Source organism: Leptosomus discolor, unplaced genomic scaffold (genome assembly GCF_034619465.1).
Source record: "Leptosomus discolor isolate bLepDis1 unplaced genomic scaffold, bLepDis1.hap2 HAP2_SCAFFOLD_27, whole genome shotgun sequence".
Taxonomy (NCBI): domain Eukaryota; kingdom Metazoa; phylum Chordata; class Aves; order Leptosomiformes; family Leptosomidae; genus Leptosomus; species Leptosomus discolor.
In genome coordinates this window covers 1,172,651-1,244,739 of record NW_028237782.1, presented here as the reverse complement: position 1 = coordinate 1,244,739, position 72,089 = coordinate 1,172,651, and positions in this window count along the sequence as shown.

Genomic DNA, 72,089 nt, shown 5'->3' with positions numbered 1-72,089 from the left:
TTACCTGCAGACATTGGGCTGTAGGACTAGATGATGGGCTTTACCTCCAGACGTTGGGCTTTACCTCTAGATATCTGGCTTTACCTCTAGATGTTGGGTTTTACCTCTAGCTATTGGTCTTTACCTCTAGATGTTGGGCTTTAGATCTAGAAGTTGTGCTTTTCATCTAGATTTTGGGCTTTACGTCTAGATATTGGGCTTTACCTCTAGATTTTGGGTTTTATATCTATATATTTGGCTTTTCCTCTAGATGTTGGGCTTTACCCCTAGATATCTGGATTTACCTGTAGATGTTGGGCTTTACCTCTAGATTTTGGGTTTTCCATCTGGATTTTTGGCTTCTCTCTAGAATCTGGGCTTTACCTCCAGACGTTGGGCTTTACCACTAGATGTTGGGTTTTACCTCTAGAGGTTGGTCTTTAGGTCTAGCTATTGGACTTTACCTCTAGATGTAGGGTTTTACATCTAGATGTTTTGCTTTACATTTAGATGTTGGTCTTTATCTCTTGATGTTGGGTTATACTTCTATATGTTGTGCTTCACCTCTAGATGTTAGGCTTTACCTCTAGATGTTTGGATTACATCTAGATGTTTTGCTTTACATTTAGATGTTCGGCTTTATCTCTAGATTTTGGGTTTTAAATCTATATATTTGGCTTTTCCTCTAGATGTTGGCCTTTACCGTCAGATATCTGGCTTTACGTCTAGATGTTGGGCTTTACCTCTAGAAGTTGGGCTTTAACTCTAGACTTTGGGCTTTACCTCAAGACGTTCGGCTTTAACTCCAGCTGTTGGGCTTTACCTCTAGATTTTGGGCCTTACCTCTAGAAGTTGGGGGTTATATCTATATGGTTGGATTTAACTGTAGATGTCAGGCCTTAACACTTGATTTTGGAATTCACCTCTAGATGTTAGGCTTTACATCTAGATTCTGGGCTTTCCCTCTAGATGTTGGGCTTTAACTCTAGATTTTGGGCTTTACTCTAAAGGATGCGCTTTAACTCTAGATATTCGGCTTTACCTCTAGAAGTTGGGTTGTACATCTAGATGTTTGGCTTTAACTGTAGGTGTCAGGCTTCAACACTAGATATTGGAATTCACCTCTAGATCTTAGTCTTTACCTCTACATGTTGGGCTTTACCTCTAGAGTATTTGGCTTTAGATCTAGCAATTGGGCTTTACATCTAGATTTGGGGCTTTAGCTCTAGATGTTGGGCTTTACCTCCAGATTTTGGATTTTAAATCTATATATCTGGCTTTATCTCTAGATGTTGGGCTTTATCTCTAGATTTTGGGCTCTAACTCTAGGTATTGGTGTTTACCTCTAGATTTTGGACTTTAACTCTGGAAGTTGGGCTTTACCTCTAGATGTTGGGATTGAACTCTAGAATTTGGGTTTGAAATCTATATATTTTGCTTTTCCTCTAGATGTTGGGCTTTACCTCTAGATATCTGGCTTTACCTCTAGATGTTGGGTTTTACCTCTAGATATTGGTCTTTATCTCTAGATTTTGGGCTTTAGATCTAGAAGTTGTGCTTTACATCTAGATTTTGGGCTTTAGATCAAGAAGCTGGGCTTTACATATAGATTTTGGCCTTTACGTCTTGATATTAAGCTTTACCTCTAGATTTTGGGTTTTAAATATATATATTTGGCTTTTCCTCTAGATGTTGGCCTTTAACCCTAGATATCTGGCTTTACCTCTAGATGTTGGGCTTTACCTCTAGATTTTGGGTTTTAAATCTATATATATTTGGCTTTTCCTCTAGATGTTGGGCTTTACCTCTAGATTTGGGGTTTTACATCTAGATGTTTGCCCTCACCTCTGTAAGTTGGGCTTTACCTGCAGACATTGGGCTGTAGGACTAGATGATGGGCTTTACCTCTAGAAGTTGGGCTTTACATCTAGATTTTGGGCTTTACCTCTAAATGATGCGCTTAAACTCTAAATATTGGGCTTTACCTCTAGATGTTGGGCTTTAGATTTAGAAGTTGGGCTTTACATCTATATTTTGGGCTTTAGATCTAGAAGTTGGGCTTTACACCAGATTTTGGGCTTTACGTCTAGATATTGGTCTTTACCTCTAGATTTTGGGTTTTACATCTAGATGTTTGCCTTCACCTCTGTAAGTTCGGCTTTACCTGCAGACATTGGGCTGTAGGACTAGATGATGGGCTTTACCTCTAGAAGTTGGGCTTTACATCTAGATTTTGGGCTTTACGTCTAGATATTGGGCTTCACCTCTAGATTTTGGGGTTTAGATATATATATTTGGCTTTACCTCTAGATGTTGGGATTTAACTCTAGAATTTGGGTTTGAAATCTATATATTTTGCTTTTCCTCTAGATGTTGGGCTTTACCTCTAGATATCTGGCTTTACCTCTAGATGTTGGGTTTTACCTCTAGATATTGGTCTTTATCTCTAGATTTTGGGCGTTAGATCTAGAATTTGGGCTTTACATCTAGATTTTGGGCTTTAGATCAAGAAGTTGGGCTTTACATCTAGATTTTGGCCTTTACGTCTTGATATTGGGCTTTACCTCTAGATTTTGGGTTTTAAATCTATATATTTGGCTTTTCCTCTAGATGTTGGCCTTTACCCCCAGATATCTGGCTTTACCTCTAGATGTTGGGCTTTACCTCTAGATTTTGGGTTTTAAATCTATATATATTTGGCTTTTCCTCTAGATGTTGGGCTTTACCTCTAGATTTGGGGTTTTACATCTAGATGTTTGCCTTCACCTCTGTAAGTTGGGCTTTACCTGCAGACATTGGGCTGTAGGACTAGATAATGGGCTTTACCTCCAGACGTTGGGCTTTACCTCTAGATATCTGGCTTTACCACTAGATGTTGGGTTTTACCTCTAGATGTTGGTCTTTAGGTCTAGATATTGGACTTTATCTCTAGATGTAGGGTTTTACATCTAGATGTTTTGCTTTACATTTAGATGTTGGTCTTTATCTCTAGATGTTGGGTTTTACATCTAGATGTTTTGCTTTACATTTAGATGTTGGTCTTTATCTCTAGATGTTGGGTTATACCTCTATATGTTGTGCTTCACCTCTAGATGTTAGGCTTTACCTCTAGATGTTTGGATTACATCTAGATGTTTTGCTTTACATTTAGATGTTCGGCTTTATCTCTAGATTTTGGGTTTTAAATCTATATATTTGGCTTTTCCTCTAGATGTTGGGCTTTACCTCTAGATATCTGGCTTTACGTCTAGATGTTGGGCTTTACCTCTAGAAGTTGGGCTTTAACTCTAGACTTTGGGCTTTACCTCAAGACGTTCGGCTTTAACTCTAGCTGTTGGGCTTTCCCTCTAGATTTTGGGCCTTACCTCTAGAAGTTGGGGGTTATATCTATATGGTTGGATTTAACTGTAGATGTCAGGCCTTTACACTTGATTTTGGAATTCACCTCTAGATGTTAGGCTTTACATCTATATTTTGGGCTTTCCCTCTAGATGTTGGGCTTTAACTCTAGATTTTGGGCTTTACTCTAAAGGATGCGCTTTAACTCTAGATATTCGGCTTTACCTCTAGAAGTTGGGTTTTACATCTAGATGTTTTGCTTTAACTGTAGGTGTCGGCCTTTAACACTAGATATTGGAATTCACCTCTAGATCTTAGTCTTTACCTCTACGTGTTGGGCTTTACCTCTAGAGTATTTGGCTTTAGATCTAGCAATTGGGCTTTACATCTAGATTTGGGGCTTTAGCTCTAGATGTTGGGCTTTACCTCCAGATTTTGGATTTTAAATCTATATATCTGGCTTTATCTCTAGATGTTGGGCTTTATCTCTAGATTTTGGGCTCTAACTCTAGGTATTGGTGTTTACCTCTAGATTTTGAACTTTAACTCTGGGAGTTGGGTTTGAAATCTATATATTTTGCTTTTCCTCTAGATGTTGGGCTTTACCTTAGATATCTGGCTTTACCTCTAGATGTTGGGTTTTACCTCTAGATATTGGTCTTTATCTCTAGATTTTGGGCGTTAGATCTAGAATTTGGGCTTTACATCAAGATTTTGGGCTTTAGATCAAGAAGTTGGGCTTTACATCTAGATTTTGGGCTTGACGTCTTGATATTGGGCTTTACCTCTAGATTTTGGGTTTTAGATTTAGAAGTTGGGCTTTACATCTATATTTTGGGCTTTAGATCTAGAATTTTGGCTTTACATCTAGATTTTGGGCTTTACGTCTAGATATTGGGCTTCACCTCTAGATTTTGGGGTTTAGATCTATATATCTGGCTTTATCTCTAGATGTTGGGCTTTACCTCTACATTTTGGGTTCTACCTCTAGGTATTGGTATTTACATTTAGATTTTTGACTTTAAATCTGGAAGTTGAGCTTTACATCTAGACTTTGGGATTTACCTCTAGATGTTGGGATTTAACTCTAGAATTTGGGTTTGAAATCTATATATTTTGCTTTTCCTCTAGATGTTGGGCTTTACCTCTAGATATCTGGCTTTACCTCTAGATGTTGGTTTTTACCTCTAGATATTGGTCTTTACCTCTAGATTTTGGGTGTTAGATCTAGAATTTGGACTTTACATCTAGGTTTTGGGCTTTAGATCTAGAAGCTGGGCTTTACATCTAGATTTTGGGCTTTAGGTCTAGATATTGGGCTTTACCTCTAGATTTTGGGTTTTAAATCTATATATTTGGCTTTTCCTCTAGATGTTGGTCTTTACCTCTAGATTTTGGGTTTTAAATCTAGATGTTTGCCTTCACCTCTATAAGTTGGGCTTTACCTGCAGACATTGGGCTGTAGGACTAGATGATGGGCTTTACCTCCAGACGTTGGGCTTTACCTCTAGTTATCTGGCTTTACCTCTAAATGATGCGCTTAAACTCTAAATATTGGGCTTTACCTCTAGATGTTGGGCTTTAGATTTAGAAGTTGGGCTTTACATTTATATTTTGGGCTTTAGATCAAGAAGTTGGGCTTTACATCTAGATTTTGGGCTTTACGTCTTGATATTGGGCTTTAATTCTAGATTTTGGGTTTTAAATCTATATATATTTGGCTTTTCCTCTAGATGTTGGGCTTTACCTCTCGATTTGGGGTTTTACATCTAGATGTTTGCCTTCACCTCTGTAAGTTGGGCTTTACCTGCAGACATTGGGCTGTAGGACTAGATGATGGGCTTTACCTCCAGACGTTGGGCTTTACCTCTAGATATCTGGCTTTACCTCTAGATGTTGGGTTTTACCTCTAGCTATTGGTCTTTACCTCTAGATGCTGGGCTTTAGATCTAGAAGTTGTGCTTTTCATCTAGATTTTGGGCTTTACGTCTAGATATTGGGCTTTACCTCTAGATTTTGGGTTTTATATCGATATATTTGGCTTTTCCTCTAGATGTTGGGCTTTACCCCTAGATATCTGGATTTACCTGTAGATGTTGGGCTTTACCTCTAGATTTTGGGTTTTCCATCTGGATTTTTGGCTTCTCTCTAGAATCTGGGCTTTACCTCCAGACGTTGGGCTTTACCACTAGATGTTGGGTTTTACCTCTAGAGGTTGGTCTTTAGGTCTAGCTATTGGACTTTACCTCTAGATGTAGGGTTTTACTTCTAGATGGTTTGCTTTACATTTAGATGTTGGTCTTTATCTCTAGATGTTATGTTATACCTTTATATGTTGTGCTTCACCTCTAGATGTTAGGCTTTACCTCTAGATGTTTGGATTACATCTAGATGTTTTGCTTTACATTTAGATGTTCGGCTTTATCTCTAGATTTTGGGTTTTAAATCTATATATTTGGCTTTTCCTCTAGATGTTGGGCTTTACCTCTAGATATCTGGCTTTACGTCTAGATGTTGGGCTTTACCTCTAGAAGTTGGGCTTTAACTCTAGACTTTGGGCTTTACCTCAAGACGTTCGGCTTTAACTCTAGCTGTTGGGCTTTCCCTCTAGATTTTGGGCCTTACCTCTAGAAGTTGGGGGTTATATCTATATGGTTGGATTTAACTGTAGATGTCAGGCCTTTACACTTGATTTTGGAATTCACCTCTAGATGTTAGGCTTTACATCTATATTTTGGGCTTTCCCTCTAGATGTTGGGCTTTAACTCTAGATTTTGGGCTTTACTCTAAAGGATGCGCTTTAACTCTAGATATTCGGCTTTACCTCTAGAAGTTGGGTTTTACATCTAGATGTTTTGCTTTAACTGTAGGTGTCGGCCTTTAACACTAGATATTGGAATTCACCTCTAGATCTTAGTCTTTACCTCTACATGTTGGGCTTTACCTCTAGAGTATTTGGCTTTAGATCTAGCAATTGGGCTTTACATCTAGATTTGGGGCTTTAGCTCTAGATGTTGGGCTTTACCTCCAGATTGTGGATTTTAAATCTATATATCTGGCTTTATCTCTAGATGTTGGGCTTTATCTCTAGATTTTGGGCTCTAACTCTAGGTATTGGTGTTTACCTCTAGATTTTGAACTTTAACTCTGGGAGTTGGGTTTGAAATCTATATATTTTGCTTTTCCTCTAGATGTTGGGCTTTACCTTAGATATCTGGCTTTACCTCTAGATGTTGGGTTTTACCTCTAGATATTGGTCTTTATCTCTAGATTTTGGGCGTTAGATCTAGAATTTGGGCTTTACATCAAGATTTTGGGCTTTAGATCAAGAAGTTGGGCTTTACATCTAGATTTTGGGCTTGACGTCTTGATATTGGGCTTTACCTCTAGATTTTGGGTTTTAGATTTAGAAGTTGGGCTTTACATCTATATTTTGGGCTTTAGATCTAGAATTTTGGCTTTACATCTAGATTTTGGGCTTTACGTCTAGATATTGGGCTTCACCTCTAGATTTTGGGGTTTAGATCTATATATCTGGCTTTATCTCTAGATGTTGGGCTTTACCTCTACATTTTGGGTTCTACCTCTAGGTATTGGTATTTACATTTAGATTTTTGACTTTAAATCTGGAAGTTGAGCTTTACATCTAGACTTTGGGATTTACCTCTAGATGTTGGGATTTAACTCTAGAATTTGGGTTTGAAATCTATATATTTTGCTTTTCCTCTAGATGTTGGGCTTTACCTCTAGATATCTGGCTTTACCTCTAGATGTTGGTTTTTACCTCTAGATATTGGTCTTTACCTCTAGATTTTGGGTGTTAGATCTAGAATTTGGACTTTACATCTAGGTTTTGGGCTTTAGATCTAGAAGCTGGGCTTTACATCTAGATTTTGGGCTTTAGGTCTAGATATTGGGCTTTACCTCTAGATTTTGGGTTTTAAATCTATATATTTGGCTTTTCCTCTAGATGTTGGTCTTTACCTCTAGATTTTGGGTTTTAAATCTAGATGTTTGCCTTCACCTCTATAAGTTGGGCTTTACCTGCAGACATTGGGCTGTAGGACTAGATGATGGGCTTTACCTCCAGACGTTGGGCTTTACCTCTAGTTATCTGGCTTTACCTCTAAATGATGCGCTTAAACTCTAAATATTGGGCTTTACCTCTAGATGTTGGGCTTTAGATTTAGAAGTTGGGCTTTACATTTATATTTTGGGCTTTAGATCAAGAAGTTGGGCTTTACATCTAGATTTTGGGCTTTACGTCTTGATATTGGGCTTTAATTCTAGATTTTGGGTTTTAAATCTATATATTTGGCTTTTCCTCTAGATGTTGGCCTTTACCCCTAGATATCTGGCTTTACCTCTAGATGTTGGGCTTTACCTCTAGATTTTGGGTTTTAAATCTATATATATTTGGCTTTTCCTCTAGATGTTGGGCTTTACCTCTCGATTTGGGGTTTTACATCTAGATGTTTGCCTTCACCTCTGTAAGTTGGGCTTTACCTGCAGACATTGGGCTGTAGGACTAGATGATGGGCTTTACCTCCAGACGTTGGGCTTTACCTCTAGATATCTGGCTTTACCTCTAGATGTTGGGTTTTACCTCTAGCTATTGGTCTTTACCTCTAGATGCTGGGCTTTAGATCTAGAAGTTGTGCTTTTCATCTAGATTTTGGGCTTTACGTCTAGATATTGGGCTTTACCTCTAGATTTTGGGTTTTATATCGATATATTTGGCTTTTCCTCTAGATGTTGGGCTTTACCCCTAGATATCTGGATTTACCTGTAGATGTTGGGCTTTACCTCTAGATTTTGGGTTTTCCATCTGGATTTTTGGCTTCTCTCTAGAATCTGGGCTTTACCTCCAGACGTTGGGCTTTACCACTAGATGTTGGGTTTTACCTCTAGAGGTTGGTCTTTAGGTCTAGCTATTGGACTTTACCTCTAGATGTAGGGTTTTACTTCTAGATGGTTTGCTTTACATTTAGATGTTGGTCTTTATCTCTAGATGTTATGTTATACCTTTATATGTTGTGCTTCACCTCTAGATGTTAGGCTTTACCTCTAGATGTTTGGATTACATCTAGATGTTTTGCTTTACATTTAGATGTTCGGCTTTATCTCTAGATTTTGGGTTTTAAATCTATATATTTGGCATATCTCTAGATTTTGGGCTCTAACTCTAGGTATTGGTGTTTACCTCTAGATTTTGGACTTTAACTCTGGAAGTTGGGCTTTACCTCTAGAAGTTGGGCTTTAACTCTAGACTTTGGGCTTTACCTCAAGACGTTCGGCTTTAACTCTAGCTGTTGGGCTTTCCCTCTAGATTTTGGGCCTTACCTCTAGAAGTTGAGGGTTATATCTATATGGTTGGATTTAACTGTAGATGTCAGGCCTTAACACTTGATTTTGGAATTCACCTCTAGATGTTAGGCTTTACATCTAGATTCTGGGCTTTCCCTCTAGATGTTGGGCTTTAACTCTAGATTTTGGGCTTTACTCTAAAGGATGCGCTTTAACTCTAGATATTCGGCTTTACCTCTAGAAGTTGGGTTTTACATCTAGATGTTTGGCTTTAACTGTAGGTGTCGGGCTTTAACACTAGATATTGGAATTCACCTCTAGATCTTAGTCTTTACCTCTACATGTTGGGCTTTACCTCCTGAGTATTTGGCTTTAGATCTAGCAATTGGGCTTTACATCTAGATTTGGGGCTTTAGCTCTAGATGTTGGGCTTTACCTCCAGATTGTGGATTTTAAATCTATATATCTGGCTTTATCTCTAGATGTTGGGCTTTATCTCTAGATTTTGGGCTCTAACTCTAGGTATTGGTGTTTACCTCTAGATTTTGAACTTTAACTCTGGGAGTTGGGTTTGAAATCTATATATTTTGCTTTTCCTCTAGATGTTGGGCTTTACCTTAGATATCTGGCTTTACCTCTAGATGTTGGGTTTTACCTCTAGATATTGGTCTTTATCTCTAGATTTTGGGCGTTAGATCTAGAATTTGGGCTTTACATCAAGATTTTGGGCTTTAGATCAAGAAGTTGGGCTTTACATCTAGATTTTGGGCTTGACGTCTTGATATTGGGCTTTACCTCTAGATTTTGGGTTTTAGATTTAGAAGTTGGGCTTTACATCTATATTTTCGGTTTTAGATCTAGAATTTTGGCTTTACATCTAGATTTTGGGCTTTACGTCTAGATATTGGGCTTCACCTCTAGATTTTGGGGTTTAGATCTATATATCTGGCTTTATCTCTAGATGTTGGGCTTTACCTCTACATTTTGGGTTCTACCTCTAGGTATTGGTATTTACATTTAGATTTTTGACTTTAAATCTGGAAGTTGAGCTTTACATCTAGACTTTGGGATTTAACTCTAGATGTTGGGATTTAACTCTAGAATTTGGGTTTGAAATCTATATATTTTGCTTTTCCTCTAGATGTTGGCCTTTACCTCTAGATATCTGGCTTTACCTCTAGATGTTGGTTTTTACCTCTAGATATTGGTCTTTACCTCTAGATTTTGGGTGTTAGATCTAGAATTTGGGCTTTACATCTAGGTTTTGGGCTTTAGATCTAGAAGCTGGGCTTTACATCTAGATTTTGGGCTTTAGGTCTAGATATTGGGCTTTACCTCTAGATTTTGGGTTTTAAATCTATATATTTGGCTTTTCCTCTAGATGTTGGTCTTTACCTCTAGATTTTGGGTTTTAAATCTAGATGTTTGCCTTCACCTCTGTAAGTTGGGCTTTACCTGCAGACATTGGGCTGTAGGACTAGATGATGGGCTTTACCTCCAGACGTTGGGCTTTACCTCTAGTTATCTGGCTTTACCTCTAAATGATGCGCTTAAACTCTAAATATTGGGCTTTACCTCTAGATGTTGGGCTTTAGATTTAGAAGTTGGGCTTTACATTTATATTTTGGGCTTTAGATCAAGAAGTTGGGCTTTACATCTAGATTTTGGGCTTTACGTCTTGATATTGGGCTTTAATTCTAGATTTTGGGTTTTAAATCTATATATTTGGCTTTTCCTCTAGATGTTGGCCTTTACCCCTAGATATCTGGCTTTACCTCTAGATGTTGGGCTTTACCTCTAGATTTTGGGTTTTAAATCTATATATATTTGGCTTTTCCTCTAGATGTTGGGCTTTACCTCTAGATTTGGGGTTTTACATCTAGATGTTTGCCTTCACCTCTGTAAGTTGGGCTTTACCTGCAGACATTGGGCTGTAGGACTAGATGATGGGCTTTATCTCCAGACGTTGGGCTTTACCTCTAGATATCTGGCTTTACCTCTAGATGTTGGGTTTTACCTCTAGCTATTGGTCTTTACCTCTAGATGTTGGGCTTTAGATCTAGAAGTTGTGCTTTTCATCTAGATTTTGGGCTTTACGTCTAGATATTGGGCTTTACCTCTAGATTTTGGGTTTTATATCTATATATTTGGCTTTTCCTCTAGATGTTGGGCTTTACCCCTAGATATCTGGATTTACCTGTAGATGTTGGGCTTTACCTCTAGATTTTGGGTTTTCCATCTGGATTTTTGGCTTCTCTCTAGAATCTGGGCTTTACCTCCAGACGTTGGGCTTTACCACTAGATGTTGGGTTTTACCTCTAGAGGTTGGTCTTTAGGTCTAGCTATTGGACTTTACCTCTAGATGTAGGGTTTTACTTCTAGATGGTTTGCTTTACATTTAGATGTTGGTCTTTATCTCTAGATGTTATGTTACACCTTTATATGTTGTGCTTCACATCTAGATGTTAGGCTTTACCTCTAGATGTTTGGATTACATCTAGATGTTTTGCTTTACATTTAGATGTTCGGCTTTATCTCTAGATTTTGGGTTTTAAATCTATATATTTGGCATATCTCTAGATTTTGGGCTCTAACTCTAGGTATTGGTGTTTACCTCTAGATTTTGGACTTTAACTCTGGGAGTTGGGTTTGAAATCTATATATTTGGCTTTTCCTCTAGATGTTGGGCTTTACCGTCAGATATCTGGCTTTACGTCTAGAGGTTGGGCTTTACCTCAAGACGTTCTGCTTTAACTCTAGCTGTTGGGCTTTACCTCTAGATTTTGGGCCTTACCTCTAGAAGTTGGGGGTTATATCTATATGGTTGGATTTAACTGTAGATGTCAGGCCTTAACACTTGATTTTGGAATTCACCTCTAGATGTTAGGCTTTACATCTAGATTCTGGGCTTTCCCTCTAGATGTTGGGCTTTAACTCTAGATTTTGGGCTTTACTCTAAAGGATGCGCTTTAACTCTAGATATTCGGCTTTACCTCTAGAAGTTGGGTTTTACATCTAGATGTTTAGCTTTAACTATAGGTGTCGGCCTTTAACACTAGATATTGGAATTCACCTCTAGATCTTAGTCTTTACCTCTACATGTTGGGCTTTACCTCTAGAGTATTTGGCTTTCGATCTAGCAATTGGGCTTTACATCTAGATTTGGGGCTTTAGCTCTAGATGTTGGGCTTTACCTCCAGATTTTGGATTTTAAATCTATATATCTGGCTTTATCTCTAGATGTTGGGCTTTATCTCTAGATTTTGGGCTCTAACTCTAGGTATTGGTGTTTACCTCTAGATTTTGAACTTTAACTCTGGGAGTTGGGTTTGAAATCTATATATTTTGCTTTTCCTCTAGATGTTGGGCTTTACCTTAGATATCTGGCTTTACCTCTAGATGTTGGGTTTTACCTCTAGATATTGGTCTTTATCTCTAGATTTTGGGCGTTAGATCTAGAATTTGGGCTTTACATCAAGATTTTGGGCTTTAGATCAAGAAGTTGGGCTTTACATCTAGATTTTGGGCTTGACGTCTTGATATTGGGCTTTACCTCTAGATTTTGGGTTTTAGATTTAGAAGTTGGGCTTTACATCTATATTTTGGGTTTTAGATCTAGAATTTTGGCTTTACATCTAGATTTTGGGCTTTACGTCTAGATATTGGGCTTCACCTCTAGATTTTGGGGTTTAGATCTATATATCTGGCTTTATCTCTAGATGTTGGGCTTTACCTCTACATTTTGGGTTCTACCTCTAGGTATTGGTATTTACATTTAGATTTTTGACTTTAAATCTGGAAGTTGAGCTTTACATCTAGACTTTGGGATTTAACTCTAGATGTTGGGATTTAACTCTAGAATTTGGGTTTGAAATCTATATATTTTGCTTTTCCTCTAGATGTTGGGCTTTACCTCTAGATATCTGGCTTTACCTCTAGATGTTGGTTTTTACCTCTAGATATTGGTCTTTACCTCTAGATTTTGGGTGTTAGATCTAGAATTTGGGCTTTACATCTAGGTTTTGGGCTTTAGATCTAGAAGCTGGGCTTTACATCTAGATTTTGGGCTTTAGGTCTAGATATTGGGCTTTACCTCTAGATTTTGGGTTTTAAATCTATATATTTGGCTTTTCCTCTAGATGTTGGCCTTTACCCCTAGATATCTGGCTTTACCTCTAGATGTTGGGCTTTACCTCTAGATTTTGGGTTTTAAATCTATATATATTTGGCTTTTCCTCTAGATGTTGGGCTTTACCTCTAGATTTGGGGTTTTACATCTAGATGTTTGCCTTCACCTCTGTAAGTTGGGCTTTACCTGCAGACATTGGGCTGTAGGACTAGATGATGGGCTTTATCTCCAGACGTTGGGCTTTACCTCTAGATATCTGGCTTTACCTCTAGATGTTGGGTTTTACCTCTAGCTATTGGTCTTTACCTCTAGATGTTGGGCTTTAGATCTAGAAGTTGTGCTTTTCATCTAGATTTTGGGCTTTACGTCTAGATATTGGGCTTTACCTCTAGATTTTGGGTTTTATATCTATATATTTGGCTTTTCCTCTAGATGTTGGGCTTTACCCCTAGATATCTGGATTTACCTGTAGATGTTGGGCTTTACCTCTAGATTTTGGGTTTTCCATCTGGATTTTTGGCTTCTCTCTAGAATCTGGGCTTTACCTCCAGACGTTGGGCTTTACCACTAGATGTTGGGTTTTACCTCTAGAGGTTGGTCTTTAGGTCTAGCTATTGGACTTTACCTCTAGATGTAGGGTTTTACTTCTAGATGGTTTGCTTTACATTTAGATGTTGGTCTTTATCTCTAGATGTTATGTTACACCTTTATATGTTGTGCTTCACCTCTAGATGTTAGGCTTTACCTCTAGATGTTTGGATTACATCTAGATGTTTTGCTTTACATTTAGATGTTCGGCTTTATCTCTAGATTTTGGGTTTTAAATCTATATATTTGGCATATCTCTAGATTTTGGGCTCTAACTCTAGGTATTGGTGTTTACCTCTAGATTTTGGACTTTAACTCTGGGAGTTGGGTTTGAAATCTATATATTTGGCTTTTCCTCTAGATGTTGGGCTTTACCGTCAGATATCTGGCTTTACGTCTAGATGTTGGGCTTTACCTCTAGAAGTTGGGCTTTAACTCTAGACTTTGGGCTTTACCTCAAGACGTTCGGCTTTAACTCTAGCTGTTGGGCTTTACCTCTAGATTTTGGGCCTTACCTCTAGAAGTTGGGGGTTATATCTATATGGTTGGATTTAACTGTAGATGTCAGGCCTTAACACTTGATTTTGGAATTCACCTCTAGATGTTAGGCTTTACATCTAGACTTCTGGGCTTTCCCTCTAGATGTTGGGCTTTAACTCTAGATTTTGGGCTTTACTCTAAAGGATGCGCTTTAACTCTAGATATTCGGCTTTACCTCTAGAAGTTGGGTTTTACATCTAGATGTTTGGCTTTAACTGTAGGTGTCAGGCTTTAACACTAGATATTGGAATTCACCTCTAGATCTTAGTCTTTACCTCTACATGTTGGGCTTTACCTCTAGAGTATTTGGCTTTAGATCTAGCAATTGGGCTTTACATCTAGATTTGGGGCTTTAGCTCTAGATGTTGGGCTTTACCTCCAGATTTTGGATTTTAAATCTATATATCTGGTTTTATCTCTAGATGTTGGGCTTTATCTCTAGATTTTGGGCTCTAACTCTAGGTATTGGTGTTTACCTCTAGATTTTGAACTTTAACTCTGGGAGTTGGGTTTGAAATCTATATATTTTGCTTTTCCTCTAGATGTTGGGCTTTACCTTAGATATCTGGCTTTACCTCTAGATGTTGGGTTTTACCTCTAGATATTGGTCTTTATCTCTAGATTTTGGGCGTTAGATCTAGAATTTGGGCTTTACATCTAGATTTTGGGCTTTAGATCAAGAAGTTGGGCTTTACATCTAGATTTTGGGCTTGACGTCTTGATATTGGGCTTTACCTCTAGATTTTGGGTTTTAGATTTAGAAGTTGGGCTTTACATCTATATTTTGGGCTTTAGATCAAGAAGTTGGGCTTTACATCTAGATTTTGGGCTTTACGTCTTGATATTGGGCTTTAATTCTAGATTTTGGGTTTTAAATCTATATATTTGGCTTTTCCTCTAGACGTTGGGCTTTACCTCTAGATATCTGGCTTTACCTCTAAATGATGCGCTTAAACTCTAAATATTGGGCTTTACCTCTAGATGTTGGGCTTTAGATTTAGAAGTTGGTCTTTACATCTAGATTTTGGGCTTTAGATCTAGAAGTTGGGCTTTACATCTAGATTTTGGGCTTTACGTCTGGATATTGGGCTTCACCTCTAGATTTTGGGGTTTAGATCTATATATCTGGCTTTATCTCTAGATGTTGGGCTTTACCTCTACATTTTGGGCTCTACTTCTAGGTATTGGTATTTACATTTAGATTTTTGACTTTAAATCTGGAAGTTGAGCTTTACATCTAGACTTTGGGATTTACCTCTAGATGTTGGGATTTAACTCTAGAATTTGGGTTTCAAATCTATATATTTTGCTTTTCCTCTAGATGTTGGGCTTTACCTCTAGATATCTGGCTTTACCTCTAGATGTTGGGTTTTACCTCTAGATATTGGTATTTATCTCTAGATTTTGGGCGTTAGATCTAGAATTTGGGCTTTATATCTAGATTTTGGGCTTTAGATCAAGAAGTTGGGCTTTACATCTAGATTTTGGGCTTTACGTCTTGATATTGGGCTTTACCTCTAGATTTTGTGTTTTAAATCTATATATTTGGCTTTTCCTCTAGATGTTGGCCTTTACACCTAGATATCTGGTTTTTCCTCTAGATGTTGGGCTTTACCTCTAGATTTGGGGTTTTACATCTAGATGTTTGCCTTCACCTCTGTAAGTTGGTCTTTACCTGCAAATATTGGGCTGTAGGACTAGATGATGGGCTTTACGTCCAGACGTTGGGCTTTACCTCTAGATATGTGGATTTACTTCTAGATGTTGGGTTTTACGTCTAGATGTTGGTCTTTAGGTCTAGCTATTGGACTTTACCTCTAGATGTAGGGTTTTACATCTAGATGTTTTGCTTTACATTTAGATGTTGGTCTTTATCTCTAGATGTTGGGTTATACCTCTATATGTTGTGCTTCACCTCTAGATGTTAGGCTTTACCTCTAGATGTTTAGATTACATCTACATGTTTTGCTTTACATTTAGATGTTCGGCTTTATCTCTAGATTTTGGGTTTTAAATCTATATATTTGGCTTTTCCTCTAGATGTTGGCCTTTACCTCTAGATTTGGGGTTTTACATCTAGATGTTTGCCTTCACCTCTGTAAGTTGGGCTTTACCTGCAGACATTGGGCTATAGGACTAGATGATGGGCTTTACCTCCAGACGTTGGGCTTTACCTCTAGATATCTGGCTTTACATCTAAATGATGCGCTTAAACTCTAAATATTGGTCTTTACCTCTAGATGTTGGGCTATAGATCTAGAAGTTGTGCTTTTCATCTAGATTTTGGGATTTACGTCTAGATATTGGGCTTTACCTCTAGATTTTGGGTTTTATATCTATATATTTGGCTTTTCCTCTAGATGTTGGGCTTTACCCCTAGATATCTGGATTTACCTGTAGATGTTGGGCTTTACCTCTAGATTTTGGGTTTTCCATCTGGATTTTTGGCTTCTCTCTAGAATCTGGGCTTTACCTCCAGACGTTGGGCTTTACCACTAGATGTTGGGTTTTACCTCTAGAGGTTGGTCTTTAGGTCTAGATATTGGACTTTACCTCTAGATGTAGGGGTTTACATCTAGATGTTTTGCTTTACATTTAGATGTTGGTCTTTATCTCTAGATGCTGGGTTTTACATCTAGATGTTTTGCTTTACATTTAGATGTTGGTCTTTATCTCTAGATGTTGGGTTATACCTCTATATGTTGTGCTTCACCTCTAGATGTTAGGCTTTACCTCTAGATGTTTGGATTACATCTACATGTTTTGCTTTACATTTAGATGTTCGGCTTTATCTCTAGATTTTGGGTTTTAAATCTATATATCTGGCTTTACCTCTAGAAGTTGGGCTTTAACTCTAGACTTTGGGCTTTACCTCAAGACGTTCGGCTTTAACTCTAGCTGTTGGGCTTTACCTCTAGATTTTGGGCCTTACCTCTAGAAGTTGGGGGTTATATCTATATGGTTGGATTTAACTGTAGATGTCAGGCCTTAACACTTGATTTTGGAATTCACTTCTAGATGTTAGGCTTTACATCTAGATTCTGGGCTTTCCCTCAAGATGTTGGGCTTTATCTCTAGATTTTGGGCTTTACTCGAAAGGATGCGCTTTAACTCTAGATATTCGGCTTTACCTCTAGAAGTTGGGTTTTACATCTAGATGTTTGGCTTTAACTGTAGGTGTCGGGCTTTAACACTAGATATTGGAATTCACCTCTAGATCTTAGTCTTTACCTCTACATGTTGGGCTTTACCTCTAGAGTATTTGGCTTTAGATCTAGCAATTGGGCTTTACATCTAGATTTGGGGCTTTAGCTCTAGATGTTGGGCTTTACCTCCAGATTTTGGATTTTAAATTAATATATATGGCTTTATCTCTAGATGTTGGGCTTTATCTCTAGATTTTGGGCTCTAACTCTAGGTATTGGTGTTTACCTCTAGATTTTGGACTTTAACTCTGGAAGTTGGGCTTTACCTCTAGATGTTGGGATTTAACTCTAGAATTTGGGTTTGAAATCTATATATTTTGCTTTTCCTCTAGATGTTGGGCTTTACCTCTAGATATCTGGCTTTACCTGTAGATGTTGGGTTTTACCTCTAGATATTGGTCTTTACTTCTAGATTTTGGGTGTTAGATCTAGAATTTGGGCTTTACATCTAGATTTTGGTCTTTAGATCTAGAAGTTGGGCTTTACAACTAGACTTTGGGCTTTACGTCTAGATATTGGGCTTTACCTCTAGATTTTGGGTTTTAAATCTATATATTTGGCTTTTCCTCTAGATGTTGGGCTTTACCTCTAGATTTTGGGTTTTAAATCTAGATGTTTGCCTTCACCTCTGTAAGTTGGGCTTTACCTGCAGACATTGGTCTGTAGGACTAGATGATGGGCTTTACCTCTAGAAGTTGGGCTTTACATCTAGATTTTGGGCTTTACCTCTAAAAGATGCGCTTAAACTCTAAATATTGGTCTTTACATCTATATTTTGGGTTTTACGACTGGATATTGGGCTTCACCTCTGGATTTTGGGGTTTAGATCTATATATCTGGCTTTATCTCTAGATGTTGGGCTTTACCTCTACATTTTGGGCTCTACATCTATGTATTGGTATTTACATTTAGATTTTTGACTTTAAATCTGGAAGTTGATCTTTACATCTAGACTTTGGGATTTACCTCTAGATGTTGGGATTTAACTCTAGAATTTGGGTTTGAAATCTATATATTTTGCTTTTCCTCTAGATGTTGGGCTTTACCTCTAGATATCTGGCTTTACCTCTAGATGTTGGTTTTTACCTCTAGATATTGGTCTTTACCTCTAGATGTTGGGCTTTAGATCTAGAAGTTGTGCTTTTCATCTAGATTTTGGGCTTTACGTCTAGATATTGGGCTTTACCTCTAGATTTTGGGTTTTATATCTATATATTTGGCTTTTCCTCTAGATGTTGGGCTTTACCCCTAGATATCTGGATTTACCTGTAGATGTTGGGCTTTACCTCTAGATTTTGGGTTTTCCATCTGGATTTTTGGCTTCTCTCTAGAATCTGGGCTTTACCTCCAGACGTTGGGCTTTACCACTAGATGTTGGGTTTTACCTCTAGATGTTGGTCTTTAGGTCTAGCTATTGGACTTTACCTCTAGATGTAGGGTTTTACATCTAGATGTTTTGCTTTACATTTAGATGTTGGTCTTTATCTCTTGATGTTGGGTTATACCTCTATATGTTGTGCTTCACCTCTAGATGTTAGGCTTTACCTCTAGATGTTTGGATTACATCTAGATGTTTTGCTTTACATTTAGATGTTCGGCTTTATCTCTAGATTTTGGGTTTTAAATCTATATATTTGGCTTTTCCTCTAGATGTTGGGCTTTACCGTCAGATATCTGGCTTTACCTCTAGATGTTGGGCTTTACCTCTAGATTTTGGGTTTTAAATCTAGATGTTTGCCTTCACCTCTGTAAGTTGGGCTTTACCTGCAGACATTGGGCTGTAGGAATAGATGATGGGCTTTACCTCTAGAAGTTGGGCTTTACATCTGATTTTGGGCTTTACCTCTAAAAGATGAGCTTAAACTCTAAATATTGGGCTTTACATCTAGATTTTGGGCTTTACGTCTAGATATTGGGCTTTACGTCTAGATTTTGGGTTTTATATCTATATATTTGGCTTTTCCTCTAGATGTTGGGCTTTACCCCTAGATATCTGGATTTACCTGTAGATGCTGGGCTTTACCTCTAGATTTTGGGTTTTCCATCTGGATTTTTGGCTTCTCTCTAGAATCTGGGCTTTACCTCCAGACGTTGGGCTTTACCACTAGATGTTGGGTTTTACCTCTAGAGGTTGGTCTTTAGGTCTAGATGTTGGTCTTTATCTCTAGATGTTGGGTTTTACATCTAGATGTTTTGCTTTACATTTAGATGTTGGTCTTTATCTCTAGATGTTGGGTTTTACATCTAGATGTTTTGCTTTACATTTAGATGTTGGTCTTTATCTCTAGATGTTGGGTTATACCTCTATATGTTGTGCTTCACCTCTAGATGTTAGGCTTTACCTCTAGATGTTTGGATTACATCTACATGTTTTGCTTTACATTTAGATGTTCGGCTTTATCTCTAGATTTTGGGTTTTAAATCTATATATCTGGCTTTACCTCTAGAAGTTGGGCTTTAACTCTAGACTTTGGGCTTTACCTCAAGACGTTCGGCTTTAACTCTAGCTGTTGGGCTTTACCTCTAGATTTTGGGCCTTACCTCTAGAAGTTGGGGGTTATATCTATATGGTTGGATTTAACTGTAGATGTCAGGCCTTAACACTTGATTTTGGAATTCACCTCTAGATGTTAGGCTTTACATCTAGATTCTGGGCTTTCCCTCTAGATGTTGGGCTTTAACTCTAGATTTTGGGCTTTACTCGAAAGGATGCGCTTTAACTCTAGATATTCGGCTTTACCTCTAGAAGTTGGGTTTTACATCTAGATGTTTGGCTTTAACTGTAGGTGTCGGTCTTTAACACTAGATATTGGAATTCACCTCTAGATCTTAGTCTTTACCTCTACATGTTGGGCTTTACCTCTAGAGTATTTGGCTTTAGATCTAGCAATTGGGCTTTACATCTAGATTTGGGGCTTTAGCTCTAGATGTTGGGCTTTACCTCCAGATTTTGGATTTTAAATCTATATATATGGCTTTATCTCTAGATGTTGGGCTTTATCTCTAGATTTTGGGCTCTAACTCTAGGTATTGGTGTTTACCTCTAGATTTTGGACTTTAACTCTGGAAGTTGGGCTTTACCTCTAGATGTTGGGATTTAACTCTAGAATTTGGGTTTGAAATCTATATATTTTGCTTTTCCTCTAGATGTTGGGCTTTACCTCTAGATATCTGGCTTTACCTGTAGATGTTGGGTTTTACCTCTAGATATTGGTCTTTACTTCTAGATTTTGGGTGTTAGATCTAGAATTTGGGCTTTACATCTGGATTTTGGTCTTTAGATCTAGAAGTTGGGCTTTACAACTAGACTTTGGGCTTTACGTCTAGATATTGGGCTTTACCTCTAGATTTTGGGTTTTAAATCTATATATTTGGCTTTTCCTCTAGATGTTGGGCTTTACCTCTAGATTTGGGGTTTTAAATCTAGATGTTTGCCTTCACCTCTGTAAGTTGGGCTTTACCTGCAGACATTGGGCTGTAGGACTAGATGATGGGCTTTACCTCTAGAAGTTGGGCTTTACATCTAGATTTTGGGCTTTACCTCTAAAAGATGCGCTTAAACTCTAAATATTGGTCTTTACATCTATATTCTGGGTTTTACGACTGGATATTGGGCTTCACCTCTGGATTTTGGGGTTTAGATCTATATATCTGGCTTTATCTCTAGATGTTGGGCTTTACCTCTACATTTTGGGCTCTACATCTATGTATTGGTATTTACATTTAGATTTTTGACTTTAAATCTGGAAGTTGATCTTTACATCTAGACTTTGGGATTTAGCTCTAGATGTTGGGATTTAACTCTAGAATTTGGGTTTGAAATCTATATATTTTGCTTTTCCTCTAGATGTTGGGCTTTACCTCTAGATATCGGGCTTTACCTCTAGATATCTGTCTTTACCTCTAGATGTTGGGTTTTACCTCTAGATATTGGTCTTTATCTCTAGATTTTGGGCGTTAAATCTAGAATTTGGGCTTTACATCTAGATTTTGGGCTTTAGATCTAGAAGTTGTGCTTTACATCTAGATTTTGGGCTTTACGTCTTGATATTGGGCTTTACCTCTAGATTTTGGGTTTTAAATCTATATATTTGGCTTTTCCTCTAGATGTTGGGCTTTACCACTAGATATCTGGCTTTACCTCTAGATGTTGGGCTTTACCTCTAGATTTTGGGTTTTCCATCTGGATTTTTGGCTTCTCTCTAGAATCTGGGCTTTACCTCCAGACGTTGGGCTTTACCACTAGATGTTGGGTTTTACCTCTAGATGTTGGTCTTTAGGTCTAGCTATTGGACTTTACCTCTAGATGTAGGGTTTTACATCTAGATGTTTTGCTTTACATTTAGATGTTGGTCTTTATCTCTTGATGTTGGGTTATACCTCTATATGTTGTGCTTCACCTCTAGATGTTAGGCTTTACCTCTAGATGTTTGGATTATATCTAGATGTTTTGCTTTACATTTAGATGTTCGGCTTTATCTCTAGATTTTGGGTTTTAAATCTATATATTTGGCTTTTCCTCTAGATGTTGGGCTTTACCGTCAGATATCTGGCTTTACCTCTAGATGTTGGGCTTTACCTCTAGAAGTTGGGCTTTAACTCTAGACTTTGGGCTTTACCTCTAGAAGTTGGGCTTTAACTCTAGACTTTGGGCTTTACCTCAAGACGTTCGGCTTTAACTCTAGCTGTTGGGCTTTCCCTCTAGATTTTGGGCCTTACCTCTAGAAGTTGGGGGTTATATCTATATGGTTGGATTTAACTGTAGATGTCAGGCCTTAACACTTGATTTTGGAATTCACCTCTAGATGTTAGGCTTTACATCTAGATTCTGGGCTTTCCCTCTAGATGTTGGGCTTTAACTCTAGATTTTGGGCTTTACTCTAAAGGATGCGCTTTAACTCTAGATATTCGGCTTTACCTCTAGAAGTTGGGTTTTACATCTAGATGTTTGGCTTTAACTGTAGGTGTCGGCCTTTAACACTAGATATTGGAATTCACCTCTAGATCTTAGTCTTTCCCTCTACATGTTGGGCTTTACCTCTAGAGTATTTGGCTTTAGATCTAGCAATTGGGCTTTACATCTAGATTTGAGGCTTTAGCTCTAGATGTTGGGCTTTACCTCCAGATTTTGGATTTTAAATCTCTATATCTGTCTTTATCTCTAGATGTTGGGCTTTATCTCTAGATTTTGGGCTCTAACTCTAGGTATTGGTGTTTACCTCTAGATTTCGGACTTTAACTCTGGAAGTTGGGCTTTACCTCTAGATGTTGGGATTGAACTCTAGAATTTGGGTTTGAAATCTATATATTTTGCTTTTCCTCTAGATGTTCGGCTTTACCTCTAGATATCTGGCTTTACCTCTAGATGTTGGGTTTTACCTCTAGATATTGGTCTTTACCTCTAGATTTTGGGTGTTAGATCTAGAATTTGGGCTTTACATCTAGATTTTGGGCTTTAGATCTTGAAGTTGGGCTTTACATCTAGACTTTGGGCTTTACGTCTAGATATTGGGCTTTACCTCTAGATTTTGGGTTTTAAATCTATATATTTGGCTTTTCCTCTAGATGTTGGGCTTTACCTCTAGATTTTGGGTTTTACATCTAGATGTTTGCCTTCACCTCTGTAAGTTGGGCTTTACCTGCAGACATTGGGCTGTAGGACTAGATGATGGGCTTTACCTCTAGAAGTTGGGCTTTACATCTAGACTTTGGGCTTTACGTCTAGATATTGGGCTTTACCTCTAGACTTTGGGCTTTACGTCTAGATATTGGGCTTTACCTCTAGATTTTGGGTTTTAAATCTAGATGTTTGCCTTCACCTCTGTAAGTTGGGCTTTACCTGCAGACATTGGGCTGTAGGACTAGATGATGGGCTTTACCTCTAGAAGTTGGGCTTTACATCTAGATTTTGGGCTTTACCTCTAAAAGATGCGCGTAAACTCTAAATATTGGGCTTTACATCTAGATTTTGGGCTTTACGTCTGGATATTGGGCTTCACCTCTAGATTTTGGGCTTTAGATCTATATATCTGGCTTTATCTCTAGATGTTGGGCTTTACCTCTAGATATCTGGCTTTACCTCTAGATGTTGGGTTTTACCTCTAGATATTGGACTTTATCTCTAGATTTTGGGCGTTAAATCTAGAATTTGGGCTTTACATCTAGATTTTGGGCTTTAGATCTAGAAGTTGTGCTTTACATCTAGATTTTGGGCTTTACGTCTTGATATTGGGCTTTACCTCTAGATTTCGGGTTTTAAATCTATATATTTGGCTTTTCCTCTAGATGTTGGGCTTTACCCCTAGATATCTGGCTTTACCTCTAGATGTTGGGCTTTACCTCTAGGTGTTTGGATTACATCTAGATGTTTTGCTTTACATTTAGATGTTCGGCTTTATCTCTAGATTTTGGGTTTTAAATCTATATATTTGACTTTTCCTCTAGATGTTGGGCTTTACCGTTATGTATCTGGCTTTAAGTCTAGATGTTGGGCTTTACCTCTAGAAGTTGGGCTTTAACTCTAGACTTTGTGCTTTACCTCAAGACGTTTGGCTTTAACTGTAGCTGTTGGGATTTACCTCTAGATTTTGGGCCTTACCTCTAGAAGTTGGGGGTTATATCTATATGGTTGGATTTAACTGTAGATGTCAGGCCTTAACACTTGATTTTGGAATTCACCTCTAGATGTTAGGCTTTACATCTAGATTCTGGGCTTTCCCTCTAGATGTTGGGCTTTAACTCTAAATTTTGGGCTTTATTCTAAATGATGCGCTTTATATATTCGGCTTTACATCTAGAAGTTGGGCTTTACATATAGATTTTGGGCCTTACCTCTAGAAGTTGGGGGTTACATCTATATGTTTGGCTTTAACTGTAGATGTCGGGTCTTAAGACTTGATTTAAGAATTCACCTCTAGATATTAGGCTTTACCTCTAGATTCTGGGCTTTACCTCTAGATGTTGGGCTTTAACACTAGATTTTGGGTTTTCCATCTGGATTTTTGGCTTCTCTCTAGAATCTGGGCTGTACCTCCAGACGTTGGGCTTTACCTCAAGATGTTGGGTTTTACCTCTAGATGTTGGTCTTTAAGTCTAGATATTGGACTTTAACTCTAGATGTAGGGTTTTACATCTAGATGTTTTGCTTTACATTTAGATGTTGGGCTTTCTCTCTAGATTTTGGGTTTTAAATCTATATATTTGACTTTTCCTCTAGATGTTGGGCTTTACCTCTAGATATCTGGCTTTACGTCTAGATGTTGGTCTTTACCTCTAGATTTTGGCTCTACCACTAGGTCTTGGGCTTTACCTCTACATTTTGGACTTTACCTCTAGAAGTTAGGCTTTAGATCTAGAAGTTGGGCTTTACATATAGATTTTGGGCTTTACCTCTGGATTTTGGGGTTTAAATCTATATATTTGGCTTTTCCTATAGATGTTGGGCTTTACCTCTAGATATATGGCTTTACTTCCAGATGTGTGGCTTTAGCTCTAGATTTTGGACTTTACCTCAAGACGTTCATCTTTAACTCTAGCTGTTGGGCTTTACCTCTAGATTTTGGGCCTTACCTCTAGAAGTTGGGGGTTATATCTATATGGTTGGATTTAACTGTAGATGTCAGGCCTTAACACTTGATTTTGGAATTCACTTCTAGATGTTAGGCTTTACATCTAGATTCTGGGCTTTCCCTCAAGATGTTGGGCTTTATCTCTAGATTTTGGGCTTTACTCGAAAGGATGCGCTTTAACTCTAGATATTCGGCTTTACCTCTAGAAGTTGGGTTTTACATCTAGATGTTTGGCTTTAACTGTAGGTGTCGGGCTTTAACACTAGATATTGGAATTCACCTCTAGATCTTAGTCTTTACCTCTACATGTTGGGCTTTACCTCTAGAGTATTTGGCTTTAGATCTAGCAATTGGGCTTTACATCTAGATTTGGGGTTTTAGCTCTAGATGTTGGGCTTTACCTCCAGATTTTGGATTTTAAATCTATATATCTGGCTTTATCTCTAGATGTTGGGCTTTATATCTAGATTTAGGGCTCAAACTCTAGGTATTGGTGTTTACCTCTAGATTTTGGACTTCAACTCTGGAAGTTGGGATTTACCTCTAGATGTTGGGATTTAACTCTAGAATTTGGGTTTGAAATCTATATATTTTGCTTTTCCTCTAGATGTTGGGCTTTACCTCAAGATATCTGGCTTTACCTCTAGCTGTTGGGTTTTACCTCTAGATAGTGGTCTTTACCTCGAGATTTTGGGTGTTAGATCTAGAATTTGGGCTTTACATCTAGATTTTGGGCTTTAGATCTAGAAGCTGGGCTTTACATCTAGATTTTGGGCTTTACGTCTAGGTATTGGGCTTTACCTCTAGATTTTGGGTTTTAAATCTATATATTTGGCTTTTCCTCTAGATGTTGGGCTTTACCTCTAGATTTTGGGTTTTACATCTAGATGTTTGCCTTCACCTCTGTAAGTTGGGCTTTACCTGCAGACATTGGGCTGTAGTACTAGATGATGGGCTTTACCTCTAGAAGTTGGGCTTTACATCTAGATTTTGGGCTTTACGTCTAGATATTGGGCTTCACCTCTAGATTTTGGGGTTTAGATCTATATATCTGGCTTTATATCTAGGTGTTGGGCTTTACCTCTACATTTTAAGCTCTACCTCTAGGTATTGGTATTTACATTTAGATTTTTGACTTTAAATCTGGAAGTTGAGCTTTACATCTAGATTTTGGGCTTTACCCCTAGATGTTGGGATTTAACTCTAGAAATTGGGTTTGAAATCTATATATTTTGCTTTTCCTCTAGATGTTGGGCTTTACCTCTAGATATCTGGCTTTACGTCTCGATGTTGGGTTTTACCTCTAGATATTGGTCTTCACCTCTAGATGTTGGGCTTTCGATCTAGAATTTGTGCTTTACATCTAGATTTTGGGCTTTACGTCTAGATATTGGGCTTTACCTCTAGATTTTGGGTTTTATATCTATATATTTGGCTTTTCCTCTAGATGTTGGGCTTCACCCCTACATATCTGGATTTACCTGTAGATGTTGGGCTTTACCTCTAGATTTTGGGTTTTACATCTGGATTTTTGGCTTCTCTCTAGAATCTGGGCTTTACCTCCAGACGTTGAGCTTTACCACTAGATGTTGGGTTTTACCTCTAGATGTTGGTCTTTAGGTCTAGATATTGGACTTTACCTCTAGATCTAGGGTTTTAAATCTAGATGTTTTGCTTTACATTTAGATGTTGGTCTTTGTCTCTAGATGTTGGGTTATACCTCTATATGTTGTGCTTCATCTCTAGATGTTAGGCTTTACCTCTAGATGTTTGGATTACATCTAGATGTTTTGCTTTACATTTAGATGTTCGGCTTTATCTCTAGATTTTGAGTTTTAAATCTATATATTTGGCTCTTCCTCTAGATGTTGGGCTTTACCGTCAGATATCTGGCTTTACGTCTAGATGTTGGGCCATACCTCTAGAAGTTGAGCTTTAACTCTAGACTTTGGGCTTTACCTCAAGACGTTCGGCTTTAACTCTAGCTGTTGGGCTTTACCTCTAGATTTTGGGCCTTACCTCTAGAAGTTGGGGGTTATATCTATATGGTTGGATTTAACTGTAGATGTCAGGCCTTAACACTTGATTTTGGAATTCACCTCTAGATGTTAGGCTTTACATCTAGATTCTGGGCTTTCCCTCTAGATGTTGGGCTTTACCTCTAGATATCTGGCTTTACCTCTAGATGTTGGGTTTTACCTCTAGATATTGGTCTTTACCTCTAGATTTTGGGCGTTAGATCTAGAATTTGGGCTTTACATCTAGATTTTGGGCTTTACCTCTAGAAGTTGAGCTTTAACTCTAGACTTTGGGCTTTACGTCTAGATATTGGGCTTTACCTCTAGATTTTGGATTTTAAATCTATATATTTGGCTTTTCCTCTAGATGTTGGGCTTTACCCCTAGATATCTGTCTTTACCTCTAGATGTTGGGCTTTAGCTCTAGATTTTGGGTTTTAAATATATATATATTTGGCTTTTCCTCTAGATGTTGGGCTTTACCTCTAGATTTGGGATTTTACATCTAGATGTTTGCCTTCACCTCTGTAAGTTGGGCTTTACCTGCAGACATTGGGCTCTAGGACTAGATGATGGGCTTTACCTCCAGACGTTGGGCTTTACCTCTAGATATCTGGCTTTACGTCTAGATGTTGGGTTTTACCTCTAGATATTGGTCTTTACCTCTAGATGTTGGGCTTTAGATCTAGAAGTTGTGCTTTTCATCGAGATTTTGGGCTTTACGTCTAGATATTGGGCTTTACCTCTAGATTTAGGGTTTTATATCTATATATTTGGATTTTCCTCTAGATGTTGGGCTTTACCCCTAGATATCTGGATTTTCCTGTAGATGTTGGGCTTTACCTCTAGATTTTGGGTTTTCCATCTGGATTTTTGGCTTCTCTCTAGAATCTGGGCTTTACCTCCAGACGTTGGGCTTTACCTCTAGATGTAGGGTTTTACATCTAGATGTTTTGCTTTACATTTAGATGTTGGTCTTTATCTCTAGATGTTGGGTTATACCTCTATATGTTGTGCTTCACCTCTAGGTGTTAGGCTTTACCTCTAGATGTTTGGATTACATCTAGATGTTTTGCTTTACATTTCGATGTTCGGCTTTATCTCTAGATTTTGGGTTTTAAATCTATATATTTGGCATATCTCTAGATTTTGGGCTCTAACTCTGGAAGTGGGGCTTTACCTCTAGAAGTTGGGCTTTAACTCTAGACTTTGGGCTTTACCTCAAGACGTTCGGCTTTAACTCTAGCTGTTGGGCTTTACCTCTAGATTTTGGGCCTTACCTCTAGAAGTTGGGGGTTATATCTATATGGTTGGATTTAACTGTAGATGTCAGGCCTTAACACTTGATTTTGGAATTCACCTCTAGATGTTAGGCTTTACATCTAGATTCTGGGCTTTCCCTCTAGATGTTGGGCTTTAACTCTAGATTTTGGGCTTTACTCTAAAGGATGCGCTTTAACTCTAGATATTCGGCTTTACCTCTAGAAGTTGGGTTGTACATCTAGATGTTTGGCTTTAACTGTAGGTGTCGGGCTTTAACACTAGATATTGGAATTCACCTCTAGATCTTAGTCTTTACATGTTGGGCTTTACCTCTAGAGTATTTGGCTTTAGATCTAGCAATTGGGCTTTACATCTAGATTTGGGGCTTTAGCTCTAGATGTTGGGCTTTACCTCCAGATATTGGATTTTAAATCTATATATCTGGCTTTATCTCTAGATGTTGGGCTTTATCTCTAGATTTTGGGCTCAAACTCTATGTATTGGTGTTTACCTCTAGATTTTGGACTTTAACTCTGGAAGTTGGGGTTTACCCCTAGATGTTGGGATATAACTCCAGAATTTGGGTTTGAAATCTATATATTTTGCTTTTCCTCTAGATGTTGGGCTTTACCTCTAGATATCTGGCTTTACGTCTAGATGTTGGGCTTTACCTCTACATTTTGGGCTCTACCTCTAGGTATTGGTATTTACATTTAGATTTTTGACTTTAAATCTGGAAGTTGAGCTTTACATCTAGACTTTGGGATTTACCTCTAGATGTTGGGATTTAACTCTAGAATTTGGGTTTGAAATCTATATATTTTGCTTTTCCTCTAGATGTTGGGCTTTACCTCTAGATATCTGGCTTTACCTCTAGATGTTGGGTTTTACCTCTAGATATTGGTCTTTATCTCTAGATTTTGGGCGTTAGATCTAGAATTTGGGCTTTACATCTAGATTTTGGGCTTTACGTCTAGATATTGGGCTTTACCTCTAGATTTTGGTTTTTAAATCTATATATTTGGATTTTCCTCTAGATGTTGGGCTTTACCCCTAGATATCTGGATTTACCTGTAGATGTTGGGCTTTACCTCTAGATTTTGGGTTTTCCATCTGGATTTTTGGCTTCTCTCTAGAATCTGGGCTTTACCTCCAGATGTTGGGCTTTACCTCTAGATCTTGGGTTTTACATCTAGATGTTTTGCTTTACATTTAGATTTTGGGCTTTATCTCTAGATTTTGGGTTTTAAATCTATATATTTGGCTTTTCCTATAGATGTTGGGCTTTACCTCTACATTTTGGGCTCTACCACTAGGTCTTGGGCTTTACCTCTAGATTTTGGGCTCTACCACTAGGTCTTGGGCTTTACCTCTAGATTTTGGACTTTACCTCTAGAAGTTGGGCTTTACCTCTAGATTTTGGGCCTTACCTCTAGAAGTTGGGGGTTGCATCTATATGTTTGGCTTTAACTGTAGATGTCGGGCCTTAAGACTAGATTTAAGAATTCACCTCTAGATATTAGGCTTTACCTCTAGATTCTGGGCTTTACCTCTAGATGTTGGGCTTTAACACTAGATTTTGGGTTTTCCATCTGGATTTTTGGCTTCTCTCTAGAATCTGGGCTGTACCTCCAGACGTTGGGCTTTACCTCAAGATGTTGGGTTTTACCTCTAGATGTTGGTCTTTAAGTCTAGATATTGGACTTTACCTCTAGATGTCGGGTTTTACATCTAGATGTTTTGCTTTACATTCAGATGTTGGGCTTTACCTCTAGATTTTCGGTTTTAAATCTATGTATTTGGCTTTTCCTCTAGATGTTGGGCTTTACCCCTAGATATCTGGCTTTACCTCTAGATGTTGGGCTTTACCTCTAGATTTTGGGTTTTCCATCTGGATTTTTGGCTTCTCTCTAGAATCTGGGCTTTACCTCCAGATGTTGGGCTTTACCTCTAGATCTTGGGTTTTACATCTAGATGTTGGTCTTTAAGTCTAGATATTGACTTTAACCTCTAGATGTCGGGTTTTACATCTAGATATTTTGCTTTACATTTAGATGTTGGGCTTTATCTCTAGATTTTGGGTTTTAAATCTATATATTTGGCTTTTCCTATAGATGTTGGGCTTTACCTCTACATTTTGGGCTCTACAACTAGGTCTTGATCTTTACCTCTAGATTTTGGACTTTACCTCTAGAAGTTGGGCTTTACATCTAGACTTTGGGCTTTACCTCAAGATGTTCGGCTTTACCTCTAGATATTGCGCTTTACCTCTAGTTTTTGGGCCTTACGTCTGGAAGTTGGGGGTTATATCTATATGGTTGGATTTAACTGTAGATGTCGGGCCTTAACACTTGATTTTGGAATTCACCTCTAGATGTTCGGCTTTACCTCTGGATTCTGGGCTTTCCCTCTAGATGTTGTTTTTTAACTCTAGATACTCGCCTTTACCTCTAGAAGTTGGGCTTTACATCTAGATTTTGGGCTTTAGATTTGGAGTTGGGCTTTACATCTAGATATTGGTCTTTATGTCTAGATATTGGTCTTTACCTCTAGATTTTGGGTTTTAAATCTATATATTTGGCTTTTCCTCTAGATGTTGCCTTTACCTCTAGATATCTGGTTTTACCTCTAGATGTTGGGCTTTACCTCTAGATTTTGAGCTCTACCACTAGGTCTTGGGCTTTACCTCTAGATTTTGGACTTCACCACTAGAAGATAGGCTTTAGATCTAGAAGTTGGGCTTTACATCTAGATTTTGGGCTTTAAGTCTAGATATTGGTCTTTACCTCTAGATTTTGGGTTTTAAATCTATATATTTGGCTTTTCCTCTAGATGTTGGGCTTTACCCCTACATATCTGGCTTTATGTTTAGATGTTGGGCTTTACCTCTAGATTTTGGACTTTACCTCTAGGTCTTGGGCTTTACCTCTAGATTTTGGACTTTACCTCTAGAAGTTGGGCTCTACCTCTAGATTTTGGGCCTTACCTCTAGAAGTGTGGGGTTGCATCTATATGTTTGGCTTTAACTGTAGATGTCGGGCCTTAACACTTGATTTTGGAATTCACCTCTAGATGTTAGGCTTTACATCTAAATTCTGGGCTTTCCCTCTAGATGTGGGGCTTCAACTCTAGATTTTGGGCTTTACTCTAAATGATGCGCTTTATATATTCGGCTTTACCTCTAGAAGTTGGGCTTTACATCTAGATTTTGGTCTTTACGTCTAGATATCGGGCTTTACCTCTATATTTTGGTTTATAAATCTATATATTTGGCTTTTCCTCTAGATGTTGGGCTTTACCTCTAGATATCTGGCTTTACCTCTAGATGTTCCTTTACCTCTAGATTTTGGGCTCTACCTCTAGGTGTTGGGCTTTGCCTCTAGAATTTGGACTTTTCCTCTAGAAGTTGGGCTTTACGTCTAGATATTGGGCTTTACCTCTAGATGTTGGGTTTTAAATCTATATATTTGTCTTTACCTCTAGAAGTTGGGCTTTAATTCTACACTTTGGCTTTACCTCTAGATTTTGGGCCTTACCTCTAGAAGTTGGGGTTTACATCTATATGTTTGCCTTTAACTGTAGATGTCGGGCCTTAACACTAGATTTGGAATTCACCACTAGATGTTAGGCTTTACCTGTAGATGTTGGGCTTTAGATCTAGAAGTTGGGCTTTACATCTATATTTTGGGCTTCATGTCTAGATATTGGTCTTTACCTCTCGATTTTGGGTTTTAAATCTATATATTTGGCTTTTCCTCTAGATTTTGGGCTTTACCTCTAGATTTTGGGTTTTCCATCTGGATTTTTGGCTTCTCTCTAGAATCTGGGCTTTACCTCCAGATGTTGGGCTTTACCTCTAGATCTTGGGTTTTACCTCTAGATGTTGGTCTTTAAGTCTAGATATTGGACTTTACCTCTAGATGTCAGGTTTTACATCTAGATGTTTTGCTTTACATTTAGATGTTGGGCTTTACCTCTAGATTTTGGGTTTTACCGTCAGATATCTGGCTTTACGTCTAGATGTATGGCTTTACCTCTAGATTTTAGGCTCTACCACTAGGTCTTGGGCTTTACCTCTAGAATTTGGACTTTTCCTCTAGAAGTTGGGCTCTACCTCTAGATTTTGGGCCTTACCTCTAGAAGTGTGGGGTTGCATCTATATGGTTGGCTTTAACTGTAGATGTCGGGCCTTAACACTTGATTTTGGAATTCACCTCTAGATGTTAGGCTTTACATCTAGATTCTGGGCTTTCCCTCTAGATGTGGGGCTTCAACTCTAGATTTTGGGCTTTACTCTAAATGATGCGATATATATATTCAGCTTTACCTCTAGAAGTTTGGCTTTACATCTAGATTTTAGGCTTTAGATCTAGAAGTTGGGCTTTACATCTAGATTTTGGTCTTTATGTCTAAATATTGGGCTTTACCTCTAGATTTTGGGTTTTATATCCATATATTTGGCTTTTCCTCTAGATGTTGGGCTTTACCCCTAGATATCTGGATTTACCTGTAGATGTTAGGCTTTACCTCTAGATGTTTGGATTACATCTAGATGTTTTGCTTTACATTTAGATGTTCGGCTTTATCTCTAGATTTTGAGTTTTAAATCTATATATTTGGCTCTTCCTCTAGATGTTGGGCTTTACCGTCAGATATCTGGCTTTACGTCTAGATGTTGGGCCATACCTCTAGAAGTTGAGCTTTAACTCTAGACTTTGGGCTTTACCTCAAGACGTTCGGCTTTAACTCTAGCTGTTGGGCTTTACCTCTAGATTTTGGGCCTTACCTCTAGAAGTTGGGGGTTATATCTATATGGTTGGATTTAACTGTAGATGTCAGGCCTTATCTAGAGGTAAAGCCCAAGTCTGGAGGTAAAGCCCAGATTCTAGAGAGAAGCCAAAAATCCAAATGGAAAACCCAAAATCTAGAGGTAAAGAACAACATCTAGAGGGAAAGCCCAGAATGATGAGGTAAAGCCTAACATCTAGAGGTAAAGCCCAAATTCTAGAGGAAAAGTCCAAATTCTGGAGGCAAAGCCCAACACCTAGAGGTAGAGCCCAAAATCTAGACTTAAAGACCAACATCTGGAGGTAAAGCCCAAAGTCTAGAGGTAAAGCCCAAATTCTAGAGGTAAAGCCAAATATCTAGATTTAAATCCCAAAATCTACAGGTGAAACCCAAATTGCAGATGTAAAGCCCAACATCTAGAGGCAAAGTCCAAATGCTAGTGGCAAAGCCCAACACCTAGAGGCAGAGACCAAAATCTAGAGTTAAAGCCCAACATCTAGAGGTAAAGCCAGATATCTAGAGGTAAAGCCCAACATCTAGAGGAAAAGCCAATTATATAGATTTAAAACCCAAAATCTAGAGGTAAAGCCCAATATCTAGACGTAAAGACCAAAATCTAGAGGTAAAGCCCAACTTCTAGAGGTAAAGGCGAATATCTAGAGTTAAAGCGCATCATTTAGAGTAAAGCCCAACATCTAGAGTTAAATCCCAACTTCTAGATCTAAAGCCCAACATCTAGAGGTAAAGCCTAACATCTAGAGGTGAATTCCAAAATCAAGTGTTAAGGACCGACATCTACAGTTAAAGCCAACCATATAGATGTAAACCTCAACTTCTAGAGGTAAGGCCCAAAATCTAGAGGTAAAGCCCAACATCTAGACGTAAAGCCAGATATCTAGGGGTAAAGCCCAACATCTAGAGGAAAAGCCAAATATGTAGATTTAAAACCCAAAATCTAGAGGTAAAGACCAATATCTAGACGTAAAGCCCAAAATCTAGATGTAAAGCCTAACATCTAGAGGTGAATTCCAATATCAAGTGTTAAGGCCCGACATCTACAGTTAAAGCTAAACATATAGATGTAACCCCAACTTCTAGAGGTAAGGCCCAAAATCTAGAGGTAAAGCCCAACTTCTAGAGGTAAAGCCCAACGTCTTGAGGTAAAGACAAATATATAGATTTAAAACCCAAAATCTAGAGGTAAAGCCCAATGTCTAGACGTAAAGCCCAAAATATAGAGGTAAAGCCCAACTTCTAGAGGTAAAGCCCAATATATAAAGCGCATCATTTAGAGTAAAGACCAAAATCTAGAGTTGAAACCCAACATCTAGAGGGAAAGCCCAGAATCTAGATCTAAAGCCTAACATCTAGAGGTGAATTCCAAAATCAAGTGTTAAGGCCAGACATCTACAGTTAAAGCCAAACATATAGATGTAACCCCCAACTTCTAGAGATAAGGCCCAAAATCTAGAGGTAAAGCCCAACTTCTAGAGGTAAAGTCCAAAATCTAGAGGTAAAGCCCAAGACCTAGTGGTAGAGCCCAAAATCTAGAGGTAAAGCCCAACATCTAGAGGTGAAGCACAACATATAGAGGTATAACCCAACATCTAGAGATAAAGACCAACATCTAAATGTAAAGCAAAACATCTAGATGTAAAACCCTACACCTAGAGGTAAAGTCCAATATCTAGACTTAAAGACCAACATCTGGAGGTAAAGCCCAATGTCTAGAGGTAATGACCAACTTCTAGAGCTAAACTCCCAAATCTAGATTTAAACCCCAACATCTAGAGATAAAGCCCAACTTCTAGATCTAAGCCAAACATCTAGAGGGAAAGCCCAGAATCTAGAGGTAAAGCCTAACATCTAGAGGTGAATTCCGAAATCAAGTGTTAAGGCCCGACATCTACAGTTAAAGCCAAACATACAGATGTAAACCCCAACTTCTAGAGGTAAGGCCCAAAATCTAGAGGTAAAGCCCAACATCTAGCGTTAAAGCCCAACGTCTTGAGGTAAAGACAAATATATAGATTTAAAACCCAAAATCTAGAGGTAAAGCCCAATATCTAGACGTAAAGCGCAACTTCTAGAGGAAAAGTCCAAATTCTAGAGGCAAAGCCCAACACCTAGATGTAGAGCCCAAAATCTAGAGGTAAAGCCCAACATCTAGAGGTAAAGCCAGATATCTAGAGGTAAAGCCCAACATCTAGAGGAAAATCTAAATATATAGATTTAAAACCCAATATCTAGAGGTAAAGCCCAACATCTAGAGGTAAAGTATAAAATCCAGAGGTAAAGATCAAGACCTACTGGTAGAGCCCAAAATGTAGAGGTAAAGACCAACTAATACAGGAAAAGCCAAATATATAGATTTAAAACCCAAAATCTAGAGGTAAAGACCAATATCTAGACGTAAAGCCCAAAATCTAGATGTAAAGCCCAACTTCTAGATCTAAAGCCTAACTTCTAGAGGTAAAGTCCAAAATCTAGACGTAAAGCCCAAAATCTAGATGAAAAGCACATCTTCTAGATCTAAAGCACAACATCTACAGGTAAAGCCCAATATCTAGACGTAAAGCCCAAAATCTAGATGAAAAGCACATCTTCTAGATCTAAAGACCAACATCTAGAGGTAAAGCCCAATATTTAGAGTTTAAGCGCATCATTTAGAGGTAAACCCAAAATCTAGATGTAAAGCCCAACTTCTAGAGGTAAAGCCCATCATCTAGTCCTACAGCCCAATGTCTGCAGGTAAAGCATAACTTCAGAGGTAAAGGCAAACATCTAGATATAAAAGCCAAACTCTAGAGGTAAAGCCCAACATATAGAGGTATAGCCCAAATTCTAGAGATAAAGTCCAACGTCTAGATGTAATCCCAACATCTAGAGGTAAAGCCCAGAATCTAGAGGTAAAGCCTAACATCTAGAGGTGAATTCCAAAATCAAGTGTTAAGGCCCGAAATCTACAGTTAAAGCCAACCATATAGATGTAACCCTCAACTTCTAGAGGTAAGGCCCAAAATCTAGAGGTAGAGCCCAACATCTAGATTTAAAGCCAGATATCTAGAGGTAAAGCCCAACATCTAGAGGAAAAGCCAAATATATAGATTTAAAACCCAAAATCTAGAGATAAAGCCCAACATCTAAATGTAAAGCAAAACATCTAGATGTAAAACCCGACATCTAGAGGGAAAGTCCAATATCTAGACTTAAAGAACATCTAGAGGTAAAGCCCAACATCTAGAGGTAAAGGCCAACGTCTGGAGGTAAAGCCCAGATTCTAGAGAGAAGCCAAAAATCGAGATGGAAAACCCAAAATCTAGAGGTAAAGCCCAACATCTAGAGGTAAAGCCAGATATCTAGGGGTAAAGCCCAACATCTAGAGGAAAAGCCAAATATATAGATTTAAAACCCAAAATCTAGAGGTAAAGCCCAATATCTAGACGTAAAGCCCAAAATCTAGATGTAAAGACCAACTTCTAGATCTAAAGACTAACTTCTAGAGGTAAAGTCCAAAATCTAGAGATAAAGCCCAAGATCTAGTGGTAGAGCCCAAAATCTAGAGGTAAAGCCCGACATCTAGACGTAAAGCCAGATATCTAGAGGTAAAGCCCAACATCTATAGGAAAAGCCAAATATATAGATTTAAAACCCAAAATCTAGAGGTAAAGCCCAATATCTAGACGTAGAGACCAATATCTAGATGTAAAGCCCAACTTCTAGATCTAAAGCCCAAATATATAGATGTAGAGCACAATTTCTAATTCTAAAGCCCAACATCTAGAGGCAAAGCCCAATATTTAGAGTTTAAGCGCATCATTTAGAGGTAAAGCCCAAAATCTAGATGTCAACCCCAACTTCTAGAGGTAAAGCCCATCATCTAGTCCTACAGCCCAATGTCTGCAAGTAAATCCCAACTTACAGAGGTAAAGCAAAATCTAGATATAAAACCCAAACTCTAGAGGTAAAGCCCAACATATAGAGGTATAGCCCAAATTCTAGAGATAAAGTCCAACATCTAGATGTAATCGCAACATCTAGAGGTAAAGCCTAACATCTAGAGGTGAAGCACAACATATAGAGGTATAACCCAACATCTAGAGATAAAGACCAACATCTAAATGTAAAGCAAAACATCTAGATGTAAAACCCTACATCTAGAGGGAAAGTCCAATATCTAGACTTAAAGACCAACATCTGGAGGTAAAGCCCAATGTCTAGAGGTTATGACCAACTTCTAGAGCTAAACCCCCAAATCTAGATTTAAACCCCAACTTCTAGAGATAAAGCCCAACTTCTAGATCTAAGCCAAACATCTAGAGGGAAAGCCCAGAATCTAGAGGTAAAGCCTAACATCTAGAGGTGAATTCCGAAATCAAGTGTTAAGGGCCGACATCTACAGTTAAAACCAAACATACAGATGTAAACCCCAACTTTTAGAGGTAAGGCCCAAAATCTAGAGGTAAAGCCCAACATCTAGCGTTAAAGCCCAACGTCTTGAGGTAAAGACAAATATATAGATTTAAAACCCAAAATCTAGAGGTAAAGTCCAATATCTAGACGTAAAGCCCAATATCTAGACATAAAGCCCAACTTCTAGAGGAAAAGTCCAAATTCTAGAGGCAAAGCCCAACACCTAGATGTAGAGCCCAAATTCTAGAGGTAAAACCCAACATCTAGCGTTAAAGCCCAACGTCTTGAGGTAAAGACAAATATATAGATTTAAAACCCAAAATCTAGAGGTAAAGCCCAATATCTAGACGTAAAGCCCAACTTCTAGAGAAAAAGTCCAAATTCTAGAGGCAAAGCCCAACACCTAGATGTAGAGACAAAAATCTAGAGGTAAAGCCCAACATCTAGAGGTAAAGACAAATATCTAGAGGTAAAGCCCAACATCTAGAGGAAAATCTAAATATATAGATTTAAAACCCAATATCTAGAGGTAAAGCCCGATATCTAGACGTAAATACCAAAATCTATATATGAAGCCCAACTTCTAGATTTAAAGCCCAACTTCTAAATCTAAAGCCCAACATCTAGAGGTAAACCAAATATTTAGAGTTTAAGCGCATCATTTAGAGGTAAAGCCCAAAATCTAGATGTAAAGCCCAACTTCTAGAGGTAAAGACCATCATCTAGTCCTACAGCCCAATGTATGCAGGTAAAGCATAAATTACAGAGGTAAACGCAAACATCTAGATGTAAAACCCAACATCTAGAGGTAAAGCCCAACATCCAGAGTTAAAGCTGAACGTCTTGAGGTAAAGCCAAAGTCTAGAGGTAAAGCCCAACATCTAGAGGTAAAGACAAATATCTAGAGGTAAAGCCCAACATCTAGAGGAAAATCTAAATATATAGATTTAAAACCCAATATCTAGAGGTAAAGCCCGATATCTAGACGTAAATACCAAAATCTATGTATGAAGCCCAACTTCTAGATTTAAAGCCCAACTTCTAAATCTAAAGCCCAACATCTAGAGGTAAACCAAATATTTAGAGTTTAAGCGCATCATTTAGAGGTAAAGCCCAAAATCTAGATGTAAAGCCCAACTTCTAGAGGTAAAGACCATCATCTAGTCCTACAGCCCAATGTATGCAGGTAAAGCATAAATTACAGAGGTAAAGGCAAACATCTAGATGTAAAACCCAACATCTAGAGGTAAAGCCCAACATCCAGAGTTAAAGCTGAACGTCTTGAGGTAAAGCCAAAGTCTAGAGGTAAAGCCCAGCTTCTAGAGGTAAAGTCCAAAATCTAGAGGTAAAGCCCAACATCTAGACGTAAAGCCAGATACCTAGGGGTAAAGCCCAACATCTAGAGGAAAAGCCAAATATATAGATTTAAAACCCAATATCTAACGATAAAGCCCAACATCGAAATGTAAAGCAAAACATCTAGATGTAAAACCCTACATCTAGAGGTAAAGTCCAATATCTAGACTTAAAGACCAACATCTAGAGGTAAAACCCAACATCTAGAGGTAAAGCCCAACGTCTGGAGGTAAAGCCCAGATTCTAGAGAGAAGCCAAAAATCCAAACTGAAAACCCAAAATCTAGAGGTAAATCCCAACATCTAGAGGTAAAGACTAACATCTAGTGGTGAATTCCAAAATCTAGTGTTAAGGCCTGACATCTACAGTTAAAGCCAAACATATAGATTTAAACCCCAACTTCTAGAGGAAAGGCCTAAAATCTAGAGGTAAAGCCCAACATCTAGATCCAAAGCCTAACTTCTAGACGTAAAGTCCAAAATCTAGAGGTAAAGCCCCAGACCTAGTGGTAGAGCCCAAAATCTAGAGGTAAAGCATAACATCTAGACGTAAAGCCAGATATCTAGAGGTAAAGCCCAAAATCTAGAGGTAAAGCCCAACATCTAGACGTAAAGCCAGATACCTAGGGGTAAAGCCCAACATCTAGAGGAAAAGCCAAATATATAGATTTAAAACCCAATATCTAACGATAAAGCCCAACATCGAAATGTAAAGCAAAACATCTAGATGTAAAACCCGACATCTAGAGGTAAAGACCAACATCTAGAGGAAAAGCCAAATATATAGATTTAAAACCCAAAATCTAGAGATAAAGCCCAACATCTAAATGTAAAGCAAAACATCTAGATGTAAAACCCTACATCTAGAGGTAAAGTCCAATATCTAGACTTAAAGACCAACATCTAGAGGTAAAACCCAACATCTAGAGGTAAAGCCCAACGTCTGGAGGTAAAGCCCAGATTCTAGAGAGAAGCCAAAAATCCAAACTAAAAACCCAAAATCTAGAGGTAAATCCCAACATCTAGAGGTAAAGACTAACATCTAGTGGTGAATTCCAAAATCTAGAGGTAAAGATGAAGACCTAGTGGTAGAGCCCAAAATCTAGAGGTAAAGCTCAACGTCTGGAGGTAAAGCCCAGATTCTAGAGAGAAGCCAAAAATCCAGATGGAAAACCCAAAATCTAGAGGTAAAGCCCAACATCTAGAGGTAAAGCCAGATATCTAGGAGTAAAGCCCAACATCTAGAGGAAAAGCCAAATATATAGATTTAAAACCCAAAATCTAGAGGTAAAGCCCAACATCCAGAGTTAAAGTTGAACTTCTTGAGGTAAAGCCAAAGTCTAGAGGTAAAGCCCAACTTCTAGAGGTAAAGTCCAAAATCTAGAGGTAAAGCCCAACATCTAGACGTAAAGCCAGATATCTAGAGGTAAAGCCCAACATCTAGACGTAAAGCCAGATATCTAGAGGTAAAGCCCAACATCTAGAGGAAAAGCCAAATATATAGATTTAAAACCGAAAATCTAGAGGTAAAGCCCAATATCTAGACGTAAAGACCAAAATCTAGAGGTAAAGCCCAAGACCTAGTGGTAGAGCCCAAAATCTAGGGGTAAAGTCCAACATCTAGACGTAAAGACATATCTCTAGAAGTAAAGCCCAACATCTACAGGAAAAGCCAAATATATAGATTTAAACCCCAAAATCTAGAGGTAAAGCCCAAGACCTAGTGGTGGAGCCCAAAATCTAGAGGTAAAGCCAAACATCTAGACGTAAAGCCAGGTATCTAGAGGTAAAGCCCAACATCTAGAGGAAAAGCCAAATATATAGATTTAAAACCCAAAATCTAGAGGTAAAGCCCAATATCTAGACGTAAAGCCCAAAATCTAGAGGTAAAGCCCAACATCCAGAGTTAAAGTTGAACGTCTTGAGGTAAAGCCAAAGTCTAGAGGTAAAGCCCAACTTCTAGAGGTAAAGTCCAAAATCTAGAGGTAAAGCCACACATCTAGACGTAAAGCCAGATATCTAGAGGTAAAGCCCAACATCTATAGGAAAAGCCAAATATATAGATTTAAAACCCAAAATCTAGAGATAAAGCCCAACATCTAAATGTAAAGCAAAACATCTAGATGTAAAACCCGACATCTAGAGGTAAAGTCCAATATCTAGACTTAAAGACCAACATCTAGAGGTAAAACCCAACATCTAGAGGTAAAGCCCAATGTCTGGAGGTAAAGCCCAGATTCTAGAGAGAAGCCAAAAATCCAGATGGAAAACCCAAAATCTAGAGGTAAAGCCCAACATCTAGAGGTAAAGCCAGATATCTAGGAGTAAAGCCCAACATCTAGAGGAAAAGTCAAATATATAGATTTAAATCCCAAAATCTAGAGGTAAAGTCCAATATCGAGACGTAAAGCCCAACTTCTAGATGTAAAGCCCTACTTCTAGATCCAAAGCCTAACTTCTAGACGTAAAGTCCAAAATCTAGAGGTAAAGCCCAACATCTAGAGGTAAAGCCAGATATCTAGGAGTAAAGCCCAACATCTAGAGGAAAAGCCAAATATATAGATTTAAAACCCAAAATCTAGAGGTAAAGCCCAATATCTAGACGTAAAGCCCAAAATCTAGAGGTAAAGCCCAACATCCAGAGTTAAAGTTGAACTTCTTGAGATAAAGCCAAAGTCTAGAGGTAAAGCCCAACTTCTAGAGGTAAAGTCCAAAATCTAGAGGTAAAGCCCAACATCTAGACGTAAAGCCAGATATCTAGAGGTAAAGCCCAACATCTAGACGTAAAGCCAGATATCTAGAGGTAAAGCCCAACATCTAGAGGAAAAGCCAAATATATAGATTTAAAACCGAAAATCTAGAGGTAAAGCCCAATATCTAGACGTAAAGACCAAAATCTAGAGGTAAAGCCCAAGACCTAGTGGTAGAGCCCAAAATCTAGGGGTAAAGTCCAACATCTAGACGTAAAGACATATCTCTAGAAGTAAAGCCCAACATCTACAGGAAAAGCCAAATATATAGATTTAAACCCCAAAATCTAGAGGTAAAGCCCAAGACCTAGTGGTGGAGCCCAAAATCTAGAGGTAAAGCCAAACATCTAGACGTAAAGCCAGGTATCTAGAGGTAAAGCCCAACATCTAGAGGAAAAGCCAAATATATAGATTTAAAACCCAAAATCTAGAGGTAAAGCCCAATATCTAGACGTAAAGCCCAAAATCTAGAGGTAAAGCCCAACATCCAGAGTTAAAGTTGAACGTCTTGAGGTAAAGCCAAAGTCTAGAGGTAAAGCCCAACTTCTAGAGGTAAAGTCCAAAATCTAGAGGTAAAGCCACACATCTAGACGTAAAGCCAGATATCTAGAGGTAAAGCCCAACATCTATAGGAAAAGCCAAATATATAGATTTAAAACCCAAAATCTAGAGATAAAGCCCAACATCTAAATGTAAAGCAAAACATCTAGATGTAAAACCCGACATCTAGAGGTAAAGTCCAATATCTAGACTTAAAGACCAACATCTAGAGGTAAAACCCAACATCTAGAGGTAAAGCCCAATGTCTGGAGGTAAAGCCCAGATTCTAGAGAGAAGCCAAAAATCCAGATGGAAAACCCAAAATCTAGAGGTAAAGCCCAACATCTAGAGGTAAAGCCAGATATCTAGGAGTAAAGCCCAACATCTAGAGGAAAAGTCAAATATATAGATTTAAATCCCAAAATCTAGAGGTAAAGTCCAATATCGAGACGTAAAGCCCAACTTCTAGATGTAAAGCCCTACTTCTAGATCCAAAGCCTAACTTCTAGACGTAAAGTCCAAAATCTAGAGGTAAAGCCCAACATCTAGAGGTAAAGCCAGATATCTAGGAGTAAAGCCCAACATCTAGAGGAAAAGCCAAATATATAGATTTAAAACCCAAAATCTAGAGGTAAAGCCCAATATCTAGACGTAAAGCCCAAAATCTAGAGGTAAAGCCCAACATCCAGAGTTAAAGTTGAACGTCTTGAGGTAAAGCCAAAGTCTAGAGGTAAAGCCCAACTTCTAGAGGTAAAGTCCAAAATCTAGAGGTAAAGCCACACATCTAGACGTAAAGCCAGATATCTAGAGGTAAAGCCCAACATCTAGAGGAAAAGCCAAATATATAGATTTAAAACCCAAAATCTAGAGATTAAGCCCAACATCTAAATGTAAACAAAACGTCTAGATGTAAAACTCGACATCTAGAGTTAAAGTCCAATATCTAGACTTAAAGACCAACATCTAGAGGTAAAACCCAACATCTAGAGGAAAAGCCAAAGATATAGATTTAAAACCCAAAATCTAGAGGTAAAGACCAATATCTAGACGTAAAGACCAAAATCTAGATGTAAAGCCCAACTTCTAGATCTAAAGCCTAACTTCTAGTGGTAAAGTCCAAAATCTAGAGGAAAAGCCCAAGACCTAGTGGTAGAGCCCAAAATCTAGAGGTAAAGCCCAACATCTAGAGGTAAAGTCCAAAATCTAGAGGTAAAGATCAAGACCTAGTGGTAGAGCCCAAAATCTAGAGGTAAAGCTCAACGTCTGGAGGTAAAGCCCAGATTCTAGAGAGAAGCCAAAAATCCAGATGGAAAACCCAAAATCTAGAGGTAAAGCCCAACATCTAGAGGTAAAGCCAGATATCTAGGAGTAAAGCCCAACATCTAGAGGAAAAGCCAAATATATAGATTTAAAACCCAAAATCTAGAGGTAAAGCCCAATATCTAGACGTAAAGCCCAAAATCTAGAGGTAAAGCCCAACATCCAGAGTTAAAGTTGAACTTCTTGAGGTAAAGCCAAAGTCTAGAGGTAAAGCCCAACTTCTAGAGCTAAAGTCCAAAATCTAGAGGTAAAGCCCAACATCTAGACGTAAAGCCAGATATCTAAAGGTAAAGCCCAACATCTAGAGGAAAAGCCAAATATACAGATTTAAAACCCAAAATCTAGAGATAAAGCCCAACATCTAAATGTAAACCAAAACATCTAGATGTAAAACCCGACATCTAGAGGTAAAGTCCAATATCTAGACTTAAAGACCAACATCTAGAGGTAAACCCCAACATCTAGAGGTAAAGCCCAACGTCTGGAGGTAAAGCCCAGATTCTAGAGAGAAGCCAAAAATCCAGATGGAAAACCCAAAATCTAGAGGTAAAGCCCATCATCTAGAGGTAAAGCCAGAAATCTAGGATTAAAGCCCAACATCTAGAGGAAAAGTCAAATATATAGATTTAAATCCCAAAATCTAGAGGTAAAGCACAACTTCTAGACGTAAAGCCAGATATCTAGAGGTAAAGCCCAACATCTAGAGGAAAAGCCAAAGATATAGATTTAAAACCCAAAATCTAGAGGTAAAGACCAATATCTAGACGTAAAGCCCAAAATCTAGATGTAAAGCCCAACTTCTAGATCTAAAGCCTAACTTCTAGTGGTAAAGTCCAAAATCTAGAGGAAAAGCCCAAGACCTAGTGGTAGAGCCCAAAATCTAGAGGTAAAGCCCAACATCTAGAGGTAAAGTCCAAAATCTAGAGGTAAAGATCAAGACCTAGTGGTAGAGCCCAAAATCTAGAGGTAAAGCTCAACGTCTGGAGGTAAAGCCCAGATTCTAGAGAGAAGCCAAAAATCCAGATGGAAAACCCAAAATCTAGAGGTAAAGCCAAACATCTAGACGTAAAGCCAGATATCTAGGAGTAAAGCCCAACATCTAGAGGAAAAGCCAAATATATAGATTTAAAACCCAAAATCTAGAGGTAAAGCCCAATATCTAGACGTAAAGCCCAAAATCTAGAGGTAAAGCCCAACATCCAGAGTTAAAGTTGAACTTGTTGAGGTAAAGCCAAAGTCTAGAGGTAAAGCCCAACTTCTAGAGGTAAAGTCCAAAATCTAGAGGTAAAGCCCAACATCTAGACATAAAGCCAGATATCTAGAGGTAAAGCCCAACATCTAGAGGAAAAGCCAAATATATAGATTTAAAACCCAAAATCTAGAGGTAAAGCCCAATATCTAGACGTAAAGACCAAAATCTAGAGGTAAAGCCCAAGACCTAGTGGTAGAGCCCAAAATCTAGGGGTAAAGTCCAACATCTAGACGTAAAGACATATCTCTAGAAGTAAAGCCCAACATCTACAGGAAAAGCCAAATATATAGATTTAAACCCCAAAATCTAGAGGTAAAGCCCGATATCTAGACGTAAAGACCAAAATCTAGATGTAAAGCCCAACTTCTAGATCTAAAGCCCAAAATATAGATGTAAAGCCCAACTTCTAAATCTAAAGCCCAACATCTAGAGGTAAAGCCCAATATTTAGAGTTTAAGCGCATCATTTAGAGGTAAACCCAAAATCTAGAGGTAAAGCCCAACTTCTAGAGGTAAAGCCCATCATCTAGTCCTACAGCCCAATGTCTGCAGGTAAAGCATAACTTACAGAGGTAAAGGCAAACATCTAGATATAAAACCCAAACTCTAGAGGTAAAGCCCAACATACAGAGGTATAGCCGAAATTCTAGAGATAAAGTCCAACGTCTAGATGTAATCCCAACATCTAGAGGTAAAGCCAGATATCTAGAGGTAAAGCCCAACATCTAGAGGAAAAGCCAAATATATAGATTTAAAACCCAAAATCTAGAGGTAAAGCCCAATATCTAGACGTAAAGCCCAAAATCTAGAGGTAAAGCCCAACATCCAGAGTTAAAGTTGAACGTCTTGAGGTAAAGCCAAAGTCTAGAGGTAAAGCCCAACTTCTAGAGGTAAAGTCCAAAATCTAGAGGTAAAGCCACACATCTAGACGTAAAGCCAGATATCTAGAGGTAAAGCCCAACATCTAGAGGAAAAGCCAAATATATAGATTTAAAACCCAAAATCTAGAGATAAAGCCCAACATCTAAATGTAAACCAAAACATCTAGATGTAAAACCCGACATCTAGAGGTAAAGTCCAATATCTAGACTTAAAGACCAACATCTAGAGGTAAAACCCAACATCTAGACGTCAAGCCCAACGTCTGGAGGTAAAGCCCAGATTCTAGAGAGAAGACAAAAATCCAGATGGAAAACCCAAAATCTAGAGGTAAAGCACATCATCTAGAGGTAAAGCCAGATATCTAGGGGTAAAGCCCAACATCTAGAGGAAAAGTCAAATATATAGATTTAAATCCCAAAATCTAGAGGTAAAGTCCAATATCGAGACGTAAAGCCCAACTTCTAGATGTAAAGCCCAACTTCTAGATCCAAAGCCTAACTTCTAGACGTAAAGTCCAAAATCTAGAGGTAAAGCCCAACATCCAGAGTTAAAGTTGAACGTCTTGAGGTAAAGCCAAAGTCTAGAGGTAAAGCCCAACTTCTAGAGGTAAAGCCACACATCTAGACGTAAAGCCAGATATCTAGAGGTAAAGCCCAACATCTAGAGGAAAAGCCAAATATATAGATTTAAATCCCAAAATCTAGAGAGAAAGCCCAACATCTAAATGTAAAGCAAAACATCTAGATGTAAAACCCGACATCTAGAGGTAAAGTCCAATATCTAGACTTAAAGACCAACATCTAGAGGTAAAACCCAACATCTAGAGGTAAAGCCCAACGTCTGGAGGTAAAGCCCAGATTCTAGAGAGAAGCCAAAAATCCAGATGGAAAACCCAAAATCTAGAGGTAAAGCCCATCATCTAGAGGTAAAGCCAGATATCTAGGGGTAAAGCCCAACATCTAGAGGAAAAGTCAAATATATAGATTTAAATCCCAAAATCTAGAGGTAAAGCCCAACTTCTAGATCTAAAGCCTAACTTCTAGTGGTAAAGTCCAAAATCTAGAGGAAAAGCCCAAGACCTAGTGATGGAGCCCAAAATCTAGAGGTAAAGCCCAACATCTAGACGTGAAGCCATATATCTAGGGGTAAAGCACAACATCTAGAGGAAAAGCCAAATATATAGATTTAAAACCCAAAATCTAGAGGTAAAGACCAATATCTAGACGTAAAGCCCAAAATCTCGATGTAAAGCCCAACTTCTAGATCTAAAGCCTAACTTCTAGAGGTAAAGTCCAAAATCTAGACGTAAAGCCCAAGACCTAGTGGTAGAGCCCAAAATCTAGAGGTAAAGACCAACATCTAGACGTAAAGCCCGATATCTAGAGGTAAAGCCCAACATCTAGAGGTAAAGTCCAAAATCTAGAGGTAAAGATCAAGACCTAGTGGTAGAGCCCAAAATCTAGAGGTAAAGCCCAACGTCTGGAGGTAAAGCCCAGATTCTAGAGAGAAGCCAAAAATCCAGATGGAAAACCCAAAATCTAGAGGTAAAGCCCAACATCTAGAGGTAAAGCCAGATATCTAGGAGTAAAGCCCAACATCTAGATGAAAAGCCAAATATATAGATTTAAAACCCAAAATCTAGAGGTAAAGCCCAATATCTAGACGTAAAGCCCAAAATCTAGAGGTAAAGCCCAACATCCAGAGTTAAAGTTGAACTTCTTGAGGTAAAGCCAAAGTCTAGAGGTAAAGCCCAACTTCTAGAGGTAAAGTCCAAAATCTAGAGGTAAAGCCCAACATCTAGACGTAAATCCAGATATCTAGAGGTAAAGCCCAACATCTAGACGTAAATCCAGATATCTAGAGGTAAAGCCCAACATCTAGACGTAAATCCAGATATCTAGAGGCAAAGCCCAACATCTAGAGGAAAAGCCAAATATATAGATTTAAAACCCAATATCTAGAGGTAAAGCCCAACATCTAAATGTAAAGCAAAACATCTAGATGTAAAACCCGACATTTAGAGTTAAAGTCCAATATCTAGACTTAAAGACCAACATCTAGAGGTAAAACCCAACATCTAGAGGTAAAGCCCAACGTCTGGAGGTAAAGCCCAGATTCTAGAGAGAAGCCAAAAATACAGATGGAAAACCCAAAATCTAGAGGTAAAGCCCATCATCTAGAGGTAAAGCCAGATATCTAGGGGTAAAGCCCAACATCTAGAGGAAAAGCCAAATATATAGATTTAAATCCCAAAATCTAGAGGTAAAGCCCAACTTCTAGATCTAAAGCCTAACTTCTAGACGTAAAGTCCAAAATCTAGAGGTAAAGCCCAAGACCTAGTGGTAGAGCCCAAAATTTGAGGTAAAGCCCAACATCTAGACGTAAAGCCAGATATCTAGAAGTAAAGCCCAACATCTAGAGGAAAAGCCAAAGATATAGATTTAAAACCCAAAATCTAGAGATTAAGCCCAACATCTAAATGTAAAGCAAAACGTCTAGATGTAAAACCCGACATCTAGAGTTAAAGTCCAATATCTAGACTTAAAGACCAACATCTAGAGGTAAAACCCAACATCTAGAGGTAAAGCCCAACGTCTGGAGGTAAAGCCCAGATTCTAGAGAGAAGCCAAAAATCCAGATGGAAAACCCAAAATCTAGAGGTAAAGCCCAACATCTAGAGGTAAAGCCAGATATCTAGGAGTAAAGCCCAACATCTAGAGGAAAAGCCAAATATATAGATTTAAAACCCAAAATCTAGAGGTAAAGCCCAATATCTAGACGTAAAGCCCAAAATCTAGAGGTAAAGCCCAACATCCAGAGTTAAAGTTGAACGTCTTGAGGTAAAGCCAAAGTCTAGAGGTAAAGCCCAACTTCTAGAGGTAAAGTCCAAAATCTAGAGGTAAAGCCACACATCTAGACGTAAAGCCAGATATCTAGAGGTAAAGCCCAACATCTAGAGGAAAAGCCAAATATATAGATTTAAAACCCAAAATCTAGAGATAAAGCCCAACATCTAAATGTAAAGCAAAACATCTAGATGTAAAACCCGACATCTAGAGGTAAAGTCCAATATCTAGACTTAAAGACCAACATCTAGAGGTAAAACCCAACATCTAGAGGTAAAGCCCAACGTCTGGAGGTAAAGCCCAGATTCTAGAGAGAAGCCAAAAATCCAGATGGAAAACCCAAAATCTAGAGGTAAAGCCCATCATCTAGAGGTAAAGCCAGATATCTAGGAGTAAAGCCCAACATCTAGAGGAAAAGTCAAATATATAGATTTAAATCCCAAAATCTAGAGGTAAAGCACAACTTCTAGACGTAAAGCCAGATATCTAGAGGTAAAGCCCAACATCTAGAGGAAAAGCCAAAAATATAGATTTAAAACCCAAAATCTAGAGGTAAAGACCAATATCTAGACGTAAAGCCCAAAATCTAGATGTAAAGTCCAACTTCTAGATCTAAAGCCTTACTTCTAGTGGTAAAGTCCAAAATCTAGAGGAAAAGCCCAAGACCTAGTGGTAGAGCCCAAAATCTAGAGGTAAAGCCCAACATCTAGAGGTAAAGTCCAAAATCTAGAGGTAAAGATCAAGACCTAGTGGTAGAGCCCAAAATCTAGAGGTAAAGCTCAACGTCTGGAGGTAAAGCCCAGATTCTAGAGAGAAGCCAAAAATCCAGATGGAAAACCCAAAATCTAGAGGTAAAGCCCAACATCTAGAGGTAAAGCCAGATATCTAGGAGTAAAGCCCAACATCTAGAGGAAAAGCCAAATATATAGATTTAAAACCCAAAATCTAGAGGTAAAGCCCAATATCTAGACGTAAAGCCCAAAATCTAGAGGTAAAGCCCAACATCCAGAGTTAAAGTTGAACTTCTTGAGGTAAAGCCAAAGTCTAGAGGTAAAGCCCAACTTCTAGAGGTGAAGTCCAAAATCTAGAGGTAAAGCCCAACATCTAGACGTAAAGCCAGATATCTAGAGGTAAAGCCCAACATCTAGAGGAAAAGCCAAATATATAGATTTAAAACCCAAAATCTAGAGGTAAAGCCCAATATCTACACGTAAAGACCAAAATCTAGAGGTAAAGCCCAAGACCTAGTGGTAGAGCCCAAAATCTAGGGGTAAAGTCCAACATCTAGACGTAAAGACATATCTCTAGAAGTAAAGCCCAACATCTACAGGAAAAGCCAAATATATAGATTTAAACCCCAAAATCTAGAGGTAAAGCCCGATATCTAGACGTAAAGACCAAAATCTAGATGTAAAGCCCAACTTCTAGATCTGAAGCCCAAAATATAGATGTAAAGCCCAACTTCTAAATCTAAAGCCCAACATCTAGAGGTAAAGCCCAATATTTAGAGTTTAAGCGCATCATTTAGAGGTAAACCCAAAATCTAGAGGTAAAGCCCAACTTCTAGAGGTAAAGCCCATCATCTAGTCCTACAGCCCAATGTCTGCAGGTAAAGCATAACTTACAGAGGTAAAGGCAAACATCTAGATATAAAACCCAAACTCTAGAGGTAAAGCCCAACATATAGAGGTATAGCCGAAATTCTAGAGATAAAGTCCAACGTCTAGATGTAATCCCAACATCTAGAGGTAAAGCCAGATATCTAGAGGTAAAGCCCAACATCTAGAGGAAAAGCCAAATATATAGATTTAAAACCCAAAATCTAGAGGTAAAGCCCAATATCTAGACGTAAAGCCCAAAATCTAGAGGTAAAGCCCAACATCCAGAGTTAAAGTTGAACGTCTTGAGGTAAAGCCAAAGTCTAGAGGTAAAGCCCAACTTCTAGAGGTAAAGTCCAAAATCTAGAGGTAAAGCCACACATCTAGACGTAAAGCCAGATATCTAGAGGTAAAGCCCAACATCTAGAGGAAAAGCCAAATATATAGATTTAAAACCCAAAATCTAGAGATAAAGCCCAACATCTAAATGTAAAGCAAAACATCTAGATGTAAAACCCGACATCTAGACGTAAAGCCCAACGTCTGGAGGTAAAGCCCAGATTCTAGAGAGAAGACAAAAATCCAGATGGAAAACCCAAAATCTAGAGGTAAAGCACATCATCTAGAGGTAAAGCCAGATATCTAGGGGTAAAGCCCAACATCTAGAGGAAAAGTCAAATATATAGATTTAAATCCCAAAATCTAGAGGTAAAGTCCAATATCGAGACGTAAAGCCCAACTTCTAGATGTAAAGCCCAACTTCTAGATCCAAAGCCTAACTTCTAGACGTAAAGTCCAAAATCTAGTGGTAAAGCCCAACATCCAGAGTTAAAGTTGAACGTCTTGAGGTAAAGCCAAAGTCTAGAGGTAAAGCCCAACTTCTAGAGGTAAAGTCCAAAATCTAGAGGTAAACCCCAACATCTAGACGTAAATCCAGATATCTAGAGGTAAAGCCCAACATCTACAGGAAAAGCCAAATATATAGATTTAAAACCCAATATCTAGAGGTAAAGCCCAACATCTAAATGTAAAGCAAAACATCTAGATGTAAAACCCGACATTTAGAGTTAAAGTCCAATATCTAGACTTAAAGACCAACATCTAGAGGTAAAACCCAACATCTAGAGGTAAAGCCCAACATCTAGAGGTAAAGCCCAGATTCTAGAGAGAAGCCAAAAATACAGATGGAAAACCCAAAATCTAGAGGTAAAGCCCATCATCTAGAGGTAAAGCCAGATATCTAGGGGTAAAGCCCAACATCTAGAGGAAAAGCCAAATATATAGATTTAAATCCCAAAATCTAGAGGTAAAGCCCAACTTCTAGATCTAAAGCCTAACTTCTAGACGTAAAGTCCAAAATCTAGAGGTAAAGCCCAAGACCTAGTGGTAGAGCCCAAAATTTGAGGTAAAGCCCAACATCTAGACGTAAAGCCAGATATCTAGAAGTAAAGCCCAACATCTAGAGGAAAAGCCAAAGATATAGATTTAAAACCCAAAATCTAGAGATTAAGCCCAACATCTAAATGTAAAGCAAAACGTCTAGATGTAAAACCCGACATCTAGAGTTAAAGTCCAATATCTAGACTTAAAGACCAACATCTAGAGGTAAAACCCAACATCTAGAGGTAAAGCCCAACGTCTGGAGGTAAAGCCCAGATTCTAGAGAGAAGCCAAAAATCCAGATGGAAAACCCAAAATCTAGAGGTAAAGCCCAACATCTAGAGGTAAAGCCAGATATCTAGGAGTAAAGCCCAACATCTAGAGGAAAAGCCAAATATATAGATTTAAAACCCAAAATCTAGAGGTAAAGCCCAATATCTAGACGTAAAGCCCAAAATCTAGAGGTAAAGCCCAACATCCAGAGTTAAAGTTGAACGTCTTGAGGTAAAGCCAAAGTCTAGAGGTAAAGCCCAACTTCTAGAGGTAAAGTCCAAAATCTAGAGGTAAAGCCACACATCTAGACGTAAAGCCAGATATCTAGAGGTAAAGCCCAACATCTATAGGAAAAGCCAAATATATAGATTTAAAACCCAAAATCTAGAGATAAAGCCCAACATCTAAATGTAAAGCAAAACATCTAGATGTAAAACCCGACATCTAGAGGTAAAGTCCAATATCTAGACTTAAAGACCAACATCTAGAGGTAAAACCCAACATCTAGAGGTAAAGCCCAACGTCTGGAGGTAAAGCCCAGATTCTAGAGAGAAGTCAAAAATCCAGATGGAAAACCCAAAATCTAGAGGTAAAGCCCATCATCTAGAGGTAAAGCCAGATATCTAGGAGTAAAGCCCAACATCTAGAGGAAAAGTCAAATATATAGATTTAAATCCCAAAATCTAGAGGTAAAGCACAACTTCTAGACGTAAAGCCAGATATCTAGAGGTAAAGCCCAACATCTAGAGGAAAAGCCAAAGATATAGATTTAAAACCCAAAATCTAGAGGTAAAGACCAATATCTAGACGTAAAGCCCAAAATCTAGATGTAAAGCCCAACTTCTAGATCTAAAGCCTAACTTCTAGTGGTAAAGTCCAAAATCTAGAGGAAAAGCCCAAGACCTAGTGGTAGAGCCCAAAATCTAGAGGTAAAGCCCAACATCTAGACGTAAAGCCAGATATCTAGAGGTAAAGCCCAACATCTAGAGGAAAAGCCAAATATATAGATTTAAAACCCAAAATCTAGAGGTAAAGCCCAATATCTAGACGTAAAGACCAAAATCTAGATGTAAAGCCCAAGACCTAGTGGTAGAGCCCAAAATCTAGGGGTAAAGTCCAACATCTAGACGTAAAGACATATCTCTAGAAGTAAAGCCCAACATCTACAGGAAAAGCCAAATATATAGATTTAAACCCCAAAATCTAGAGGTAAAGCCCGATATCTAGACGTAAAGACCAAAATCTAGATGTAAAGCCCAACTTCTAGATCTGAAGCCCAAAATATAGATGTAAAGCCCAACTTCTAAATCTAAAGCCCAACATCTAGAGGTAAAGCCCAATATTTAGAGTTTAAGCGCATCATTTAGAGGTAAACCCAAAATCTAGAGGTAAAGCCCAACTTCTAGAGGTAAAGCCCATCATCTAGTCCTACAGCCCAATGTCTGCAGGTAAAGCATAACTTACAGAGGTAAAGGCAAACATCTAGATATAAAACCCAAACTCTAGAGGTAAAGCCCAACATATAGAGGTATAGCCGAAATTCTAGAGATAAAGTCCAACGTCTAGATGTAATCCCAACATCTAGAGGTAAAGTCCAATATCGAGACGTAAAGCCCAACATCTAGAGGAAAAGCCAAATATATAGATTTAAAACCCAAAATCTAGAGGTAAAGCCCAATATCTAGACGTAAAGCCCAAAATCTAGAGGTAAAGCCCAACATCCAGAGTTAAAGTTGAACGTCTTGAGGTAAAGCCAAAGTCTAGAGGTAAAGCCCAACTTCTAGAGGTAAAGTCCAAAATCTAGAGGTAAAGCCACACATCTAGACGTAAAGCCAGATATCTAGAGGTAAAGCCCAACATCTAGAGGAAAAGCCAAATATATAGATTTAAAACCCAAAATCTAGAGATAAAGCCCAACATCTAAATGTAAAGCAAAACATCTAGATGTAAAACCCGACATCTAGACGTAAAGCCCAACGTCTGGAGGTAAAGCCCAGATTCTAGAGAGAAGACAAAAATCCAGATGGAAAACTCAAAATCTAGAGGTAAAGCCCATCATCTAGAGGTAAAGCCAGATATCTAGGGGTAAAGCCCAACATCTAGAGGAAAAGTCAAATATATAGATTTAAATCCCAAAATCTAGAGGTAAAGCCCAACTTCTAGATCTAAAGCCTAACTTCTAGACGTAAAGTCCAAAATCTAGAGGTAAAGCCCAAGATCTAGTGGTAGAGCCCAAAATCTAGAGGTAAAGCCCAACATCTAGACGTAAAGCCAGATATCTAGAGGTAAAGCCTAACATCTAGAGGAAAAGCCAAATATATAGATTTAAAACCCAAAATCTAGAGGTAAAGACCAATATCTAGACGTAAAGCCCAAAATCTAGATGTAAAGCCCAACTTCTAGATCTAAAGCCTAACTTCTAGTGGTAAAGTCCAAAATCTAGAGGAAAAGCCCAAGACCTAGTGGTGGAGCCCAAAATCTAGAGGTAAAGCCCAACATCTAGACGTAAAGCCAGATATCTAGAGGTAAAGCCCAACATCTAGAGGAAAAGCCAAAGATATAGATTTAAAACCCAAAATCTAGAGGTAAAGCCCAATATCTAGACGTAAAGACCAAAATCTAGAGGTAAAGCCCAAGACCTAGTGGTAGAGCCCAAAATCTAGAGGTAAAGCCCAAGACCTAGTGGTAGAGCCCAAAATCTAGAGGTAAAGACCAACATCTAGACGTAAAGCCATATATCTAGGGGTAAAGCACAACATCTAGAGGAAAAGCCAAATATATAGATTTAAAACCCAAAATCTAGAGGTAAAGACCAATATCTAGACGTAAAGCCCAAAATCTAGATGTAAAGCCCAAGACCTAGTGGTAGAGCCCAAAATCTAGAGGTGAAGACCAACATCTAGACGTAAAGCCAGATATCTAGAGGTAAAGCCCAATATCTAGAGGTAAAGATCAAGACCTAGTGGTAGAGCCCAAAATCTAGAGGTAAAGCCCAACGTCTGGAGGTAAAGCCCAGATTCTAGAGAGAAGCCAAAAATCCAGATGGAAAACCCAAAATCTAGAGGTAAAGCCCAACATCTAGAGGTAAAGCCAGATATCTAGGAGTAAAGCCCAACATCTAGACGAAAAGCCAAATATATAGATTTAAAACCCAAAATCTAGAGGTAAAGCCCAATATCTAGACGTAAAGCCCAAAATCTAGAGGTAAAGCCCAACATCCAGAGTTAAAGTTGAACTTCTTGAGGTAAAGCCAAAGTCTAGAGGTAAAGCCCAACTTCTAGAGGTAAAGTCCAAAATCTAGAGGTAAAGCCACACATCTAGACGTAAAGCCAGATATCTAGAGGTAAAGCCCAACATCTAGAGGAAAAGCCAAATATATAGATTTAAAACCCAAAATCTAGAGATAAAGCCCAACATCTAAATGTGAAGCAAAACATCTAGATGTAAAACCCGACATCTAGAGGTAAAGTCCAATATCTAGACTTAAAGACCAACATCTAGAGGTAAAACCCAACATCTAGAGGTAAAGCCCAACGTCTGGAGGTAAAGCCCAGATTCTAGAGAGAAGCCAAAAATCCAGATGGAAAACCCAAAATCTAGAGGTAATGCACATCATCTAGAGGTAAAGCCAGATATCTAGGGGTAAAGCCCAACATCTAGAGGAAAAGTCAAATATATAGATTTAAATCCCAAAAACTAGAGGGAAAGTCCAATATCGAGACGTAAAGACCAAAATCTAGAGGTAAAGCCCAATATCTAGACGTAAAGACCAAAATCTAGAGGTAAAGCCCAAGACCTAGTGGTAGAGCCCAAAATCTAGAGGTAAAGCCCAACATCTAGAGGTAAAGTCCAAAATCTAGAGGTAAAGATCAAGACCTAGTGGTAGAGCCCAAAATCTAGAGGTAAAGCCCAGAATCTAGAGGTAAAGCCTAACATCTAGAGGTGAATTCCAAAATCAAGTGTTAAGGCCCGAAATCTACAGTTAAAGCCAACCATATAGATGTAACCCTCAACTTCTAGAGGTAAGGCCCAAAATCTAGAGGTAGAGCTCAACATCTAGATTTAAAGCCAGATATCTAGAGGTAAAGTCCAACATCTAGAGGTAAAGCCAAATATATAGATTTAAAACCCAAAATCTAGAGATAAAGCCCAACATCTAAATGTAAAGCAAAATATCTAGATGTAAAACCCGACATCTAGAGGTAAAGTCCAATATCTAGACTTAAAGACCAACATCTAGAGGTAAAACCCAACATCTAGAGGTAACGCCCAACGTCTGGAGGTAAAGCCCAGATTCTAGAGAGAAGCCAAAAATCCAGATGGAAAACCCAAAATCTAGAGGTAAAGCCCAACATCTAGAGGTAAAGCCAGATATCTAGGAGTAAAGCCCAACATCTAGAGGAAAAGCCAAATATATAGATTTAAAACCCAAAATCTAGAGGTAAAGCCCAATATCTAGACGTAAAGCCCAAAATCTAGAGGTAAAGCCCAACATCCAGAGTTAAAGTTGAACGTCTTGAGGTAAAGCCAAAGTCTAGAGGTAAAGCCCAACTTCTAGAGGTAAAGTCCAAAATCTAGAGGTAAAGCCCCACATCTAGACGTAAAGCCAGATATCTAGAGGTAAAGCCCAACATCTAGAGGAAAAGCCAAATATATAGATTTAAAACCGAAAATCTAGAGGTAAAGCCCAATATCTAGACGTAAAGACCAAAATCTAGAGGTAAAGCCCAAGACCTAGTGGTAGAGCCCAAAATCTAGGGGTAAAGTCCAACATCTAGACGTAAAGACATATCTCTAGAAGTAAAGCCCAACATCTACAGGAAAAGCCAAATATATAGATTTAAACCCCAAAATCTAGAGGTAAAGCCCAAGACCTAGTGGTGGAGCCCAAAATCTAGAGGTAAAGCCAAACATCTAGACGTAAAGCCAGGTATCTAGAGGTAAAGCCCAACATCTAGAGGAAAAGCCAAATATATAGATTTAAAACCCAAAATCTAGAGGTAAAGCCCAATATCTAGACATAAATCCCAAAATCTAGAGGTAAAGCCCAACATCCAGAGTTAAAGTTGAACGTCTTGAGGTAAAGCCAAAGTCTAGAGGTAAAGCCCAACTTCTAGAGGTAAAGTCCAAAATCTAGAGGTAAAGCCACACATCTAGACGTAAAGCCAGATATCTAGAGGTAAAGCCCAACATCTATAGGAAAAGCCAAATATATAGATTTAAAACCCAAAATCTAGAGATAAAGCCCAACATCTAAATGTAAAGCAAAACATCTAGATGTAAAACCCGACATCTAGAGGTAAAGTCCAATATCTAGACTTAAAGACCAACATCTAGAGGTAAAACCCAACATCTAGAGGTAAAGCCCAATGTCTGGAGGTAAAGCCCAGATTCTAGAGAGAAGCCAAAAATCCAGATGGAAAACCCAAAATCTAGAGGTAAAGCCCAACATCTAGAGGTAAAGCCAGATATCTAGGAGTAAAGCCCAACATCTAGAGGAAAAGTCAAATATATAGATTTAAATCCCAAAATCTAGAGGTAAAGTCCAATATCGAGACGTAAAGCCCAACTTCTAGATGTAAAGCCCTACTTCTAGATCCAAAGCCTAACTTCTAGACGTAAAGTCCAAAATCTAGAGGTAAAGCCCAACATCTAGAGGTAAAGCCAGATATCTAGGAGTAAAGCCCAACATCTAGAGGAAAAGCCAAATATATAGATTTAAAACCCAAAATCTAGAGGTAAAGCCCAATATCTAGACGTAAAGCCCAAAATCTAGAGGTAAAGCCCAACATACAGAGTTAAAGTTGAACGTCTTGAGGTAAAGCCAAAGTCTAGAGGTAAAGCCCAACTTCTAGAGGTAAAGTCCAAAATCTAGAGGTAAAGCCACACATCTAGACGTAAAGCCAGATATCTAGAGGTAAAGCCCAACATCTATAGGAAAAGCCAAATATATAGATTTAAAACCCAAAATCTAGAGATAAAGCCCAACATCTAAATGTGAAGCAAAACATCTAGATGTAAAACCCGACATCTAGAGGTAAAGTCCAATATCTAGACTTAAAGACCAACATCTAGAGGTAAAACCCAACATCTAGAGGTAAAGCCCAACGTCTGAAGGTAAAGCCCAGATTCTAGAGAGAAGTCAAAAATCCAGATGGAAAACCCAAAATCTAGAGGTAAAGCCCATCATCTAGAGGTAAAGCCAGATATCTAGGGGTAAAGCCCAACATCTAGAGGAAAAGTCAAATATATAGATTTAAATCCCAAAATCTAGCGGTAAAGTCCAATATCGAGACGTAAAGCCCAACTTCTAGATGTAAAGCCCAACTTCTAGATCCAAAGCCTAACTTCTAGACGTAAAGTCCAAAATCTAGAGGTAAAGCCCAACATCTAGACGTAAAGCCAGATATCTAGGAGTAAAGCCCAACATCTAGAGGAAAAGCCAAATATATAGATTTAAAACCCAAAATCTAGAGGTAAAGCCCAATATCTAGACGTAAAGCCCAAAATCTAGAGGTAAAGCCCAACATCCAGAGTTAAAGTTGAACGTCTTGAGGTAAAGCCAAAGTCTAGAGGTAAAGCCCAACTTCTAGAGGTAAAGTCCAAAATCTAGAGGTAAAGCCACACATCTAGACGTAAAGCCAGATATCTAGAGGTAAAGCCCAACATCTAGAGGAAAAGCCAAATATATAGATTTAAAACCCAAAATCTAGAGATTAAGCCCAACATCTAAATGTAAAGCAAAACGTCTAGATGTAAAACTCGACATCTAGAGTTAAAGTCCAATATCTAGACTTAAAGACCAACATCTAGAGGTAAAACCCAACATCTAGAGGAAAAGCCAAAGATATAGATTTAAAACCCAAAATCTAGAGGTAAAGACCAATATCTAGACGTAAAGCCCAAAATCTAGATGTAAAGGCAACTTCTAGATCTAAAGCCTAACTTCTAGTGGTAAAGTCCAAAATCTAGAGGAAAAGCCCAAGACCTAGTGGTAGAGCCCAAAATCTAGAGGTAAAGCCCAACATCTAGAGGTAAAGTCCAAAATCTAGAGGTAAAGATCAAGACCTAGTGGTAGAGCCCAAAATCTAGAGGTAAAGCTCAACGTCTGGAGGTAAAGCCCAGATTCTAGAGAGAAGCCAAAAATCCAGATGGAAAACCCAAAATCTAGAGGTAAAGCCCAACATCTAGAGGTAAAGCCAGATATCTAGGAGTAAAGCCCAACATCTAGAGGAAAAGCCAAATATATAGATTTAAAACCCAAAATCTAGAGGTAAAGCCCAATATCTAGACGTAAAGCCCAAAATCTAGAGGTAAAGCCCAACATCCAGAGTTAAAGTTGAACTTCTTGAGGTAAAGCCAAAGTCTAGAGGTAAAGCCCAACTTCTAGAGGTAAAGTCCAAAATCTAGAGGTAAAGCCCAACATCTAGACGTAAAGCCAGATATCTAGAGGTAAAGCCCAACATCTAGAGGAAAAGCCAAATATACAGATTTAAAACCCAAAATCTAGAGATAAAGCCCAACATCTAAATGTAAACCAAAACATCTAGATGTAAAACCCGACATCTAGAGGTAAAGTCCAATATCTAGACTTAAAGACCAACATCTAGAGGTAAACCCCAACATCTAGAGGTAAAGCCCAACGTCTGGAGGTAAAGCCCAGATTCTAGAGAGAAGCCAAAAATCCAGATGGAAAACCCAAAATCTAGAGGTAAAGCCCATCATCTAGAGGTAAAGCCAGAAATCTAGGATTAAAGCCCAACATCTAGAGGAAAAGTCAAATATATAGATTTAAATCCCAAAATCTAGAGGTAAAGCACAACTTCTAGACGTAAAGCCAGATATCTAGAGGTAAAGCCCAACATCTAGAGGAAAAGCCAAAGATATAGATTTAAAACCCAAAATCTAGAGGTAAAGACCAATATCTAGACGTAAAGCCCAAAATCTAGATGTAAAGCCCAACTTCTAGATCTAAAGCCTAACTTCTAGTGGTAAAGTCCAAAATCTAGAGGAAAAGCCCAAGACCTAGTGGTAGAGCCCAAAATCTAGAGGTAAAGCCCAACATCTAGAGGTAAAGTCCAAAATCTAGAGGTAAAGATCAAGACCTAGTGGTAGAGCCCAAAATCTAGAGGTAAAGCTCAACGTCTGGAGGTAAAGCCCAGATTCTAGAGAGAAGCCAAAAATCCAGATGGAAAACCCAAAATCTAGAGGTAAAGCCCAACATCTAGAGGTAAAGCCAGATATCTAGGAGTAAAGCCCAACATCTAGAGGAAAAGCCAAATATATAGATTTAAAACCCAAAATCTAGAGGTAAAGCCCAATATCTAGACGTAAAGCCCAAAATCTAGAGGTAAAGCCCAACATCCAGAGTTAAAGTTGAACTTCTTGAGGTAAAGCCAAAGTCTAGAGGTAAAGCCCAACTTCTAGAGGTAAAGTCCAAAATCTAGAGGTAAAGCCCAACATCTAGACGTAAAGCCAGATATCTAGAGGTAAAGCCCAACATCTAGAGGAAAAGCCAAATATATAGATTTAAAACCCAAAATCTAGAGGTAAAGCCCAATATCTAGACGTAAAGACCAAAATCTAGAGGTAAAGCCCAAGACCTAGTGGTAGAGCCCAAAATCTAGGGGTAAAGTCCAACATCTAGACGTAAAGACATATCTCTAGAAGTAAAGCCCAACATCTACAGGAAAAGCCAAATATATAGATTTAAACCCCAAAATCTAGAGGTAAAGCCCGATATCTAGACGTAAAGACCAAAATCTAGATGTAAAGCCCAACTTCTAGATCTAAAGCCCAAAATATAGATGTAAAGCCCAACTTCTAAATCTAAAGCCCAACATCTAGAGGTAAAGCCCAATATTTAGAGTTTAAGCGCATCATTTAGAGGTAAACCCAAAATCTAGAGGTAAAGCCCAACTTCTAGAGGTAAAGCCCATCATCTAGTCCTACAGTCCAATGTCTGCAGGTAAAGCATAACTTACAGAGGTAAAGGCAAACATCTAGATATAAAACCCAAACTCTAGAGGTAAAGCCCAACATATAGAGGTATAGCCGAAATTCTAGAGATAAAGTCCAACGTCTAGATGTAATCCCAACATCTAGAGGTAAAGCCAGATATCTAGAGGTAAAGCCCAACATCTAGAGGAAAAGCCAAATATATAGATTTAAAACCCAAAATCTAGAGGTAAAGCCCAATATCTAGACGTAAAGCCCAAAATCTAGAGGTAAAGCCCAACATCTAGAGGTAAAGTCCAAAATCTAGAGGTAAAGATCAAGACCTAGTGGTAGAGCCCAAAATCTAGAGGTAAAGCTCAACGTCTGGAGGTAAAGCCCAGATTCTAGAGAGAAGCCAAAAATCCAGATGGAAAACCCAAAATCTAGAGGTAAAGCCCAACATCTAGAGGTAAAGCCAGATATCTAGGAGTAAAGCCCAACATCTAGAGGAAAAGCCAAATATATAGATTTAAAACCCAAAATCTAGAGGTAAAGCCCAATATCTAGACGTAAAGCCCAAAATCTAGAGGTAAAGCCCAACATCCAGAGTTAAAGTTGAACGTCTTGAGGTAAAGCCAAAGTCTAGAGGTAAAGCCCAACTTCTAGAGGTAAAGTCCAAAATCTAGAGGTAAAGCCACACATCTAGACGTAAAGCCAGATATCTAGAGGTAAAGCCCAACATCTAGAGGAAAAGCCAAATATATAGATTTAAAACCCAAAATCTAGAGATTAAGCCCAACATCTAAATGTAAAGCAAAACGTCTAGATGTAAAACTCGACATCTAGAGTTAAAGTCCAATATCTAGACTTAAAGACCAACATCTAGAGGTAAAACCCAACATCTAGAGGAAAAGCCAAAGATATAGATTTAAAACCCAAAATCTAGAGGTAAAGACCAATATCTAGACGTAAAGCCCAAAATCTAGATGTAAAGGCAACTTCTAGATCTAAAGCCTAACTTCTAGTGGTAAAGTCCAAAATCTAGAGGAAAAGCCCAAGACCTAGTGGTAGAGCCCAAAATCTAGAGGTAAAGCCCAACATCTAGAGGTAAAGTCCAAAATCTAGAGGTAAAGATCAAGACCTAGTGGTAGAGCCCAAAATCTAGAGGTAAAGCTCAACGTCTGGAGGTAAAGCCCAGATTCTAGAGAGAAGCCAAAAATCCAGATGGAAAACCCAAAATCTAGAGGTAAAGCCCAACATCTAGAGGTAAAGCCAGATATCTAGGAGTAAAGCCCAACATCTAGAGGAAAAGCCAAATATATAGATTTAAAACCCAAAATCTAGAGGTAAAGCCCAATATCTAGACGTAAAGCCCAAAATCTAGAGGTAAAGCCCAACATCCAGAGTTAAAGTTGAACTTCTTGAGGTAAAGCCAAAGTCTAGAGGTAAAGCCCAACTTCTAGAGGTAAAGTCCAAAATCTAGAGGTAAAGCCCAACATCTAGACGTAAAGCCAGATATCTAGAGGTAAAGCCCAACATCTAGAGGAAAAGCCAAATATACAGATTTAAAACCCAAAATCTAGAGATAAAGCCCAACATCTAAATGTAAACCAAAACATCTAGATGTAAAACCCGACATCTAGAGGTAAAGTCCAATATCTAGACTTAAAGACCAACATCTAGAGGTAAACCCCAACATCTAGAGGTAAAGCCCAACGTCTGGAGGTAAAGCCCAGATTCTAGAGAGAAGCCAAAAATCCAGATGGAAAACCCAAAATCTAGAGGTAAAGCCCATCATCTAGAGGTAAAGCCAGAAATCTAGGATTAAAGCCCAACATCTAGAGGAAAAGTCAAATATATAGATTTAAATCCCAAAATCTAGAGGTAAAGCACAACTTCTAGACGTAAAGCCAGATATCTAGAGGTAAAGCCCAACATCTAGAGGAAAAGCCAAAGATATAGATTTAAAACCCAAAATCTAGAGGTAAAGACCAATATCTAGACGTAAAGCCCAAAATCTAGATGTAAAGCCCAACTTCTAGATCTAAAGCCTAACTTCTAGTGGTAAAGTCCAAAATCTAGAGGAAAAGCCCAAGACCTAGTGGTAGAGCCCAAAATCTAGAGGTAAAGCCCAACATCTAGAGGTAAAGTCCAAAATCTAGAGGTAAAGATCAAGACCTAGTGGTAGAGCCCAAAATCTAGAGGTAAAGCTCAACGTCTGGAGGTAAAGCCCAGATTCTAGAGAGAAGCCAAAAATCCAGATGGAAAACCCAAAATCTAGAGGTAAAGCCCAACATCTAGAGGTAAAGCCAGATATCTAGGAGTAAAGCCCAACATCTAGAGGAAAAGCCAAATATATAGATTTAAAACCCAAAATCTAGAGGTAAAGCCCAATATCTAGACGTAAAGCCCAAAATCTAGAGGTAAAGCCCAACATCCAGAGTTAAAGTTGAACTTCTTGAGGTAAAGCCAAAGTCTAGAGGTAAAGCCCAACTTCTAGAGGTAAAGTCCAAAATCTAGAGGTAAAGCCCAACATCTAGACGTAAAGCCAGATATCTAGAGGTAAAGCCCAACATCTAGAGGAAAAGCCAAATATATAGATTTAAAACCCAAAATCTAGAGGTAAAGCCCAATATCTAGACGTAAAGACCAAAATCTAGAGGTAAAGCCCAAGACCTAGTGGTAGAGCCCAAAATCTAGGGGTAAAGTCCAACATCTAGACGTAAAGACATATCTCTAGAAGTAAAGCCCAACATCTACAGGAAAAGCCAAATATATAGATTTAAACCCCAAAATCTAGAGGTAAAGCCCGATATCTAGACGTAAAGACCAAAATCTAGATGTAAAGCCCAACTTCTAGATCTAAAGCCCAAAATATAGATGTAAAGCCCAACTTCTAAATCTAAAGCCCAACATCTAGAGGTAAAGCCCAATATTTAGAGTTTAAGCGCATCATTTAGAGGTAAACCCAAAATCTAGAGGTAAAGCCCAACTTCTAGAGGTAAAGCCCATCATCTAGTCCTACAGTCCAATGTCTGCAGGTAAAGCATAACTTACAGAGGTAAAGGCAAACATCTAGATATAAAACCCAAACTCTAGAGGTAAAGCCCAACATATAGAGGTATAGCCGAAATTCTAGAGATAAAGTCCAACGTCTAGATGTAATCCCAACATCTAGAGGTAAAGCCAGATATCTAGAGGTAAAGCCCAACATCTAGAGGAAAAGCCAAATATATAGATTTAAAACCCAAAATCTAGAGGTAAAGCCCAATATCTAGACGTAAAGCCCAAAATCTAGAGGTAAAGCCCAACATCTAGAGGTAAAGTCCAAAATCTAGAGGTAAAGATCAAGACCTAGTGGTAGAGCCCAAAATCTAGAGGTAAAGCTCAACGTCTGGAGGTAAAGCCCAGATTCTAGAGAGAAGCCAAAAATCCAGATGGAAAACCCAAAATCTAGAGGTAAAGCCCAACATCTAGAGGTAAAGCCAGATATCTAGGAGTAAAGCCCAACATCTAGAGGAAAAGCCAAATATATAGATTTAAAACCCAAAATCTAGAGGTAAAGCCCAATATCTAGACGTAAAGCCCAAAATCTAGAGGTAAAGCCCAACATCCAGAGTTAAAGTTGAACGTCTTGAGGTAAAGCCAAAGTCTAGAGGTAAAGCCCAACTTCTAGAGGTAAAGTCCAAAATCTAGAGGTAAAGCCACACATCTAGACGTAAAGCCAGATATCTAGAGGTAAAGCCCAACATCTAGAGGAAAAGCCAAATATATAGATTTAAAACCCAAAATCTAGAGATAAAGCCCAACATCTAAATGTAAAGCAAAACATCTAGATGTAAAACCCGACATCTAGAGGTAAAGTCCAATATCTAGACTTAAAGACCAACATCTAGAGGTAAACCCCAACATCTAGAGGTAAAGCCCAACGTCTGGAGGTAAAGCCCAGATTCTAGAGAGAAGCCAAAAATCCAGATGGAAAACCCAAAATCTAGAGGTAAAGCCCATCATCTAGAGGTAAAGCCAGAAATCTAGGATTAAAGCCCAACATCTAGAGGAAAAGTCAAATATATAGATTTAAATCCCAAAATCTAGAGGTAAAGCACAACTTCTAGACGTAAAGCCAGATATCTAGAGGTAAAGCCCAACATCTAGAGGAAAAGCCAAAGATATAGATTTAAAACCCAAAATCTAGAGGTAAAGACCAATATCTAGACGTAAAGCCCAAAATCTAGATGTAAAGCCCAACTTCTAGATCTAAAGCCTAACTTCTAGTGGTAAAGTCCAAAATCTAGAGGAAAAGCCCAAGACCTAGTGGTAGAGCCCAAAATCTAGAGGTAAAGCCCAACATCTAGAGGTAAAGTCCAAAATCTAGAGGTAAAGATCAAGACCTAGTGGTAGAGCCCAAAATCTAGAGGTAAAGCTCAACGTCTGGAGGTAAAGCCCAGATTCTAGAGAGAAGCCAAAAATCCAGATGGAAAACCCAAAATCTAGAGGTAAAGCCCAACATCTAGAGGTAAAGCCAGATATCTAGGAGTAAAGCCCAACATCTAGAGGAAAAGCCAAATATATAGATTTAAAACCCAAAATCTAGAGGTAAAGCCCAATATCTAGACGTAAAGCCCAAAATCTAGAGGTAAAGCCCAACATCCAGAGTTAAAGTTGAACTTCTTGAGGTAAAGCCAAAGTCTAGAGGTAAAGCCCAACTTCTAGAGGTAAAGTCCAAAATCTAGAGGTAAAGCCCAACATCTAGACGTAAAGCCAGATATCTAGAGGTAAAGCCCAACATCTAGAGGAAAAGCCAAATATATAGATTTAAAACCCAAAATCTAGAGGTAAAGCCCAATATCTAGACGTAAAGACCAAAATCTAGAGGTAAAGCCCAAGACCTAGTGGTAGAGCCCAAAATCTAGGGGTAAAGTCCAACATCTAGACGTAAAGACATATCTCTAGAAGTAAAGCCCAACATCTACAGGAAAAGCCAAATATATAGATTTAAACCCCAAAATCTAGAGGTAAAGCCCGATATCTAGACGTAAAGACCAAAATCTAGATGTAAAGCCCAACTTCTAGATCTAAAGCCCAAAATATAGATGTAAAGCCCAACTTCTAAATCTAAAGCCCAACATCTAGAGGTAAAGCCCAATATTTAGAGTTTAAGCGCATCATTTAGAGGTAAACCCAAAATCTAGAGGTAAAGCCCAACTTCTAGAGGTAAAGCCCATCATCTAGTCCTACAGCCCAATGTCTGCAGGTAAAGCATAACTTACAGAGGTAAAGGCAAACATCTAGATATAAAACCCAAACTCTAGAGGTAAAGCCCAACATATAGAGGTATAGCCGAAATTCTAGAGATAAAGTCCAACGTCTAGATGTAATCCCAACATCTAGAGGTAAAGCCAGATATCTAGAGGTAAAGCCCAACATCTAGAGGAAAAGCCAAATATATAGATTTAAAACCCAAAATCTAGAGGTAAAGCCCAATATCTAGACGTAAAGCCCAAAATCTAGAGGTAAAGCCCAACATCCAGAGTTAAAGTTGAACGTCTTGAGGTAAAGCCAAAGTCTAGAGGTAAAGCCCAACTTCTAGAGGTAAAGTCCAAAATCTAGAGGTAAAGCCACACATCTAGACGTAAAGCCAGATATCTAGAGGTAAAGCCCAACATCTAGAGGAAAAGCCAAATATATAGATTTAAAACCCAAAATCTAGAGATAAAGCCCAACATCTAAATGTGAAGCAAAACATCTAGATGTAAAACCCGACATCTAGAGGTAAAGACCAACATCTAGAGGTAAAACCCAACATCTAGAGGTAAAACCCAACATCTAGAGGTAAAGCCCAACGTCTGAAGGTAAAGCCCAGATTCTAGAGAGAAGTCAAAAATCCAGATGGAAAACCCAAAATCTAGAGGTAAAGCCCATCATCTAGAGGTAAAGCCAGATATCTAGGGGTAAAGCCCAACATCTAGAGGAAAAGTCAAATATATAGATTTAAATCCCAAAATCTAGAGGTAAAGCCCAACATCTAGAGGTAAAGTCCAAAATCTAGAGGTAAAGATCAAGACCTAGTGGTAGAGCCCAAAATCTAGAGGTAAAGCTCAACGTCTGGAGGTAAAGCCCAGATTCTAGAGAGAAGCCAAAAATCCAGATGGAAAACCCAAAATCTAGAGGTAAAGCCCAACATCTAGAGGTAAAGCCAGATATCTAGGAGTAAAGCCCAACATCTAGAGGAAAAGCCAAATATATAGATTTAAAACCCAAAATCTAGAGGTAAAGCCCAATATCTAGACGTAAAGCCCAAAATCTAGAGGTAAAGCCCAACATCCAGAGTTAAAGTTGAACTTCTTGAGGTAAAGCCAAAGTCTAGAGGTAAAGCCCAACTTCTAGAGGTAAAGTCCAAAATCTAGAGGTAAAGCCCAACATCTAGACGTAAAGCCAGATATCTAGAGGTAAAGCCCAACATCTAGAGGAAAAGCCAAATATATAGATTTAAAACCCAAAATCTAGAGGTAAAGCCCAATATCTAGACGTAAAGACCAAAATCTAGAGGTAAAGCCCAAGACCTAGTGGTAGAGCCCAAAATCTAGGGGTAAAGTCCAACATCTAGACGTAAAGACATATCTCTAGAAGTAAAGCCCAACATCTACAGGAAAAGCCAAATATATAGATTTAAACCCCAAAATCTAGAGGTAAAGCCCGATATCTAGACGTAAAGACCAAAATCTAGATGTAAAGCCCAACTTCTAGATCTAAAGCCCAAAATATAGATGTAAAGCCCAACTTCTAAATCTAAAGCCCAACATCTAGAGGTAAAGCCCAATATTTAGAGTTTAAGCGCATCATTTAGAGGTAAACCCAAAATCTAGAGGTAAAGCCCAACTTCTAGAGGTAAAGCCCATCATCTAGTCCTACAGCCCAATGTCTGCAGGTAAAGCATAACTTACAGAGGTAAAGGCAAACATCTAGATATAAAACCCAAACTCTAGAGGTAAAGCCCAACATATAGAGGTATAGCCGAAATTCTAGAGATAAAGTCCAATGTCTAGATGTAATCCCAACATCTAGAGGTAAAGCCAGATATCTAGAGGTAAAGCCCAACATCTAGAGGAAAAGCCAAATATATAGATTTAAAACCCAAAATCTAGAGGTAAAGCCCAATATCTAGACGTAAAGCCCAAAATCTAGAGGTAAAGCCCAACATCCAGAGTTAAAGTTGAACGTCTTGAGGTAAAGCCAAAGTCTAGAGGTAAAGCCAAAGTCTAGAGGTAAAGCCCAATATCTAGACGTAAAGACCAAAATCTAGAGGTAAAGCCCAAGACCTAGTGGTAGAGCCCAAAATCTAGAGGTAAAGCCCAACATCTAGAGGTAAAGTCCAAAATCTAGAGGTAAAGATCAAGACCTAGTGGTAGAGCCCAAAATCTAGAGGTAAAGCCCAGAATCTAGAGGTAAAGCCTAACATCTAGAGGTGAATTCCAAAATCAAGTGTTAAGGCCCGAAATCTACAGTTAAAGCCAACCATATAGATGTAACCCTCAACTTCTAGAGGTAAGGACCAAAATCTAGAGGTAGAGCCCAACATCTAGATTTAAAGCCAGATATCTAGAGGTAAAGCCCAACATCTAGAGGTAAAGCCAAATATATAGATTTAAAACCCAAAATCTAGAGATAAAGCCCAACATCTAAATGTAAAGCAAAATATCTAGATGTAAAACCCGACATCTAGAGGTAAAGTCCAATATCTAGACTTAAAGACCAACATCTAGAGGTAAAACCCAACATCTAGAGATAACGCCCAACGTCTGGAGGTAAAGCCCAGATTCTAGAGAGAAGCCAAAAATCCAGATGGAAAACCCAAAATCTAGAGGTAAAGCCCAACATCTAGAGGTAAAGCCAGATATCTAGGAGTAAAGCCCAACATCTAGAGGAAAAGCCAAATATATAGATTTAAAACCCAAAATCTAGAGGTAAAGCCCAATATCTAGACGTAAAGCCCAAAATCTAGATGTAAAGCCCAACATCCAGAGTTAAAGTTGAACGTCTTGAGGTAAAGCCAAAGTCTAGAGGTAAAGCCCAACTTCTAGAGGTAAAGTCCAAAATCTAGAGGTAAAGCCCCACATCTAGATGTAAAGCCAGATATCTAGAGGTAAAGCCCAACATCTAGAGGAAAAGCCAAATATATAGATTTAAAACCGAAAATCTAGAGGTAAAGCCCAATATCTAGACGTAAAGACCAAAATCTAGAGGTAAAGCCCAAGACCTAGTGGTAGAGCCCAAAATCTAGGGGTAAAGTCCAACATCTAGACGTAAAGACATATCTCTAGAAGTAAAGCCCAACATCTACAGGAAAAGCCAAATATATAGATTTAAACCCCAAAATCTAGAGGTAAAGCCCAAGACCTAGTGGTGGAGCCCAAAATCTAGAGGTAAAGCCAAACATCTAGACGTAAAGCCAGGTATCTAGAGGTAAAGCCCAACATCTAGAGGAAAAGCCAAATATATAGATTTAAAACCCAAAATCTAGAGGTAAAGCCCAATATCTAGACATAAATCCCAAAATCTAGAGGTAAAGCCCAACATCCAGAGTTAAAGTTGAACGTCTTGAGGTAAAGCCAAAGTCTAGAGGTAAAGCCCAACTTCTAGAGGTAAAGTCCAAAATCTAGAGGTAAAGCCACACATCTAGACGTAAAGCCAGATATCTAGAGGTAAAGCCCAACATCTATAGGAAAAGCCAAATATATAGATTTAAAACCCAAAATCTAGAGATAAAGCCCAACATCTAAATGTAAAGCAAAACATCTAGATGTAAAACCCGACATCTAGAGGTAAAGTCCAATATCTAGACTTAAAGACCAACATCTAGAGGTAAAACCCAACATCTAGAGGTAAAGCCCAATGTCTGGAGGTAAAGCCCAGATTCTAGAGAGAAGCCAAAAATCCAGATGGAAAACCCAAAATCTAGAGGTAAAGCCCAACATCTAGAGGTAAAGCCAGATATCTAGGAGTAAAGCCCAACATCTAGAGGAAAAGTCAAATATATAGATTTAAATCCCAAAATCTAGAGGTAAAGTCCAATATCGAGACGTAAAGCCCAACTTCTAGATGTAAAGCCCTACTTCTAGATCCAAAGCCTAACTTCTAGACGTAAAGTCCAAAATCTAGAGGTAAAGCCCAACATCTAGAGGTAAAGCCAGATATCTAGGAGTAAAGCCCAACATCTAGAGGAAAAGCCAAATATATAGATTTAAAACCCAAAATCTAGAGGTAAAGCCCAATATCTAGACGTAAAGCCCAAAATCTAGAGGTAAAGCCCAACATACAGAGTTAAAGTTGAACGTCTTGAGGTAAAGCCAAAGTCTAGAGGTAAAGCCCAACTTCTAGAGGTAAAGTCCAAAATCTAGAGGTAAAGCCACACATCTAGACGTAAAGCCAGATATCTAGAGGTAAAGCCCAACATCTATAGGAAAAGCCAAATATATAGATTTAAAACCCAAAATCTAGAGATAAAGCCCAACATCTAAATGTGAAGCAAAACATCTAGATGTAAAACTCGACATCTAGAGTTAAAGTCCAATATCTAGACTTAAAGACCAACATCTAGAGGTAAAACCCAACATCTAGAGGAAAAGCCAAAGATATAGATTTAAAACCCAAAATCTAGAGGTAAAGACCAATATCTAGACGTAAAGCCCAAAATCTAGATGTAAAGCCCAACTTCTAGATCTAAAGCCTAACTTCTAGTGGTAAAGTCCAAAATCTAGAGGAAAAGCCCAAGACCTAGTGGTAGAGCCCAAAATCTAGAGGTAAAGCCCAACATCTAGAGTTAAAGTCCAAAATCTAGAGGTAAAGATCAAGACCTAGTGGTAGAGCCCAAAATCTAGAGGTAAAGCTCAACGTCTGGAGGTAAAGCCCAGATTCTAGAGAGAAGCCAAAAATCCAGATGGAAAACCCAAAATCTAGAGGTAAAGCCCAACATCTAGAGGTAAAGCCAGATATCTAGGAGTAAAGCCCAACATCTAGAGGAAAAGCCAAATATATAGATTTAAAACCCAAAATCTAGAGGTAAAGCCCAATATCTAGACGTAAAGCCCAAAATCTAGATGTAAAGCCCAACATCCAGAGTTAAAGTTGAACGTCTTGAGGTAAAGCCAAAGTCTAGAGGTAAAGCCCAACTTCTAGAGGTAAAGTCCAAAATCTAGAGGTAAAGCCCCACATCTAGACGTAAAGCCAGATATCTAGAGGTAAAGCCCAACATCTAGAGGAAAAGCCAAATATATAGATTTAAAACCGAAAATCTAGAGGTAAAGCCCAATATCTAGAGGTAAAGACCAAAATCTAGAGGTAAAGCCCAAGACCTAGTGGTAGAGCCCAAAATCTAGGGGTAAAGTCCAACATCTAGACGTAAAGACATATCTCTAGAAGTAAAGCCCAACATCTACAGGAAAAGCCAAATATATAGATTTAAACCCCAAAATCTAGAGGTAAAGCCCAAGACCTAGTGGTGGAGCCCAAAATCTAGAGGTAAAGCCAAACATCTAGACGTAAAGCCAGGTATCTAGAGGTAAAGCCCAACATCTAGAGGAAAAGCCAAATATATAGATTTAAAACCCAAAATCTAGAGGTAAAGCCCAATATCTAGACATAAAGCCCAAAATCTAGAGGTAAAGCCCAACATCCAGAGTTAAAGTTGAACGTCTTGAGGTAAAGCCAAAGTCTAGAGGTAAAGCCCAACTTCTAGAGGTAAAGTCCAAAATCTAGAGGTAAAGCCACACATCTAGACGTAAAGCCAGATATCTAGAGGTAAAGCCCAACATCTATAGGAAAAGCCAAATATATAGATTTAAAACCCAAAATCTAGAGATAAAGCCCAACATCTAAATGTAAAGCAAAACATCTAGATGTAAAACCCGACATCTAGAGGTAAAGTCCAATATCTAGACTTAAAGACCAACATCTAGAGGTAAAACCCAACATCTAGAGGTAAAGCCCAATGTCTGGAGGTAAAGCCCAGATTCTAGAGAGAAGCCAAAAATCCAGATGGAAAACCCAAAATCTAGAGGTAAAGCCCAACATCTAGAGGTAAAGCCAGATATCTAGGAGTAAAGCCCAACATCTAGAGGAAAAGTCAAATATATAGATTTAAATCCCAAAATCTAGAGGTAAAGTCCAATATCGAGACGTAAAGCCCAACTTCTAGATGTAAAGCCCTACTTCTAGATCCAAAGCCTAACTTCTAGACGTAAAGTCCAAAATCTAGAGGTAAAGCCCAACATCTAGAGGTAAAGCCAGATATCTAGGAGTAAAGCCCAACATCTAGAGGAAAAGCCAAATATATAGATTTAAAACCCAAAATCTAGAGGTAAAGCCCAATATCTAGACGTAAAGCCCAAAATCTAGAGGTAAAGCCCAACATACAGAGTTAAAGTTGAACGTCTTGAGGTAAAGCCAAAGTCTAGAGGTAAAGCCCAACTTCTAGAGGTAAAGTCCAAAATCTAGAGGTAAAGCCACACATCTAGACGTAAAGCCAGATATCTAGAGGTAAAGCCCAACATCTATAGGAAAAGCCAAATATATAGATTTAAAACCCAAAATCTAGAGATAAAGCCCAACATCTAAATGTGAAGCAAAACATCTAGATGTAAAACCCGACATCTAGAGGTAAAGTCCAATATCTAGACTTAAAGACCAACATCTAGAGGTAAAACCCAACATCTAGAGGAAAAGCCAAAGATATAGATTTAAAACCCAAAATCTAGAGGTAAAGACCAATATCTAGACGTAAAGCCCGAAATCTAGATGTAAAGCCCAACTTCTAGATCTAA